This window comes from Panthera uncia, chromosome E1 (assembly GCF_023721935.1).
Source record: "Panthera uncia isolate 11264 chromosome E1, Puncia_PCG_1.0, whole genome shotgun sequence".
NCBI classification, from domain to species: Eukaryota; Metazoa; Chordata; class Mammalia; order Carnivora; family Felidae; genus Panthera; species Panthera uncia.
This window is the reverse complement of record NC_064814.1, coordinates 25,229,804-25,301,487: the sequence shown is the minus strand read 5'-3', so window position 1 is coordinate 25,301,487 and position 71,684 is coordinate 25,229,804. Positions and strand designations below refer to the sequence as shown.

At 45.3% G+C, this 71,684-nt stretch overlaps 2 protein-coding genes across 11 annotated transcripts; one reads left to right on the top strand and one right to left on the bottom strand.

The window, feature by feature from the left end:
• Positions 1-26,755: 26,755 nt before the first annotated feature.
• Positions 26,756-33,011, top strand: ANKRD40CL (ANKRD40 C-terminal like). Its single transcript, XM_049635332.1, is given in 5 exon segments — positions 26,756-26,774; positions 31,015-31,187; positions 32,014-32,127; positions 32,130-32,184; positions 32,917-33,011. Coding segments are annotated over 5 exon segments (456 nt in total).
• Positions 33,012-35,149: 2,138 nt separating this feature from the next.
• LUC7L3 (LUC7 like 3 pre-mRNA splicing factor) lies at positions 35,150-65,960 on the bottom strand. Of its 10 annotated transcripts, XM_049637728.1 has the most exons (13): positions 65,732-65,959; positions 54,484-54,550; positions 51,412-51,451; positions 50,294-50,438; positions 49,855-49,929; positions 48,775-48,879; positions 46,752-46,913; positions 46,079-46,362; positions 44,860-45,020; positions 41,042-41,182; positions 40,831-40,936; positions 39,415-39,483; positions 35,150-35,626 (listed from the first exon to the last, which is right to left on the bottom strand). In XM_049637728.1, exons 1-12 carry the CDS (start codon positions 65,828-65,830, stop codon positions 39,450-39,452), a joined length of 1,419 nt encoding a protein of 472 aa, XP_049493685.1. In that variant the 5' UTR covers positions 65,831-65,959; the 3' UTR covers positions 35,150-35,626; positions 39,415-39,449. The 10 variants fall into 10 exon arrangements, 7 of the variants coding, with proteins under 7 accessions (XP_049493685.1, XP_049493684.1, XP_049493683.1 ...); XR_007459330.1 differs by lacking the exon at positions 40,831-40,936 and having other exon boundaries at positions 40,989-41,182; positions 65,732-65,957; XM_049637727.1 differs by lacking the exon at positions 35,150-35,626 and having other exon boundaries at positions 39,035-39,483.
• Positions 65,961-71,684: the final 5,724 nt, after the last annotated feature.

Here is a 71,684-nt window from a genome sequence, read left to right as displayed (position 1 = left end):
TTGCAGCAAAAATGACATCCATGTTGCATTTCCAGGAAGACAGAATATTGTACTAGTTGTGACCTCATGATAGCTCTGTGTCACCGTGTATTAGTTTTCAGTGGGTGCTATAACAAATTACCACAAGTATGGTGGCTTAATTCAACAGCATTTATTATCCCTCTTGCTCTGGAGGCCAGGAGTCTGAAATCAGTTTTTGCTGGGCAAGGATCTAGGGGAGGATCCATCGTTGGGCAAGGATCTAGGGGAGGACCCATCGCTGGGCAAGGATCTAGGGGAGGACCCATCGCTGGGCAAGGATCTAGGGGAGGACCCATCACTGGGCAAGGATCTAGGGGAGGACCCATCGCTGCGCAAGGATCTAGGGGAGGATCCATTACTGGGCAAGGATCTAGGCGAGAATCTCTTCCGGCTTCTGCTGCCTTCTAGCTCCCCAGCTGCACCACCTCAATCTGCCTCTGTCTACCCAAGTCCTCTTCTTGAGTAACATCTCCCGATGTCTCAATCTGATGGGAATACTTGTGGTGTATTTAGGGCCCACCGAGATAATCCAGGATAATCTCCCCATCTCAAAATCCTCAGCTTAATCACATTTTGGGCCATAGAAGCTAACGTACCTTCCAAGGATTAAGAATGGATTTCTTTGGGAACCTTCATTCAGCCCCCCACACACGGGGGAACTACAGACTTCAATCTTTTAAAAACATCCTACACTACAATGGTGCCAGGCACAGATAATTACAGGACTTGTAGACGTTATTAATTCATGCAGATGCCGTGGTCCAGGGACAGAGCATCAATTCAAGTCTGTACGAGAACCTTCCAGTCCCACCAGTGCCTCTCTGCTTCTGCATGGACAACCTTGCTTAGAGAGAGCATCTAAAATCTTCATGTGAGGCCTTCTGAAAAATATGAGGGCCCAGCCAGTGGCAGTCCGCCAACCCCGCCCCATGCCTGCTCAGGATAGGCCCCATGGCCAGTGCGCCATGGTGCCTCCAATTCCCCAGGCAGGGAGCCCATTTGGAGCCCACTCACATCTTCATCCAAAACTCGACGCCTGAAGCCCCCACCTATTTGTCTGAAGGAGGCCTGTCTTATTATTCTTATTGTGCCAAAATACGTCTCACATAAACGCCACCATTTTAGCCATTTAAGGACGGACAGATCAGTGGCATTAAGGACATTCACAATGTTGTGCAACGATCATCATTAGCTAGACCATTAGCTAGACTCCTGTACCCCCTCCCCCAGTCCTGGCAACCCTAATCTGCTTTCTGTCTCTATGGATTTGCCCATCTGGATCTTTCCTATAAAGGGAATTGTACAATGTTGGCCATAAAGAATGTGGCCGTGATAAGCCGGGCTCCTTAATGAAATGCGCACCTGCCTTTTGGTCTCCCCAATCCCTCCTTCAGGGAACAACCATCCTTCTTCTGACCCTGTGGTTCTAGTGGGTCTTCCGTGCCCTCCCAGCATTCTTGACAGATACAGAAGTCCGAAGCTCTCGGCGTTTCCTGGGAGTGGAGGAACCAAGTCCACAGCGGGAGGGAACAAACCATGTGGGGAGAGAGAAGCAGGGCTGAGAGAAGAGAGTCCTGGGAGGGGCGGGGGGGGGGGGGCAGTCCCAGAAACCACTGTGCCTGAGTGCAAGGCTTTCCTGCCGTTGGTTGGTTGATTCTGGTAAATTCCTCTCTCTGCTTAAGCTGCTTCATATTGGATTTCTGTCACTTTTAACTCGAAGGATCCTGGGACATCCTCAGACCTCTGCCACCACGAGGGTTGGTGTTCTCTGAAGCGGAGAAGATGGGGAACCTCACCTTTGCCCAGACTACTGTCACCTCGATGTAATGACTCTGTGGGATCCCAGGCATTTTGCTGAACTTTGAATGTGCAGGACAAACTGCGTGGAGTTCAAATCCAGGTGGGGACGGGGGGGTATGCACAGCCTTGTTAGGACCCTGGAGGTCAAGAGCACAAGGTTTTCTAGTTATTCCTTGGACAGTTAAGCAGCTGGGAATCAACCCTCAACTTGTGGGATGGCTCTACCCACACTCCTCGTGTGATTTAGTGGGAAACAAATGGGATCCTGCAGTGGGTCACTCTGGACCCGGAGAACCTCCCTGGGAGCTGCCCAATGTGGCCTTGAAGAGTCACAGGCCAGGGCAGTGTCACTTCTGAGACAGCCAGTCCTCAGGCCCGTGTTATCCCCAGTGTAGACCTCCTGGGCCCTGCTGTGTCTAGCCAGGGCCTCCCCAGGAGCAATCCTCCCTACCTCCCCTTTGTAATGAGTTGTGAAATCAGAAAGTGTAAGTCTTCCCTTTAAAGATGAGAAACGCAGGGGTGTCTGGGTGACTCAGTCGGTTGAGCGTCCGACTTCGGCTTGGGTCAGGATCTCCCAGTTCATGGGTTCAAGCCCCACATCGGGCTCTCTGCTGTCAGTGCAGAGCCTGCTTTGGATCTTCTGTCTCCCTCTCTCTGCCCCTCTCAAGCACGTACTATCTCTCTCTCTCTCTCTCTCTCTCTCCCTCACAAAAAATAAAAAATTAAAAAAAAAAAAAAGATGAGAAGTGCAGAATGACAATTATAGAAACTTCTTTTGTTTGGTCTTCTTTAAAAGGGAACAATGGACCAAGCAATTTCCTTGTCATGCCCCCAAAAAGAAGTATTGAGGTTATTAAAATAGCTTGCTTACTTTGTGCTAATGAGAAAAGCTGGAGAATATCAATGAACTTGTGGAGTCCACAGAGCCCGGATTATCCGACTCATCAGGCAAAGGTCCCGAGTACAACTAAAGGAGACTCTTCTCCGGCTTCTAGGACAAAAGACTGGGTGGCACCTGGCTGGCTCAGTTGGTTGAGCGTCTGACTTCGGCTCAGGTCACGATCTCACGGTTCATCAGTTTGAGCTCCACATCGGGCTCACTGCTGTCAGCCTGTCAGCACAGAGCCCGACATGGGGCTCGAACTCGCGAGCTGCGAGATCATGACCTGAGCCGAAGTCCGAGCTTAACCGACTGAGCCACCCAGACGCCCCTGCAGATACTGGTTTTAGAATGAAGGTGCCTCTCACTATTTCTGAGTTTTAGTGAAGGCAAAGCTCTTACTTCTCCCACCCAGACCCCGCCCAGGCGGCGGGGTCGGGCGGTGACTCAGGCTGAACCCCACTCTGGTTACAGTGATTGCCATGCCAGACGCATCAAGACCCTTCTCTGCTCCGGCCCCTCAGCTGATGGGGCAGGAAGCTGTGGCCTGGAGCTGCTGAAGCTCCGGGAACCACATCCCCAACTCGACTTCCAAGCTCTTCAGGGACGCCCCGGCTGAGGGCACTCTGGGGCTCTCCTTGGTGACCTACCAAGAGAGGCCCCTTTTTCTGTTTTAACCAGTTTGAGTAGATTGTCAAAGAGACACCAACATTTCCGGGGCTCAACAGAGGTGAGAGAAACTCCACTGCCATTGCCACAGCCCTATCGCCCAATAGCCAGCCTCCTTAGCAAGGAGAAAGGCCCGGCCTTCAATGGCAGCCACGGGCCCCCGGGAGCTGGGACACCCATTCACATCTGGGCACCCTGGTCTCCTCTGAGCTGGCCTTACAGAGGGTGGTGCCTTTTGTGTGCTGCCTGGGACAGAAGATCCAACAGGAGGCAAAAGCACAGGTGTACCATCACTTTGGAGACAGCTGGTCCTCGCTGAGGTCAGTGTCCCAGGAAGGAGTAATTAGGCCACCTTCAGAGGGCGGGTGAACCATTTTACAGGGCCCTGGCTCCCCAAGAGGGTGCATCCGACCTCCATAGCCCAGTCATCCGAGACAAGTGACCCGGCTTGTGCCCAGTGAGATGGAACTGTTCCCCAAGAATTTCTACATCTGCTACAGGCCAGGGAGCCGAAAGTGCTGAGCGGGTGTCAGAATAGCTGGGGACAGAAGCTAAGAGATCTTGTGGCCTGAAAGCAGCCGGAAAATCTCATCACACCATCCAGCCATGGCTGCCATGGATATGAGGTTCACCTGTGTGTGTGGTATCCACGCTCCTGAAGCCCGGAACCACCCTGGCGGCTTCCACGGGAGGAGCTCCTAGGGAGCACCAGACTATAAATTCCGCTAGGTTATACCCCCTAGCCCCACCCTCCAGGGAAGGCTGGCTCCTCCGTGCTCACTCATCAGAGGGCAAATTCTGCATGGCCCTCCTGGATGCTGGACGCTCTGCCCATCATGTGGTCTCGGCCTTGGGACCCTTGACCTTGACCCCAAACTGAGAGCCTCTCTAGGGTACCATGGCTGAGGGTTTCTAGATGAGCCTCCCATCCGCACCCCACTGCCTCTGTGGCTGTCTCACCACCCTGGGAGCACCGTCCATCCTCCACCTTGACCCCCGCCAACCCCGGCCACTTCCACTTACCTTGCAGAAGCTCTCTCCTTCCATGAATGATTCAGCTCCCTGAAGTCACAGTTCCCCTCCCAGGTTGGAAAACCATCGTCTCCCCTCGACTACCCACCACCCAACAACCAATGACCAAAGAGAACTTCTCAACCACATCCTTCAGGAGTTGGGGCAACAGCGGGATGAAGCCAAGGAACTTTCGGTGACAAGGAGTCTTGACTTCAGACACCCTCTCTGCCACTGGCTAGCTGGGTCTCTCTGCGCGAGTTCCCTACCTCGCCAAACCACAGCAAAATGAGGGTGATGAAACCTCTGTGCGGGATTCCAAGAGTTGGAGGAGACGGTGCATACAGAGCACGGGGCCTGGTGCACAGTAGTTCATCAGCCGCGGTCGCTGTTGTAACCGGGGGCTCCAGGCCGCTGCCATGCGCTTCGAACTTGGAGGTGACAGTTCACCCAGGCCCCTGCCCAGATGATCCCACGCCTCCGCGGGGTTGATGACCACAGACACTGCCGGTGACTCCCAAGTCCTTCCCAGTGCCCAGCAGCTCGCCCACCGCGGCCAGGATGACCTAATTCACAAACTGGATCTGGTCTTCATGCTTCGAACCCATGCGTGTTATCCCATCGCCTAGAGGATTCAGTCCAGACTCCAGGGTCCAGGACTCCTTGCTGTCTGGTCCCTGCCTGTGACCTCTGCCGCATTGCTGGCCCGGCCCCCCACTTTGGTTCTTCCGGCCTTCTGAGTGATTTGCATCCTTGAAAGGCACCTGGACTCCCTGGGTCTCCCTTCCTTTCACTTCCAGGAGAACCCCACTCACCCCTCAGTGGCCCTCCCAAAGGACAGCTCCCCGCCTCTCCAAGCCTAGCTGGGGCCCCTCCCCCAGCCATCCGTCCCCGGAGTGTTCCCGACCAGAGCATTTCTCCCTGTTGTCACTTTGCTTTTGTGTCCCCGGTGGCACTGCATCTGCTATGTGACAAGTGCTGAGTGTATGGTGCAGAACAAAGGCATAAATTAATGACCAAGCCGAGCCCGACCCTGAGGCGGCCCTGTGGAGACCCAGTGCCTGTGAGAAGCCGGCTTTGCACCTCCTTCCTCACCCAGCTCCGCTGCGGCCTCCCCGGGGCTGGGCCAAGGCGGCTGGCCAAGGACTATTGGTCAGGAAGCGCAGGCTGCAAACCCTATGCATTACCAGCACGTTGTCGCTCATGCAACTGTTCTGGAAGGGGGGTCTGCGGTTGCCCACCTCCCTGCTCTGCCACGTCTGCAGTTGCCGGGAGCTCTGCAGGGGGTGGGGGGTGGGGAGGGGATGCCAAAGTCCAGAGGGTGTTCAGGGCCAGGACTTGTTAGGGAAAGGCAAATTAGCTCGCGGGGTGTATGGGTTGAATTGTGTCCCCCAAAAGATATGTTGGCGTCTTGACTTCCAGTCCTGGGAATGTGACCTCATTTGGAAATAAAGTTGTAACAGGTAAGATGAGGTCATACTGGAGTAGGGTGGGCCCTTCACCCAGTCTGACTGTGTTCCTGTGAGAAAAGGAGAAGAGAGACAGACACACGAAGGGGAACGCAGTGAGAAAACAGGCGCAGGTTGGAGTTTTGCTGCCGCGAGCCAAGGAGCACGGGAGTGCGGGCAAGTCCAGAAGCGAGGACGGCAGAAGGCAGGAGGTTCCCCGGCAGGATTCAGAGGGAGCTCGGCCCTGCCGACGCCTTGACCTGAGACTCTGGCTTCCAGAACATGAGACGATACATTTCTATGGTTTAAGCCACCACGTTTGTGGAGCGTTAGGACAGGAGCCCTGGGAACAAACGGGGCAAAAGGGAGGCCTCAGATTTGGAGGAAATGGCTCTGATCGCCTACAGTGAGTTTTGGAACCTCTGTCGTGTCCATTCCTGTCCCTAGTCATTCTTCTTGTGAGGCCACCAAGAGCAAAGGCCAAGTAATGGAACTGGCAGGCGGAGAGTCTGGGGAGCCCCGGTCCCCAGACCCCTCCTCATTTAGGGCGAGGAGGAAGCTGGTGGAGGGCGGCCAGGGCCAGCGTCGTCTCACACCCGGCACCTGCCTCCCCAGGCCCAGCGCCGGCTCTGTCCCAGCCGCTCACAGCTCACACCGATGCCCTGCTGTCCCCCAGGGCTGCCCCGCTGCATGCACTTCAGATTCAGGCAGGCCAGCCCCATCCCTTGGTGTCTCCACGGTGCCAATGCCTGGGGACAGCTGAAGAGCCCCACGGTGTCGTGGAAAGAGAAGGAGGAGAATCCCACGCACTTGCCTCCGAATCCGGGCTCTGCCATTTCTAGCTGTGGGGCCCTGAGCTAGCTCCACCCCGCATCTCTGTTCCCTCCTTGTAAAGCTGAGATCCCTGCGGGTTAGGGGAGGTAGATAATCAAGGTTAGCAGAGGTTCTTTTCCCTGGGCTCCTGGGCTGGCCTCCAGAACTCCAAGGAAGCACCGAGGCCGGCGATAAAACAGCACGTGCCTGCCTCGCGCGTTGCTCTGAGGAGAGAGTCTTTAGCCTTTTTCTGGTTCTCAGAGGGGTCCACGACCCCAGCAGTCGAGACCCCTGCGTCAGTCCCTGCGTCCAAGGCCCCCAGCACACACTGCCCACTTGGTGCTGAGCGCCTTTCCTGGGCTCCCCCCCCCCCCCCCGCCGACCCCGCATCTTGCTGTGAGTTGCACTTAGCATGTGCCATTGTGGGGCTATGTCTCCCACATCCTTTGAGGAAAGGGACTCACACAGGGACATCCTGTTCGCTATGCCTGACCCAGGGCTCATTTGCCAACTAGAGTCTTTTTTTTTTTTTTAATGTTTATTTATTTATTTTTCAGAGAGAAAGAGACAGCACAAGGTGGAGAGGGACAGAGAGGGAGACACAGAGTCTGAAGCAGGCTCCAGGCTCTTGAGCTGTCCGCACAGGGCTCGACACGGGGCTTGAACTCGTGACCCGCGAGATCGTGACCTGAGCAGAAGTCAGATGCTTAAAGCACTGAGCCACCCAGGCGCCTCCCAAAATAGAGTTTTAACAGTGTTCCTTCCGGGAACCCCCCACCCCCACCCCAGCGCCCTCAGTCTCCTTGTGCCTACTTCTCAGCCTACCTTGTGGCCACCTCCCTTTGCCCAGCCTCAGAGCACTGATGTTCCCAGGGTCCTGCCTGGTTGCCTTCTCCCCCACCCCTCTCTCTAGACAGAGCGAGCCTCACAGCTTCCATAGTTTTCCCTGGATTCCAGTGGGGGTGATATCAGCCGCTCTGTCACAGAAACCCAAGGGTTCACAAGGGAGATGCCTTTTTTCCTCCGCAGAATCCAATTGGCACTGTGTCCCACAAAGTCATCAAGGGAACAGCCCCCGCCATATTTAGCACATGGTTTCCAAGTGGCCTCGGGCATCTGTGTCCGGCAGCCTGGAGAGCACGCGGAGAACAACGTGGAAGGTTTTGTGGGCTTTTATGATCGACACAAATGTCACTTCCACTGGCCAGAACTCTGCCTGTCTTGGTCCGTTCAGGCTGCCACAACAAAATACCACAGGCCGGGCGGCTTACAAACAACAAACATTTCCTCTCACAGTTCTGGAAACTGGCAGGTCTAAGATCAAGATTCGGTGTCTGGTGAGACCTGCTTCCTGCTTCACGGACGGCTCCTCGCGCGGCAAGAGGGGCAGGGAGCCCTCTGGGGTCCCTCTCTCAGGGCGCTAATCCCATTCACGAGGGCTCCCCCCTCATGACCTCATCACCTCCCAGAGCCCCTAACTCCTGATAGCATCACAATTGGGGCTAGGATCTCAACATATGAACTTGGGGGGTGGGACACAAACATTCAGCCCACGGCCAATGGCCACATCTAACGACAAGGAAAGTAGGAGACGTGGTCCTGACGTGCAACAGGCAGCAGATGGGTTACGGTGGGCGGGCAGCCAGCTAGTCCCCGTCACGAGCTGCCCGTCTGGTCCTGGAAGAACCAGCCCCCGCTTCCTCTCCGACGGGGAGCACACGCATCGCTCCCCAAAGGGACAGCCGAGTCCCGTGGCCTCGCCGTCTTCTGGGACCTCCGTGAGAGGCACAGTTCTTTCTCCCTCTGGGTCCTCTGCAGTTCCTGGCCATCTGGTATCCGGAAACCGACGAACTGAAAGAACAAGTTATCTGTGCCCTTCCCTCCCCCCACAGCCCAAACACACACAGTGTTGGACATAGGGGTCGGACAGAGTTAACCACAGTACAGTATCCCAATGGGAAGGGGAAGGACGGAGGACATATGCAGGCTCTGAACGCGGGAACACTCCTGCCCCCTGAGGTTCTGGGGGAGCCCTGTTCTCTCTGACTCCTGGCTCCACCCTCCAGAGCTTCTGCCATTTTGCTCTGAGGTCACTGGAAGTGACCTTTCTTGCCTTTTTTTTTTTTTTTTAATTTTAAAGTATTTATTTTTGAGACAGAGAGAGACAGAGCGTGAGCGGGGGAGGGGCAGAGAGAGAGGGAAACACAGCATCCGAAGCGGGCTCCAGGCTCCGAGCCATCAGCACAGAGCCCTATGCAGGGCTCAAACTCACAAGCTGCGAGGTCATGACCTGAGCGGAAGCCGGACGCTTAAGCCCCTGAGCCACCCAGGCGCCCCTCCTCCTTTTTTTTCTAACACTGTTCTTTAATTTTTAGCCCAGGAATTCTCATATAGGAAGAGGTGGTGGTGGGAGATCGAATACAATAAAACACTCTTTTCTAAGAGACACAAGAGACTTAGAGATGGTCCATGCTAATGGCTGAGAACACTCAATGTTCTCAAATGTGAACATGTGAGGCGGGTGTGGGGGATGGGCCCTCCTCCGGTAGGCGCTCGTCTTTTGCAGCTCCTGGTGGTAAACGTTGTGAGGCCCGAAGGTAGTCTGAAGGCCCAAAGGGTTAAAGACTTGTTTTAAGTTCAGGTTTCTGGCTCACTGGACAATGCCGCTCCCTCAGAACCTGCAAAGGCTTCTCATCTCTTTGCTTCCTGTCGGCGTGAGGTGCCAAGGACCACATTTAAGATTCGTTTTGAGACTCAGTTCTCCTGACTTTTTTTTCTGCTCCCTGGCCTCGGGCTATTCTCTGTCAATGTACTAATGGCAATCCCGAGACTCTCAGGCCCCTGGATGGGACCGAAGACGCTCTCTTACCCTGACCCTTGCACAAGGCCAAGGCTTGCAGGGCTTTTGCCGCACAAAGCTTTGTTCAATATGATTTCCTTCGGCTTGGCATCTAGAAGCGGTCAGCTTTCCCAACCACGGCCCCAAACTTCTGGAATCTTTCTATTTCGTTTTAGTTTTGCTTTGCAGATCAGCCGATTCTGGCCTGGGCTCATCTTTTCTCTTCTAATAGCTTGCTAAGCGCTGCCTGTGACATCCAAGGCTCACTATGACAATCTGGTTTACAACCTCTTCCCTGAGAATGACAGGCTCAGAGGACAGCGGTCCTGATTACCTTGGGCCACTGCACAGGACGGGCCTCCACCCTTCCAGACCCCAACTCCAAACCAATGCCACACGTTTTAGATTTTCATTATGGTAGCACCTGACTCCTGGTACCAATTTCTGTCTTAAAGTAACACTAACTTATATAAGAGATACACCCTCCAAATTTCATTTGCTAAACACACTGTATTTTTTTTACTGGTATAAAAGGCAGTGGGGCACTATCAACAATAGCCAAAGTATGGAAAGAGCCCAAATGTCCATCGATGGATGCATGGATAAAGAAGATGTGGTATATTTATATACAATTACTCGGCAATCAAACAGCATGAAATCTTGCCATTTGCAACTATGTGGATGGAACTGGAGGGTATTATGCTAAGCAAAATTAGTCAATCAGAGAAAGACAAATATCAGATGACTTCACTCATATGAGGACTTTTAAGACACAGAACAGATGAACACAAGGGAAGGGAAGCAAAAATAATATAAAAACAGGGAGGGGGACAACATGTAAGAGACTCTTAAATATGGAGAACAAACAGAGGGTTGCTGGAGGGGTTGTGGGAAGAGGGATGGGCTAAATGGGTAAATCATTGTTGCACTATATGCTAACTAACTTGGATGTAAATTTAAATACATACATACATACATACATACATACATAAAAAGCAGTGGGGAGGGGATGCTCCTGGGTGGCTCGGTCAGTTGAGCATCCGACTTCAGTTCAGGTCATGATCTCACGGCTCGTGAGTTTGAACCCCGGGCTGGGCTCTGTGCTGACAGCTCAGATTCTGGAACCTGCTTCCGATTCTGTGTCTCCCTCTCTCTCTCTGCCCTTCCCCTGCTCACACTCAGTCTCTCTCTCTCTCTCTTTCAAAAATGAACAAACATTAAAACAAATTTTTTTAAGGCAGGGGGCACCTGGGTGGCTCTGTCGATTAAGCATCCCACTCTTGGTCTCAGCTCAGGTCTTGACCTCAGGGTTGTGAATTCAAGCACCGCACTGGGCTCCTTGCTGGGCGTGGAGCCTACTTCAAAAAACAAAACAAAACAAAACAAAAAAAAAGCAGAAAGGAGGAGGGCGAGGGATTAGGGACCTCTGTTGCTTACAGCCCTTCAGTGACTCAGGCAGATTGAACCCGTACCCTGTTCAGTACACAGCTTCTAAGGGAGACCTGGACATCAGAATCCAGGCACAAAGAGACAAGAGCAGAGCAGGGGTTAGCCTGATTCTGGAACACAGCGAGACCCATTCATTTACATATGGCTCATGGCTGCTGTCATGCTGCAGGGGCAGAGTCGATTCAGCCCAGCCGAGATTGTATGGCTCACAAAGCCTAAAGCAGTTACTTACCCAGCCCTCTGCAGAAATGTCAGCCAATCCCTGCAGGGGGGGACCTGAGGGTACGCGGGCCAGGCCTGGAAGCGCCATCAAGGTTTCACTCTGGTTCCATTGGCCAGAACTCTGCCACGTGGCGCCTCAACTGTAAGGGAGGCTGGTAAGCGTGTTCTCAGGGGGCCCCTGGAAGGCAGGGGAAAGAGAGAGTCAGCATCCGGCCAGTCCCCGCCAGAAACACCCTCCAGGTCCCGGGGCTTCTGACTCAGCACGCTTTCTACACTCCAGATCCATATTTCTAGCCACGTGCCCGACTCCTCACACTTTACATCCTCCAACAGACTCTGACCCTTTCCCCTCCAAATCTGTTTCTCCTTCTGTGGTTTGTAATTCGGTTAACAGTTCATCATTCCCCGAAGGGCCCAAACCGGAAAGCCCGGGATTGCCCATGACCTTCCCATTCCCTCAGCCCCAGATACACACTCTTCCCGTACCTTGGAGCTTGCACTTCCCAAATTTGCCCCCCTCTTCTCTGTACCCTGCTGTGGCATTGGTATTAGCCTCCCAACTTGCAGCCAGGACCCCAACTACCCCTGAAGTGTGCACACGATGGTCTGGGCCAGCTGCTTCAACATCTGGTCTGCCCAAACCGCTCCCTTGCTTGAACTTTGCGCCGACCCCAAAGGAGAGAGGCTAGTCACCTGGGATCACCCACGTGTGCAATGGCAGAACTGAGGCGGGAACTTTGGTTTATGGGCCTTCAAAGACCCGTTGCTCCGCTCCCCCATTCTTGGCAGGATAAACCTCCAGGAAGCACAAAGAAAATTCTTTGCATAGCAGAAACTCTCAAACCAGTGCAAGGGGAGCGGCCCCCGTTGCACGCTCAGAGAAGAATTTTGCCGTCGTCTGAGCTGGTTTGCTCTGCGGGGATGCGGTCATGTACCTTTCGCGGGTTCTGTCCCCTTGCCTCTCGTTTCCACCTGTTCTGTCAGAGAGTCCTAGTTCCCACAGCCTGATACCCAGGATGTGTTCACAGAGAGGGTCTTCCCCAAGAGAGTCTTCCTCTAGGACCAAGTCCTTCCCAAAGACCCTCGAGGGTCACTGTGGGTCCACTCCTCCCCCGGCCCCTCCTCATGACACTTTGGGGGGCAAAAAGAAGCCGAGTCGGGCCAGGGTCCTCCTGGAGAATCTGGCGTTGGTCCTCAGGGCTGCCTGGATGATCATCTGATCTAATTGTGACTTCCCTGGTCGCTCGCTGCCACTCTCCAGGGTTTCCTTGAGACACCCATCCTTCTCTGAAATCAGCTTGCCTCGCGCATGTGTGTGCTTATTCCTCACCTGGCTCCCCACTAGAAAGTAAGGTACCGAACCAGAGTGATGCTGTTGTCTCTCTGTCCTGCTGCTTCCCCAGCATCCAAGAACGTGTCTGGTTTATCCTTGGTGCCCAACAAAGTTTTGCTAATGAGGGAGTGGATGGATGGATGGATGGATGGGTGGAGTGACACTCTGATGGCCTCTTGCTTCCCCCATGGAACGTGGGGTTCCGCAAGCCTCCACACCCGCCTCTGTCACTGCATTTCCAATGACTCTCTGCTCCCAGGGAATTTTCATTTCCCAAATGGAGCCCCTTCCTGGCTCCCATCCAAGCAATAGCAACCCCATTTACCCATCTGTTCAGACCAAAATGTCAACCATTCTTGACTCTTGCTTCCCTTTCCTCCAATGTGACCCATGTATATTCTGACTCTGTATATTCTGACTCTGTCTTCCATGTATATTCTGACTCTGACCACCTCACATGGCGCCCATCACCGCCACCACCCCCATGACTACTGCAACAATCCCCGAACAGGGCTCCCCACCTCCCTGATGGGGTGGGCCTTCTGGAGGTGTAATTGAGATGGCCTCACCCGCCCTGCCGGCCACCCCCTAACTGCTCCCTTCACACCTGGAGTGGAACCCAAAGTGCTCGCCAGACCCACAAAGCCCTGCATGGCCTGCCCCAGCTATCTCCATACTCCTCCTTCCTTCCTCTCTCTGCTTCATGCTGTCCCAGCTGCCCGGGCTTCCCGCTGTTCGACAAGCACACCAAGTGCATCAAGCACCTGCTGCCCCAGTGCCTTTGCACCTGCTGTTGCCCTGGCTTGGAACCTTCTACCCCACATATCCATGCAGCTCGCCCTCTCACTTCAGTAAAGTCTCGGCCCAAACATCTCATCAGCAAGGGCTTCTCTGGCTGCTCCGTCTACAGTAGAGCCCATCCCTGCTTCCCGTTTCTTCATAGCATGTCCCGGACTTCACAGAGCACTTCCCGGACTTTGTTTCTCCATTTGTTTTGTGTCATAAACCTCTAAAGTATAAGCTGCCAAAAGGCAGGGACTTTGTGTGCTGCTGTGTCCCCAGTGGCAAATGCTCAACAGACATCTGTTAGTTAAGAACAGGACAGTGACTGAAGGAGAGAGATCCTGGAAGTCCCTGTGCACCGGAGGGAGGGGCGGGGTTGGGAGCTCAGGTCAAGTGTGCAAGAGTCCCCACCCCTAACTGCCGTCCCTCGCTGCCTCCTCACGATGTGCCATCTGTGCTCCTAGTGCCCACTCCCTTGGCCTCGGGCTCCGCTGTGTGGCACTCCGGCCAGTAGGATGCTAGCAGACAAGACACAGCAGAGGGCTGGGCACTGCCTTCTGCTCACGCCCTCTGCTTCGCTAGGACACACCCGGCCAAGCCTGCGGGATGACGAGAGACCCGGGGATGTGTGAGGTAGGACATCTGGGCTGAGGGAGCAGCCAGGGCAAAGGGCCCAACGCAGGGGCTCTCCTGGTGTGTTTGAGAGAGCAGAGGGCCAGTGGGGCTACGGCCCAGTGAGGAAGGGGACAGGACAGATGCGGGGAGGTCACAGGGGCCAGACCACGGGGGGCTTTGCAGACTCTCGGAAGACTCGGACTATTCCTCAGAGTGAAATGAGAAGCTGAAGTTGTGTGGTCTGACTTACGCGTCACAGGATTGCTTTGGTGCTGCCGGAAGGCGGACACAAGGTGACACAGAGCAGGGAAACCAGGGGGCCGGGGATGTTGCACTAAGGAGACCAGGGTGGCCACCGTGCAGGCGGGGAGAAGAGGTCAGATTCCAACTGTGCTGGCAGCTTTGAACTTAGAGGATTTGCAGAGGGGCCGAAGGTGGGGTGAGACTGTGGGATGAGGCAGGCGTTCTGAGCTGAGGACAGCCCAGAGACCCTGCCGGAACAGGCCCGAGGTCCCGCCTAGAGGTTCTCAGCTCTCTCCCTTCCAGCTGTACTGGCCCTCTTTTCATTCTGCAGACACATTCAATTCTTTCCTGCCTCAGGACCTTGGCACTTGCTGTGGCATCTGTCCCCTTGCTCTTTGCCTGGCCAAATCTTGTCACGGGGTCACAGCTTGAAAGCACTTCATGAAGACCTTCCCTGGGACCCACATTGTTATTCTAGTATACTCCCTCCTTTCACCCTGCTCTTTCCTTTGCCAGTGCTCGTTGTAATGATGTACATAACCCTATGCTTCCTGGTTTGATGTCTGTCTGTCTCCACTGGATTACAGAGTGGAAGCCTCCTCCTAGCCAAGCTCCAGAGTAGAGGCTGCCTGGATCCAAGTCTCTCTGCTTTGCATTGAAACCTGTGTGAATTTGGAAAAGCAACTAAACCGTCCGGCCTCAGTTTCCTCCTTGGAAACACGGCAGCAACTTTCAGGGCGAGACCCAGCGAGATCATTGACATAAAGCACTCAGCTCAGTGCTCGGGACTTTGTTCAATGAACGCTAGTTATTAGGCTAGCCATGGAAAGAAGGCCGGGGTGAGAATTATCTAGAAGCACGCAGTCTGTTTACATGATTTAACCATATTTGGCAAGCATGCCGAGTGGCATAAACAAAACAGTGCTCCAGGTACCAGACTGCCTAGATGAGGCAGGTTTGAAACTGCCTCTTGGCAAATGCACATTTGGGGATATAAGAGAGATGTATGGCATTTGTTGTTTCTGGTTGCTTAGCATCGAAATATCCATGGTGGGGGGCGGGGCATGGATCCCCGGAGGGGCGGGAGTCAGGGTTCCCCTACGGAAGCCCAGCGGGGCCAGACTCCCTCTCCCAGATCACACTGCAGAGGGAACTTGGGCACTCAACCTGGACTCGTCCCGCTTTGGACTTTGGCACTGATTGAGGGTCATGGGGAAGCTGGGACCACTGAGATGTCACTCCTCCGGCGTCAGGACGGGGGTGGAGGTCATTCTCACTCGTCCTTCTGCGTCCCAGCCTTCTGGGTTCCTGCCCAAATGATGCCCTGATTCTCCAGCCTATCCTGTGATTCTATGGGCCACCCATCATCCTTCCAGAAAACTCCTTTCGGGCTATCATTAACTAGAGTTGTTTTCTGTTGTGGCAAGCAGGAACTCTGACTCTTCTACCCTCCCAAAAGGGGCTGAGCGCCAACCCTCAGAAAACCTCCGCCGTCACCCTTGACTCCACCCGACCCATTACCAGGAGCACAAAACTCCCCTGGAGTGCTCTGGGCCGTGAGTCAGTCCTGTACAGTACCCAGAAAACAGGGTAAAAGGTGTGGCAGGCTGATATTTGGAAATATCGAGAACATCATCCCACCCTGCCCCGGACGCAGATGGCAGCAAGGAGGTCTCCAGGGCAGGGGCTGTTCCGGAAGAAATGAGAGAGGCAAAAGGAACTAGGTCTTGAACCTGGAGTTTCAAAGCTGAGGTCCTTGCCTCGGGAACCACAGTAAGCTTGCAAGAGCGTTTTCCTCACAGCTACTCCATCCCACTCTCCTGGCCGGACCGGAGGGCACCACAGAGCTCAGGGAAGAGACAGGCCTGCTGCCTGGGTGAGGGGGTGGGGGTGCCACCCTCTCGGAACACCCCGCATGTATTTACATGTAACGCAGATGTGGTCACACAGACAAGTACATGTCTCTTGCCTGCGCAGAGAAGGCCTGAGGCAGCCCCCTCCCCCAAGTTTCCCACAGAAGTGGCTGCGAGAGGGTTCTGGGGCCAGAAGTCTGCATGATACAAGGACAAAGGAGGCGGGATGGACCGCGGGCCTTCTTGGTGAATGCCGGCAGCTGTGGCCACCAAGCGGGGTGGACAGCAAGCAGCATGGACAGACACCTGCGACTAATGGCCAATGGGGACAAAGACCATCGTTCTAGCGGCCAGCGGAGCAAATGAGTGACCAAGGTCAGAAGCCCTCTCCTACTGATGGCACTACTTGGAACCCTGGGGAGAAAGGGAAACTGAGGCAATCCTGAATCCTTTAAGCACATGTTTCCACAGCATGCAGCATGAAAAACTGAGATGGGAATTAATGTTAGTTATGGAAAACAAAAACGCCCACACATCTGACTGCAAGGTTTCTATCTGTTACAAAAGTATCCCACCCCAGGAACCCCACCACGTCATTGCCCGAGGGAACAAAGGGTGGACAGATCCTTCCTATGGCCTTTAAGGGGACCCATGGAGACGTTCGTAGAATTTTGAAACCTTGCTATCAAACCTTGCTTTTTTTTTTTTTTTTTTTTTAGAATTCATTTTTTTTTTTAACATTTATTTTTGAGAGACAGAGCATGAGCAGAGGAGGGGGAGAGAGAGAGAGAGCGGGGGAGACCCAGCATCCAAAGCAGGCTCCAGGCTGTCAGCACAGAGCCCGATGCGGGGCTTGAACTCACGAACCCTGAGATCCTGACCTGAGCCGAAGCCGGACGCTTAACCGACTGAGCCACCCAGGCGCCCCAAGCCTTGCTTTCATTAAGCCCTTCCTGGGTGCCAGCCACCCTGCTACACGCCGTACGTGTTATTTTTGAGCGAGGTGGGAAATCGTTCCCATTCTGCAGGTGAGATAACCGTGGCACAGAGGCATGGAATGAAAGAGCCAGGCTGCACTGGGCTGATTTCCCACAGGACGCTTTAAGTCGAGGCAGCTGCAGCAGTGGGCTCCTCCCCTAACCTGGAAAACGGCTCTGGGGCTTTAAGCCCGAAGGTGTCGCTGGGAGATGGGAGGACTGGGAGGGACGAGGTAAATTAAAGCGCAGGTCCCGGCAGGGAACTCAGGCAGGAGCGGGGCGGCCCCTGGTGGACGTGACGAGGATGGCAGCTGGGTGGCGGAGACCGCGCCCAGGGCCCTGAATGGGAGTGGGGGTAGGGAGAGGACGGGGAGGCGCTGAGACAGGCCACGCGCTGGTCGCTGTGTGGGGTCTGGACATCAGTGGCTCTAGGGAGGGGCATTCTGTGCAGACAGAGAGGAGGGAGGAAACCCACCTTCACTAAGGGCTGACCACATGCGCAGAGACACGGGGCGCACGCAGACCAAAAGAAAACCAAGGTTATGACCTGAAGAGCAAAGCTGAATTCAACTCAGAGAATTACATGGGACGAAACAGATCTCTTTCGAATGCTGAGGGGAGCAAAGGCAACATACCAGAAAAACGTGTCCATCAATAAGTGAACGCCACCCCACGGGATGGGAGAAAATATTTGCAAATCACGTGTCGCGTACGCGACTTGGATTCATCATATACGCAAAAATCTCTTAGGACGCCAACACTGAAAAGCCAACCCGATTTACAAATGGGCAAAGGATTTGAGTAGACAGGTCTCCAAAAAAAGGCATACAACGGCCAAGAACAAGAAACAATGTGCAGGGTCATCAGTGATTAGGGAAATGCAAAACCACGAAGAGATACAGCATTTCACAGCCACTAGGATGACCAAAATGAAAAAAGACGGGTATTACCAGGTACCAGCGAGGATGTGGGTAAATCGGACCCTTTTGCGTCGTTAAGGGCCACGTGGCAGGACTCCATTTAAAAGAAATGTCCGGCACAGGCACATCCGTGGAGACAGAACGTAGGTTCGTGGTTGCCAGGGGCTGGGGGAAGGGGTGATGAGGGGTGACTGTTGCCGGATTTCTTTTCGTGGCGAGGAAAATGTTCGGAAGTAAGATAGCGGCGATGGTTGCACAAGCTTGGGAATGGACTAGAAACCCGTGAATGGTACGCTGTGAAGTGGGCCAGTTTTACAGTGTGTGAGTTTTATTTTAAGATGTTTAAAAGGGGCGCCTGGGTGGCTCAGTCGGTTAAGCCGCCGACTTCAGCTCAGGTCACCATCTCGCTGTCTGTGATCTCGCGGTCTGTGAGTTCGAGCCCCGTATCGGGCTCTGGGCTGATGGCTCAGAGCCTGGAGCCTGCTTCCAATTCTGTGTCTCCCTCTCTTCTCTCTCTGCCCCTCCCCCGTTCATGCTCTGTCTCTCTCTGTTTCAAAAATAAATTTAAAAAAAACGTTAAAAAAAATTTAAGATGTTTAAAAAACATATACAAAGCAGAAACTGTAGAAAACGCAGGGAAAAGGAGACAAACGGAAGCGTCTCTCAGTCCTGAACAGATCCGATATTTGGAAGAGGAAGAAAATAATCATCCTTCTTGGAAGTTGTATGTTGCAAACAATGAATACATCTTTACAAGGGCCACCCACCCACTCCTTTTTTTTTTTATAAGCTTATTTATTTATGGTTTAGTAATCTCTACACCCAACGTGGGGCTTGAACTCACGACCCTGAGATCAAGAGTTGCCCTCTCTTCTGACCGAGCCAGTCGGTGCCCTTCATCCACTCTTTATTCAACGGATTGATATTGAGCACCAACTGTGTGTGATATCATTCAAAGCCCTGGGGACACAGTTGTGGGGGGATTTGGGGGGGGTGTCTCCGCACTGGTGTCACATTCTACAGGTAATGTAATATTTATGAACATTTATGAAAATTGACTTAGGCTGCAAAGAAAATCTCAATAAATTCCCAAAGAAACAGTACAGACCGGCCCTATATTTCATCACCACAATTGAACACATTAGGAATCCATAATCAAAGTAGAAATAAAATCGTCCGACCGCTTAGAAACTTTAATGCTCTCTCATCAACAACCTTCTGTTCAGAGAGGATGTTAAGACCCCATTGCGGAGCGCTTGAAAAGCAAGTTAATATCGAAAACGCACACATACCTATCTCTGGGAGGAGCGTTTCTCCAAGTATACCACTCAAGTCGGAGCCCAAAGGGGGGGGGGGGCTCCTGGTGATCACTGCTCTTACTTCACATTTTCCTGGAAGGAACGATCAATACAGTTCTACAAGAGAACAAAATAAGAAATGCCACTGCCCATAAACCGCATCGAATTGGCAACGACTGGAGAGGTGAATTCCCATCGCCACGGAGCCCGCAGTGAGGCGGGCCCTGTCATGCCTCTTCGCTGGGGGCACAGATGCATGCGAAGGCACCCCGGCTTCAGCTCAGCGGTGTCCCACTTCTGGAAAGTGTCCTGTGGAAACACACAAGTGCTCCGGTGGGCCCCTTGCAAGGGACCGAAAACAACTCGGCATCTTTGACAAATGAGCTTAAAGATCCCACAGCCACACTCTTTCTTGGAATACTCTGAGAGCCAAGAAGAGAAGCAGGTCTGTAAATCTATGGTTTCTCCAGTGGGGGGCGATCTTGCCCCCCAGGGGACATTCGATAACACCTAGAAACCTGTATTATTATTGTTCAGTGGAGAGTGTGGTACTGGCATCTTGGTGGGCGGAGGCCAGGGATGCTGTCCATCCTGTGGTGCACAGGACTGCCCCCAACGAGTCCTGACCCAACCCTGAACACCAATAGTGCCACACTTGAGAAACCCTGGTATAAAGTAACAGAGACAAGCCCCCGCAAGGAATTGTTCAATTTTTTTCAAGCATTCAGAACCGCATTTATACCATGACCCTATATTTTTTCTATGTTTACGCTGGTAGGCACATGGAGAAAATACTGGAAAATGCTTCCCAAACTGCTCATTCGTTCATAATTCCTTTCTTTATTCAATAAACATTGGGCACCCCAGGGTCCCAGACACCGGTCCGTCCTACGGGCTGGGCACACCTCAGGGCCCCTGCCTTCGTGGGAACCCTGGGGATTCTTGGGAGGTGCCCTGGAGAACGGAATTTTCTACTTTCCAAGCTTTTGAGGTTTTGACTTTTCTTTTTTTAACCAGGAACTTTATGTTACTTTGTAAATAAAAAACAACAAATACCGTAGCAGCCAACAAGCACACAGATGCAGAGGAAAGTCAGGCAGGGGGAGTCCCACGGTTCAAAGCAGCAGGTGGGCTGGACAGGTGCCAGGACCCTCCCCACCCCCAGCTCTTCCGGCTGCCTGCCTGAACCTCCTGGGGTGAGGGAGACACCCACAGTCCAGGGCAAATGAAGCCGGGACAAGGCCACGGGGAGAAGCCCGCAGATGGCCTCACACGCTCTTACCCGCTTCAACATTGTCCTGTGGCGACACCGTGATAGGCAATCCCGCCACCCCAATGAGTAACGCTCTCAGATTGGCCCTTGTTCCCTTCATCCTAAATTCAAGTCCTCTTGTCCTGCAACAGCCCCGGGACTCTTCTACCCACCCTCGTGGTTGGGAGCGCTATACAAGGTGGTTAGCAGCCCCGCATGTATGTATGCTACAAAGTCAGCACCTTTCTCTAGGGAGCCTTCTCGCAGCTTCTAAGACCAAAGAAAACATTTATGGCCACAGTGATGTCCCTTCTGCCCAAGGAGACAAAACTGAACAGCTGAGGGAAGGTGCGGCCTGGGGGTGCAGGGTCTTTGGTATCTCAATACCTTCCTCAAAGCCATTAAAAGTCTTTTTTCTTTTTTTTTTCAAAGTAAGATACACAAATAACTTAAAAAATCATCATAATAAAACAGCTTGTGGGGCGCCTAGGTGGCTCAGTCGGTTAAGCATCCGACTCTGGCTCAGGTCGTGATCTCGCAGTTTTCGTGGGTTCGAGACCCACGTCAGGCTCTGGGCTGACAGCTCAGAGCTTGGAGCCGGCTTCAGATTCTGTGTCTCCCTGTCTCTCTGCCCCTTCACCACTCATGCTCTGTCTCTCTCTCAAAAATAAACATTAAAAAAATTTTTTAATTAAAAAAAAAAAAAACAGCTTGCAAAGGAGGACCCTGACCTCAGGGAACCAGAATCTTTTACAATGGTCAGTAGGCTTGCCTGACCCAGAAGGAGTCATTATCTTTGTTACACTGACAGTAAAGAAACCTGCCCTTGGCTCTGGAGAGAGACACTATCTCTAACTTCCGAGATTGTTCACTCCAGAAATGTCCTTGAAAAAGTCCAGACAAAGACAGCCAATGCCTATGCTGTGCTAACTTCAGGCCAGAGGCGCGTGAAGAATTCTCTCTCAACAATGAAAAAGGCCATTTGGCTAAATGATAAAGCCAAAACAACAGAAGAATGCAAATGTGGCAGGGTATAAAGCTCCCACGCTCTGGGCCATTCTCCACTTGCCCTAACAACCCAGGGCTGGGTACCAGACGGTTAGGCTGCCTCTATACCCCAGAGCCCAGTGAAACGTTCATTCAGACCAGCCAGTCCTAAACCTGCTTAGCCATTCTTCCCATTGAAATAAAGGTTCTTGTCTACACTCCCTCTGCCTCCTGACCGACCTGGTGCTTTTCTGTGTGGCCCCAGGTGGCACACCATGTCCCCTTCCTCTTGGGAACTGTGAGTAACACTACCTTCCCAGTGCTAGTGGTCTCCTGATCTCTTGGCCTCATCATCCCTCAGTAATAGTAACATCTACATTCCAACATGGCATCTCTTATATCTGATAGGCAAAAGCTTGACAACAGTCTGTTCGTGAGGCCATGGGGAGCCAAGCACTCTTGTATGTGGCTGGAGGGAACGGGAAATGGTTAAGCATTAATGGAGAGAAGTTTGGTCATGTCAAACAAAACCATGTATGCATTTACTTTGTGACCCACCAATGCTACTTCTAGGAATCTACCCAGAATATAAACCTTCAACAATAAAAAAAATACATAGGCAGATTACTAACTATGGCATTATCTGTAATTACAAAATTTTGGAAATATGCTGAATACCTGTATGTAGGCAATTAATTGAATCGACTACAGAATGCCCATACAGGTAGTGGGGAGGCGATCTCTAGGAACTGATATAAAACGATTTCCAGGGGCATCTGGCTGCCTCAGTCAGTAGAGCATGAGACTCTCGATCTCAGAGTTATAAGTTCGAGACTCATGTTGGGTGTAGAGATTAGTTGAGAATAAAATCTTTAAAAATAAATTAAATACATGGGGCGCCTGGGTGGCTCAGTCGGTTAAGCGGCCGACTTCAGCTCAGGCCATGATCTTGCAGTCCATGAGTTCTAGCCCCGCGTCGGGCTCTGTGCTGACAGCTCAGAGCCTGGAGCCTGCTTCAGATTCTATGTCTCCCTCTCTCTGACCCTCCCCTGTTCATGCTCTGTCTCTCCCTGTCTCAAAAATAAACGTTTAAAAAATTTTTTAAAAATAAATAAAATAAAATAAATTAAATACATACATACATACAATAAAATAACTTACAGATGGATTGTTTAGTGAATGAAAAGCAAGGTAGAAAAGAATATATGTACTACTCTTTCTGTAAGAAAAGAAGAAATAACAAGAAAATAAACATCCACCTGGTTAATTCTGCAAAAAGAAATCTGAAATGATGGCTCAAAAACTACAGAGATAGGGAGCACCTGGTGGGTTAGCCAGTTGAGCGTCAGTTTCCTGATTTCAGCTCAGGTCATGATCTCACAGTTTGTGGGATCGAGCCCCACGTTAGGCTCCGCGCTAACAGCATGGAGCCTGCTTGAGATTCTCTTCTCTCTCCGCCTCTCCCCGCTCACGCGTGTGCTTTCTCTCTAAATAAATAAATAAACTTAAAGAGAAAAAACTATGGGTATTCGTTTCCCACAGGAAATAGATGAGAACCAAATGGAAGGGGCAGAAATGCCAAATGATATTTCTCTAAATATACATTTTTGTACAGTTTTGATTCTTAGAACCACACCATGTTTCATATGCTTAAAAAAGTATCGACAAGGTTCGGGAAGAACTCTAAAGCACAATCACAAACAATGAACCTGTGGTTTCTTTTTATTTTTTTATTATTTTTTTTAACGTTTATTTATTTTGAGACAGAGATAGAGCATGAATGGGGGAGGGTCAGAGAGAGAGGGAGACACAGAATCTGAAACAGGCTCCAGGCTCTGAGCCATCAGCACAGAGCCTGATGCGGGGCTGGAACTCACAGACCGTGAGATCATGACCTGAGCTGAAGTGGGACGCTCAACCGACTGAGCCACCAGGCGCCCCAGAACCTGTGGTTTCAAACGAGCAGCACTGGAACTATTTTCTGTGGATCGTAGGATTAGTAGATGAGTAAATACATTAAAGGGGTTAGGAGCCTGATTTCCCACTGTTGAGGGAGAGAGTTGTAATATGGGACTGAAGAAAGCCAGGGAGAGCCCGATGTTGGGGGATGATGGAAGTCCGTGCATATGTGTGTATATGCAAGTGTGTATGTGTGGTTCCAGTTCTGTCCACTGAAAGGGTCCCGATGCATTCTTCTTGGCATCTCTGTAGGAATGAGTACACCTCTTCCCCCCACTAGAAGGAATCTGGCTTCTTGGAGCAGCGACGGATTCCAGGGCTGGGGTGGGGAGGCACAAGTTGAGCCCAGAACATCTTGATGTGCCAGAAATTAAGAAAGTGCTCATAAAATGATGGAGATATGTCACAGAATATGGGAAGTACATACTGTATAAATTTGGGATCATTTGAACATCAAAATAGGGACCCCTGGCCAGCTGGGTCGGTAGAGTGTGTGACTCTTGATCTCAGGGTCATGAGTTTGAGCCCCACATTGGTTGTCAAGATTAAATACATAAAATATTTGGGGCGCCTGGATGACTCAGTTGGTTAAGCCACCGACTCCAGCTCAGGTCATGATCTCTCGGTCTGCGAGTTCGAGCCCCACGTCGGGCTCTGCGCTGACAGCTCGGAGCCTGGAGCCTGTTTCGGACTGTCTCCCTCTCTCTCTGCCCCTCCCCCACTCATGTTCTGTCTCTCGCACTCCCAAAAATAAATAAACATAAAACACTTTTTTAAATAAATAAATACATAAAATGTTTTAAAGCAGAAACCATAAAAATTTTAAAAATTTTTTAAATGATGATAGTAATGGATCATAACCCACCATATAAAGTAAGAACCCATGAGTCCATATTGCTGACGGATGAAGGAATGAGAAGGAAATCTCTTCCTTACAGTAGAATACCAAATATTTATATAATATCTGGTATATTATTTAAAGAATAATGGAATTCAAGAATCACCATTTTGCAATTATTACACGTCACAATTGCTTCAAGCCAAAGTCTTCAATGAATTCTAAATACTAAGGGGTGAAGATCTGAAAACTCGGGTCTCACAATATCTCCCCATAAAATACACACTAATTACAAAGGGAGGAAAACAAAGCCTGCAGAGGAAAACCTGGCAGACGCCTCCTCTCCCAAGTAATTGAAGTCACCGTCCCCTCAAATGGGGCGAACCAACACGTGCCCCCTGGTGTGGACGCACTAAGAGAGACAGGACAGAACTTCTCCAGCATTGCTGCCAAAGGGCTTAATTTGAATCGAATCATGAGGAAACGTCAGACAAAGCCAACTGAGGGAAGAATGACAAAATTGTTGGCTTGGATCCTTCAAAAATGTCAATGTCATGAAAAACAAAGGCTGAAGAACTAGTCCGGATTAAAGAAATTTGAGACTTGACTGTTAAATGCGGTGCATGATCCTGAATTGAATCCTGCACCAGGAAGAAAAAAAAAAAAAAAAGCAAAAAAGGACATTGTGGGTCAATTGATAAAATTTGAGTATGGACCAAGGTTTAGGTAATGACATTATATCGATGTTAGATTTCCTGAGTTTGACCCTTGTATCCTGCCATGGAAGAGAATAGCCTTCATATTAGGAAAGACACCCTGATGTCTTTGGGCAGAAAGGAACATGAGGTCTACAACTTACTCTCACATGGTTGAGGGGGGGAAATGTGTATATACACACATACATATATATACATATTTAGAAAAAATTTAAAGCAAATGTGGCAAAATGTGAACCATGGGTAAAGGGTATGAATTCTTGCAACTTTTATGTAAGTTTGAAACTATGTAAAAATAAAAAGCTACGCCCCCCCACACAAAAAACACATAAATACATTAAAAATATTTTTAATATGAAATTTATTGTCCAATTAGTTTCCATACAACACCCAGTGTGCATCCCAAAATGTGCCCTCCTCAATACCCATCACCCACCCTCCCTTCCCTCCCACCCCCCCATCAACCCTGTTTGTTCTCAGTTTTTAAGTCTCTTATGCTTTGGCTCTCTCCCTCTGTAACCTCTTTTTTTTTTTTCCTTCCCCTCCCCCATGGACTTCTGTTAAGTTTCTCAGGATCCACATAAGAGTGAAAACATATGGTATCTGTCTTTCTCTGTATGACTTAACTTCACTTAGCATCACACTCTCCAGTTCCATCCACGTTGCTACAAAAGGCCATATTTCATTCTTTCTCATTGCCACATAGTATTCCATTGTGTATATAAACCACAATTTCTTTAACCATTCGTCAGTTGATGGACATTTAGGCTCTTTCCATAATTTGGCTATTGTTGAAAGTGCTGCTATAAACATTGGGGTACAAGTGCCCCTTAAATACATTTTTTTTTAACGTTTATTTATTTTTGAGACAGAGAGAGACAAAGCATGAACGGGGGAGGGTCAGGGAGAGGGAGACACAGAATCTGAAACAGACTCCAGGCTCTGAGCTGTCAGCACAGAGCCTGATGCGGGGCTCGAACTCACGGACCGTGAGATCATGACCTGAGCCGAAGTCAGCCGCTTAACCGACTGAACCACCCAGGCGCCCCTAAAGCTAAGGCATAAATAAAAGGGGCCACGGAGTGCCCGGCATGATGAATGAAAAAGACCCACACCAAGGCCTGTGCGACTCCCTCCCCACCAGGCACTTTGCCTTCTTCCTAGCTAATGGCCCCGATTTTGAGCAACATTAGACGGTTGAAACCAGAGCATGCAATATTCTGATTGAAAACAAGTTAAATACATTAAAAGGGACCCAAAAAGAGAGCTCCGAAAATGAGAAGAAAAAGCGAGCCTTGTTGCGTGAATATGTGAATGAAGGGATCCGTGAATGGGGAGCGCGTGAGTGAATGGACAGAGTCATGAATGGAAATGGATGGAGGTTCCCCCTCAGCCCAAGCCTTTTTATCTCCAGCCCCTCCTCATCTCTAGGCCCCCCGCCCACTCAGGTGACCGAGGCGAAGAATGGCTCTTTTTATGGTTGACCACACCCTGGTGGCCAGACTGGCCAAAGTGCATTCTCTTCCCCATTCTCAGGCTGCTTCCTTCTCTGCTGGAGCCCCACCTTCCTCCATTCCTGGCAGAAAGGGCACCACCGCATGCCGAGGGGAGGCAGCGTCGGGCTGGCGACCCGGTGGCCTGGAGCTGGCCCCAGCCCTGTGCCCGGCAGCCCAGGCGACCATCAGTGAGCACTTCCTCGGGTCTCCATTACCCTCATCTGCTCCTTAAGCAGTTTGACCAAATCGGCAGTTCTCAACTGGGGCCACACATTAAAATCAGCTGGGGACCTCTTAAATATTCCAGGGCCCAGATGGCACCCCAGACCAACGATGTTGGACCCTTCAGAGGGTGGGACCCAGGCACCCACTGTTTTTAAGGCTTCCTGGGTGATAAGAACCTGTGAGCTATGATCTCCTTGGCTTCCTCCGGCCTTCTGATGCCCTGTCCCTGGAGAGTTAAATGAAATGTGAGAGTCGTCCCCGGACCCGTGGGCTCCTATCCTCAGCACCCCTTTGAGGCAGCAGCCCTTTCTGGGACTTGGCCTAGCCCCACCCACCCTTCATCGAACGTCCTGCTCCAGTCCTTGCCTCCTCCAGTTTAATGTTTGAAATCAAGGGATCTGGGATCATGGTCGACGGCAGAGTCTCCCAGTTGTGGGCTGGGGTCTTCCCGCTTTCTTGAGTGTCCCATTGGGGTTTGGGCCATGATTGGTCTCCCTCCCTCACAGGATGGGAGGCGAAATGGGGGAGGGAACGGGGAGGACGAGAAGCCTGTTCGAATCAAGAACCTAAGTGTTTGGCTTTTCTTACCCCTGATGTAGTAGCTGCTAACCTTTTCCAGAGAGGAAAGGCTAACACTGCCTGGGTCTGGCTGGGGGCTGGGGGCCGAGCCTTCCAGGGGCGCATTCCCTTGGGCGAGCACTATTAGCCTACGGGTGTTACCCGATGGACACAGCCTGAGGGAGGAGGGAGCCTTGAACTTCACTCACATCATTCCGTGCAAGTCTTATGACACCGCTGAGTCTTACTCGGCCCGTCTATAACATGGCAACCCCCTGCCCCATTTCACCAGGCTGGCGACACAACACGCTTGTTGCCCTGCAGACGGACGCACTGGGGCTTTTGGAGGTGCTTATGTGGTTGCGAGCTCGTGCACACATGCCAGAGGGGACAGTGATCTGATGAATCGTGGCCAAATGTCCTGATCGTGGGACACGAAGAAGCCGGCAGGTGAGTCTAGAAGACCTGTTTCCCATGGAGTCCTCAGGGATCTGGGAGGGGCCGGTGGCCCTCGCCAGCTCTGCCACTGGTGAAGCCGGGAGCGAAGGAAGCAGACCAAGGGTCCTTGCAGGGGGAGGCAAGCTTCCATAGCTGTGACGAAGGGTAATAGCAGCCAGCAATCACTGGCGCTCACTTCTTCCTTGGTCCTTGCAACTTCTCGAAGGCAGAGATTACGAATCCCATTTTCCAGGGCAGAAAACTGAAGTTCGGAGAGGTGAAGTAACTTGTCTCATGAGCCACTGCTGCTGCGTCAGAGGAAATCTTCAGACCCAAATCTGCGTGCCTTCGAAGGGCATGCTTTCTGACCTCCTCGAGAGACCCGGTCCAGGGTCTCTTAATCAGACAGGCTCGCCAGCGCTGAGGGGTTCCCGAGAGAGGGGCTGGCTCCGTGGCTCAGAGTGCAGGGCAAAGACAAGACTACAGATCCCGCTGTCCTGGGGGAGGTTGGGAGGCCCTGGGCCGTGTGGAAAGAATACTTTTTCAGTCCAAAGCAAGGCTGGCTTCTTGGGCCTGTGATCCCAGCAGCCGTGCAGGGCCCCACGCTTGGGATGCAATGCTCTGTGGTCACTGGCTTGACATTTGAAATAATTTTATCTTGCAGTCCGTCTGGTAAGTGAAGTCAGCTGAGACAGTGGAGCATGTGCTGGGGGGTTAGGAGCTCGGAGCCTTGGCTCCCGGGGGTGCGAGGTCCCACTCCTTCCCCCCACCCCCCCCACCGCATAACCTCCACCAGAGTCCTGGTTCTGTTGTCACCTTCGGCCCCTGGCAGGGATTCCAGCAAGAGTTGGGAGTTGAGGCAGACAAGGCAAGGGCATGTTCTGAGGGCCACAGGCAGGCAAGAGACGGGAACCTCTCGCCCACCCCCATCCAGGTACAGATGCATGCAGGCGGGGGGTCGCAATTGCTTGGGGGTCGCCCATCTGGTAGGGGGTGCCGCTTTGGGGAAGCCGTTTTGCGGATCTTCCATTCGCTCTGGGCTCTGCTGATGGAGCTGGCCCTGTTCACATCCGGGTCCTGCCATTTCCTCATGGAGCAAACTGAAGCAAGTTACCTCACCCGTCGGCCTCAAATGTCTCGTCTGAAAATGGGAATGATGTCAACACCCCACAGGATTCTTTTGAGGACAGTGAGTCTTGTTTCCCACCCCCCCTCCCCACCAAAATGCAAATCTGATTAGGACAGCCTTGGGCTGAGAACTATCTAATGGCTGGGTGTTGTTCTAGAACAAAAACCAAAATCTTTCACCTAGACCAGTGCTGTCCAGTAAAAATATGATGTAAACCACGCATGTAATTAGAAATTTCCTAGCAGCCACATTTAAAAAAGACAGGTGAAATTAATTTTAATAATTTACTTCACTCAGCATATCAAAATTATCATTTCAACGTCGAACCAATATTGAAAAGTAAATATTTCACTGTTCCTGTCTTTGAAGTTGTATTTTAGTTTTTTAATGTTTATGTATTTATTTTTGAGAGAGAGAGAGAGAGAGAGAGAGAGAGAGAGAGAGAGAGAACAGGGGAGGGGCAGAGAGAGGAGACAGAGAATCCCAAGCAGGCTCCAAAGCTGTCAGTGCAGAGCCCAATGCGGGGCTCGAGCTCACCAACTGTGGTGAGATTGTGACCTGAGTGGAAGCCAAGAGTCAGATGCTTAACTGACTGAGCCACCCAGGCGCCCCTATTTTATGTATTTTTATGAAATAAGCATATCTCGTTTCACAGGACTCACGGCTCCCGAGCTGGACGGCACAGGCTCCCCCAACGTCCAGGCTCCCCCAACCTGGCCACTGCCCCCAACGAGCTCTGCCCGGTGGCCATGTTGGATTGCCCATCTTTCCTCAAAAGCACCACTCCATCCACACAGGTTCCTTCTGCTGTTCCCAGCCCCGGAAGGCCCTTCTTCCCTCTGGATCTGGTTAAGCCTACTCACCCCTCAGACGTCAGCTCGAAGGCCTTGCCTTCAGGGAGACCTTCCTTGACCCCTTTCCGTGCTTCCGTGCTGTGTATCTGGCCCTCACGACTGGCATTTCACCCTTTACCTGAGGTCACCCGATTTACCTCTCCCTCTCTCGCCCTCTCCTGCTCATCTGTAAGCTCTACGGCAGAGACCACTCCGGGGTTCTGTGGCGGTGGTTCTAATCACCTCCCCAGGGTGGGGCACCGTGCATGGTGCAGACTCTCCACGTGCAGGATGGACACCGTTAAGAATGGGAAAGTCCTTGGCACCTGGAAAGGAACATTCATTCCTTCCCCTTCCCTCTGGTTGAGAAAATGCCGGAGAAAGGGACTCTTCTAGCTGTAGAGCTCTGCTGGAGAACCGGGGACACGAAGCTCTCAGTGCCGAAAATATTTAAGCAGGAGCTCGAGTTGAGCACCCAGATTGTCTTTCTTCCCCAGATTACATACCACTTAAAAATAGCGTCTCGGCGCCCCTTCATGATTTGGGCCGTGATTAAGGAAAATTGCTCTTCAAGTCTCAACATAATTACTGCCCTTCTCAGGACTTGGCTTCTCGGTCGAGGAGGCGGCGGAACTGCGGAGCAGGAAGTGGAGAGGGGGCATCATTGTCCCTGTTCAACTGGCGGATCTGGCAGAGCACCAAACACGGAGGTGCTGCCGTTCAACGCTTTCTAATTCTTTCCCAGGTGAATAGCAACAAGGCGCCAGTCCACAGTTGCCAACTGACCCAGGTGATGCCACACCTGAGGACGCCTGTCTAGGTGAGGACTCAGCCCCTAGACCATGCTGCAAAGCCAAACTCCATTTGGGTCCTTCCACCTTCAGTCAACTACTCCTTCTTAAGGACAGCTGAGTTTGGAGACTCAACACCACAGTCTCCAAAAAAGATGGCGGTAGAACTACCTCAGGGCCTGCCACCCTGAAGTCCTGGGGAGGGGGGTACAGTAGGAGTCACACAGGATGATTTGCACCTCGGCACAACGGCTTCTGAAGGATACAGAACCCCAGGGCTAAACATTTCCTTCAAGCTTTCCAAATAACCAGCAGGTTCCAACACCCACCGTGGATTGCTCGAGGGTGACACATTTAAATATTCGTTGCATATTTTAAATCCTAGCCGGGCTTCAAACTGCAAGCTTGTTGGGGGGTATAATGGGGCATACACCCCAGAGCTTGCCCAGCATCCCAAGAAAAGCCTCAGATAATTTCAAGTTTATATACACCAATAAAAGCTCCGTGTCTATTCATTATTTTCTTGGGATTACCTATGCTATAATCACCGACGAGGTCAACTGAAAGGCTTTAAATTAGGTATTGTTTCTTTTACAAATGAATTTGGGGGTGATCTAGAGCTGGTGCTTAAAGTCAGAATTCAGAGGCCCAAAGAAAATGACTTCACTGAAGTTGAACTGAACAGAGGAGAGCTGAGTTATCAAAATCTACTAAAAGTGAGTTGCTGTGAATGAGGGGTTAAGCCAGAGCAAGTGAAGATCAGAAGGCCACCAAACACGCTGCTCAGAAAGGTGGGGTTTCCAAGGTTCTAAGTGGGCAAAATTAATGTTCTGTGAATCTAATCATTTACCTTTTGCATTCCTAATGTGAAAACAAAACTTAAGACACTGGACATTCTGGCTACGGGATAGCCAAACACAGGAGCTAGGTCATTTTCAATCTGGTGCTTTTTACAGACTTACACCCCTAAATTCATAAACCCTTTAAAACGGCCTGAATGATAACTTAGTGCCCATTTTTAAGACTCAGTTCAAAGCATATGGCCCCTTCTACCTCTGCAAACCTGGCTGGTTAACAGTAAGTGACATGATCCCTGGCAAGGAAAATACTAACTCACCCTTACCTGCTTAGCAACAGTCAGCCTTTGTAATCTCACGACACAAAATAGTTTTGCATTTTTATAGATTTATCCGATTCAAAACACAGGTCTCAATTCTTTATTTCAGAAGAAAAATCTCACTTCTCTGGGCATTATTTTTTTTTAAAGCTTTAAAAATACCTTTAACAGTACTCACTGGTGTCTCGGCTAACGGTATAAAGAATTGGCAGGAAGATCATATTTTCTGGATTTTTTTTTTTTAATGCCCTGGCCTGAGGTTTTCTCTTCAGCAATATCAATTTGAGACTATAGATAGTCCCCTTAGAAACCTACAACAGAGACCAAAGAAAGGAAAAACAACCTTCTGAACTGCTGAGTTTACCATGAATAGACTGAGAAACCAATCAGAAACAGCCTGAGTTTAGACAAGAACCCAAGATGCTGGCCATCAAGACTTTTTCATCTTAATAATTTGACATGCTATTTATAAACTGTAAAAATCTCTTTTGCATATTAAGGACAAAGACATTTTAAGACTACAGGACTTCCAGGAAATAAAACTCATTTCAATGAAAAATGGAAGCTCTGAATTGGTAGCACACACACCATCCCTGACAGAGAAGCCCTGCTTCACAACAGCCACGCTGCAAACCTGACCTATCAGAAAATCCCAGAAATGAACAACTCGAGTCTATGTTTTATAAACAATGCAGTACTGGTTTGCTAACTTCATGTGGGTACTTTGGAAAATCGTTCCCTTGTCTTGAACTTCTCTGGACCGGGATAAAATTTCAAAGTGCTCTGACAAATAGAGCCATTAAAAAATTGTGCAGTATGGTACCTATAAACACAAGTTTATTTTGTAGAGTTGTAGGTCAATCCTTATCAGGCACGGGTATGTACCACTGAGGTTCAGTCAGGACAAATGGCCAGGGTCTGTTCATGTTCATGTGAACTACAAAAGGGTTGGGGGGAGGGTAAGCTGACAGACCTGGAAAAGCCAAGACCCCCTTGGCACGCTGGTCCAACCAGTGTTGTTGCTGTTGTTGTTTAATCTTTAAATAATCTCTACACCCAACATGGAGGTTGAACTCATAACCCCGAGATCAAGAGTCACATTCTCCAGACGGAGCCTGTCCGGCGCCACCGCCCCCCTTGATGCTCCATCTTTAAAAGCATGTCATACCATCATTTCCTATTTACACTTTTAAACTTGCCTATAAAATGGCAGGACTTGAGTAACTACCTTTGGGGCCACTTTTAACATACAACTTGTAGAACGGCCAAGGCACAGCCCACAGCAGTGAACTCTTACTAAACAGATGGAAAGAACAAAGTTGGCAGGCACCCTTACCGACAACTAGCTCCAAGATAGGCTGTCATCCCATCCCACGCTGAGCTCCTTCCACCACACTATCTAGAATCCTTCTGGGTCAACCCTCCCAAACTGCTAGTTGAGAACCACCAGTACTTTGGAAGCACTCGGGTGCTGTTTGACCCCATTTACCCATGTTAACACACTGTACACGGTCACTTCTTTTCTCAGCCGTTACTCCTGGGCTATAAAGTCGCCACTAATCCCCATGGAACTGAGCTATAAAATACCATAGCTCCTTCTGGGCAAGCACAATGTCTTGTCTTCCCCAGCACATAAAATTGGCCTCATCTCCCAAATTCTCAATACTTCAGGGCTGATGGAGGGTGGGGGACACACACTAGACACCCAACTGTCCAAAGAGCAGTCTTATTAAACAATGTGGGTACAGATGTACCATTCCACTCCTAGAAATGAGACGAGTATACGAGGCCTGAATCTGCAATTTGCTTAGTACCCATGGATCTCTTTGGTGGGAGCATCTCAGCTGGGAAGAAGTCACAGGTCTTTTTGAAAGACCACACAGCCCCTAACGTGGGCCAATTCCACGTAGCGCTGTTCCAGTGCCACAGGATTCTGGAGGATGACAAGGGGTCCATCCCCAAGTGCCACCTCCCTCAGGTATTCTCAATTTATTTGAATAATAAGGAAAATCTGTGGGGTGCCTGGGTGGCTCAGTGAGTTAAGTGTCTTTTGATCTCGGCTCAAGGCAATCACCTCACGGTTTGTGAGCCGTGTGTGTCAGGCTCCCCACTGACAGTGCAGAACCTGCTTGGGATTCTCTCCCTCTCTCTCTGCCCCTTCCCAGCTTGCTCGTGCACGCACGCAAGCTCTCACAAAATAAACAAACTTTAAAAAAATAAGGAAAATTTGGGCAGGAGCTCCAGATTAGGCTGTTAACGGTCCCAAATCACCCTTTGTGGGAAACTGAGACTTTCATTTGTGTTTTTAAGTGAATATGGTAGAATTCGATTACAAAATGCCAGTCAGGAGGAAAGCTTAAACTATGTTAACAGCAGAACCTACAGGTTGCCTCATGGTTACAGTAATTCAACAAGGGCAGCAACTGAATTATCACCAGGTTGTTGAGCAAATTCAATATCCATTCCAATCAACAGTTTGCACCAAACAACATGATAAAAACTGACTTCCTGTAACAAACACGAATAGCCTTAAGGATGAAGATTGAGAATAAACATTTGAAGCTTCAAGAGCAATTTTCATTAGAATTTCTATTTCATGCAGAGATTGCAAAAACGAATTTCTGAGGAAGCTACAACTCCACCAACTTTTACGCCAACTTGATGTCATTTTAAGATTTTTAAGTTGTTGAAATGAATCCGATACTAGGATACGATCTTAAAAAGTTCCAGAACACATTTGGGTTAAAACAAGACAGAATGATCTAGAATTCTTAGTTGTTCGCAACCTACATTCATTTACAATGAGGTGACTGGTAAATCAGCTGTACCTCCCTTCCACCCCTCAGCGCAGAAATCCTTCCTGCACAGCTCGCAGGGCCTGACAGACTCCACCCAGAGAAGGTGGTGCTCCTATTTTGCTCACAGACCTTTCCACGGTGTCAAAACAGCACCGGATGCACTAGGACTCAGGGATGCACAGAAGAAACTCAGGGCTAAGCCCTACACTCCCACTAGGGGATTAAAGGCTCACCTGGGGACCATGGTTGGGGGTAAGAAGTCCGGGGCTGGCACAGGTGAATTTCATGTACCTGCAGGTACATTCCTACTTTGAACTACTTCCCTTTTGAAGAGCGAACATCTAACATTTCATGGTACTCCTACCCAGAGTAGAACAAGGCCGAAATGGAGTAGCCCCTCTGATTCGACACTCTAGCTTGAAGAGGGGATGGATGTGCTGACCACAAGCCAGGAGTATGGCTCTTTTCACCCAACAAGTTCCCTTTCTGGAAGGGCATGAATGTGTAAGAAATGCACAGCTACAAAAGTAGCAGCTCCCTAGCTGACACCCAAATGCAAATTATGGAAAGATAAAAATAAGTGATCGCGGAGAAAACATACACTTGGGCTCTGCTTCTAGCTTTTAAAGGACTACAATTAAGACCCTAAATTTGGTGCTCAAGAAACCGTACCTTTTACATCTGCCAGTCATTAAACGAGGGTAAACTTCATTACATACAGTGTGCTTTTATTATGTTTTATTAGTCGCTACCTACACCAAGACCTTTTCCCATTCTTTCTTTAAATTTAAATTTTATTAAGAAATATCATACATACAAAAAGCACATAAACATACAGTTTAAAAAAGAAACCACCCACCCAGCTCTCGCAACAGAGCACTGTCAGCAGTTCCTCTGAAGGCTGCTCCTTGCCCTCCGTGGTCTCGTCTCCCTCCATCGTCGCAATAGGTAACAGTGGATTTCACGTTAATCATTTCCTTGCTTTTCTTTCATTTACCACAGACTTAATTTAACCGCTCGGTTTTGACCTTCACAGAAGTGGAACTGTGGCGGATGTAGTCTTCTGTAACTTGTTTTCCGACCACTGAGATTCATCTGTGTTCACACGTGTAGCTGTAGTTCAGCTGGACTTCTGTGTAATCCCACAGAATTGGTAGGAATATGCCACGGTATTTATCCAGTGGACGGAAGGACATTTGGGGTCTTCCCAGTTTGTTTTGGTTTTCCTTTTCTTCCTATTACAAACAATGCTGTTATGACATTTTCACATCCATGTCCTGACACACATGTGTAAGAGTTTCTCTAGGGTATGTATCTAGGAGTGGAATAGCCACAAGAGAAGTTAGGGCACGGACCCTTATGCCAAACTATTTCCCAAAGCTGTTAAAACATTCTTAAATCTGTTGACAATTGAGCTACTTGGGATGGCTGAGGGGAAGAAATAGATCAAGGACTCTCAAACTGCATTTTTAAAGTAGGAAATTTAAAAATCTGATACAACAATGAAAAGCACATTTACGTCTCTGCTTTGGTTTACTTGAAATGTACTTTGAAAAACTACATGTTTAAAACTTAAAAGGGTGGTCTCCTAGGTCTCCAATGTTTCTAAATATACGAGTGAAAACAGCAAGATTCAAAACATATGGTGTACTATCATATATAAAAAAAGGTCTATACATATATGCTTATACCCCCCACCTCCCTCCAGCAAGAGTAACTGTTTAACAGTAGTTCCTGAAAAGGAACAGGAGGACAGGAGAAGGGGAGAGAGATCACCTAACACTTCTAATGTTGTTTTTTGAACCATGTACAAGCATTACAATTGTAATACAAAATTTTTAAAAAGTAGTCACCTGGGGTTCTTTCATAAACAACTAAAAAATCAGTCTGAACTCAAACCCGAAAATCGGCCCTAAACAAAGTTCCATCCTACAGAAAATACACAATTCTCAAGTGTTTTCCTTTTGTTTCATGCACTGTAGAATAATGTTTAAAAATATTCACACAGCCCATCTAAAATGCATTTTTAGAAGCATGGAACGGACACAAGCTCAAAAAACTCCCACCCTAAGTTGTTCCATTGTAACATCTCTAGAAACTTTAATCAGAAGGTGGCTGACAACCTGTATGTATGAGGTGTCCTCTGTGACACTAACTATATATGGAAAAAGTAGACAGACTGCCTGCAGGTGTGACGGTATAAGGAGAGGAGATAAACGCTTAAGCCGAAATAGGACTAGTTTATTACAACCTCAAGAAAGCAAGAAATAGGTTTTAATCCAAAATGAAGAATACAGCTGACCCTTGAACAACACGATTTTGAACTGCATGGGTCCACTTATACAGGGATTTTTTTACAGCATGGTAAATGCATGGTCTCCTATGATTTTCTCAACACTGTTCCTTGAGCTTACTTTATTGTAAGCACACAATACATAATATGCATACAAAATGTGTGTTTATCAACTATGTTGTAGGTAAGGCTCTGGTCAACAGGCTTTTGGCAGTTCTGGGGGAGTCAAGTATGTATGTGGATTTGACCACACAGGAGGTGGGGGTGGGGGTGGTTGGCATGCCTAATCTCCCCACATTGTTCCAGGGTCAACTGTAAATATCTTGTGATCTATTTGAAGAAAAAATGTAACAAAAAGGGAGGTGACACATAGTCTTTCTACATCGAACAGAAGAGGATGCCAGAGCAGCAGACTCATTACATGGTCCCTTCGAGACACACAGTGGAAAGTAAGCTACCAGACCAGTTCTACGGTTGAGGACTCCGGCCAATTAAAAGTTCATCCAGTTTATTTTCATTAATGAACTTGTTTCTTAACTTTTAGAAATACATGCTGAACTATTTACAGATTAAATGGTGTGTCTGACACTTGCCTGAAAGTAATAGGAGGCAGGGGATACATACACACATGCACGAACATATAAAATTAAGACTGGCCACTGAGTCTTACTAGTGGTGAGTTTTAATAAAGGCTGATTGTACTGTTCTACTTTTATGTAGGTCTGAAGTTTTCCAAAATGAAAAGTTAAAAAACCCTGATTGCTCTCATCCAATTCCAATCTTATCAAGTAATCTTCTGAGTAGTAAAATCTGGCTCCACTTAAAGGCTCTTCACAGAGAAAATACACACTGACCAACTGACAACTGTTTAGCCCTAAAGGCAGAAACGTGTATTTCTTACAGTAAATTCAATTAGCACACAGCCTCTATATTTGATTATGAATTTAAGTAAGAATAGTTTCCTCTTGAGCCTGATAAATTCTGGGTGTTGAGGGCAACCCAACTTCTAAATCTCCAACTAAAACCAGACCTTAGTCATGGACACCTTAAGGGGCCAGGCCCCTCCCTCAAATCCTACATAAGTCCCATCGTGATCAATACATCTAAGTGTCCATGGAATCATGAAGATGATGAAGACTTTTCATGAACTCATTTACTGTATGTACCTCATTAAAGTAATTTAGCTATGGATTCTAGAAGAGGCAAGGACAAGTCTGGCATTTTAAATCCCTTAATAATTTTAGTAGCTTAATACTTTAGTAAACTGTTTTCGGTTTTTCAGGATGGTTTTTCCAGAGACGGAGCAACAGAATATGATGAACTAGCACTCCAAAGTCCTTCGCTCTCACGACCACAACCTCGTCCAACTCCACCAACAGTGCCTGGGAGGGGCTGACTTTGTATCAGATGGCTTCACATCTTATCTTATTCCTGACAAAGTCAGAGATCTCCAACCCATTCGCCTGCTGCTGTACCTCCCAAAATCAGCTAGTGAGCCAGGAGTGCTCTGTGCCCCTGGCATGATCTCACACAAAGCAACTCTAAAGTGGTAGCTTCATCATTTCCCAAAGCTTGGTGGAGGGTATTTTAGGAAACTCTGTGATACTGCACTATGCCTATCAGAACGAATACAGTGGCAGAACAGTGAGGCACCAGACCAAAAGGCAGAGGCTAGGTTCCATGAGCTAGCTCTCCGCCAACATGGAGCCACGTGACTTTGCGTACGTCATCTAACCCAGTTACCCGGTTTCTCTACCTTATAAACTGACAGCAATATTTGAAAATTATAAATCACAAAAAAACTGCTAGGATATATGTAGCCGGATAATACTTTTACACAGTTGACAAAGCTGGCTATAGATAGAAACATGCTGCCGAATCAGCTGGGGGTGGGGGGACCACCTGCTTAAGCCTCAGTTTTTAAGAATAAATCCTTATCATGTGTACTACACACCCCATACACAGAACTGAATACATCTGTAATCTGACAAGACCAGGTTAAAAGAAATCTTGACACAGGATTTAAAACAAAGACCAAAAGCTAGTTAAAAGTTCTTGAATAGTCTTCTACATCATTATTTCATAGCTAGAAGAAGATAGTGTTCACCAGAAGGCTATTTTGAATTTTCTACTACTAAAGGAATCTCTCAGGGATGTAAAAATATATTCTAGTTCACTGTACATCTTTGCTATTAAAAGCAAAATTCAAATTTATTCATAACCACCCAAAATTGAAGCACCATTATTTAAAACATTTAAACTGCAGAAATTCTATAAAAATTAGTCTTTAACAGAACAATCAGATAAAACTGTACACCAACACTTCTAGTAACAGTGCACCTCATATTTAAAACAGGGGACTAGTTCAGAGTCAATAGCTTTATTAGAAAAGATTAATACTAAAACTTTTCAATGACAGAGACAATCAAATTTGTAACAGAAAGTCAGAGATACTTTATTTTCACTTCTAAATCCAAAGGCTAGATAGAGCAGAGTTGTAAAAATGGAATCCCACTTAATCTGATTCACACAAATACTAACGTTTAATCCTGTTTTCAAAGTCCAAGAATGAAAACTTGCAATTAAACACTGAGCAAGCCACATGTTTAGGTAATATTTCTTAAAAAGTCTTAAAGAAAACAATATGATACAGGACCTAAGTTTTCAGTGGCATATATATGCTATTAACACGTGTTCTGAAATCTGGGAGGTCACGTCAGTCCTGAATTAATTTTTAATAAAAAAACAAAACAAAACAGAACAACTAACTGAGCTTTCTACTTTTCTATGCCACTATAGTTTTCTTTCACCTCATTTTAATGTCGATCTTCATGTTATGCCGTTTTCAGGTTTCTTCCAGAAATCTTCGAACAGTTGTCCTACAATGCAAAAGTTGGGGAAAAAGGATAATTAGACAACATGTAAAAGGCAAATTTTTATGACTAAGTGTTGGCCCAGTCACTAACTGCTACTTAACATATGGACACGGAACGTCTGTATTCTTTGTAAGTTATCAAGGCATCAGCGTGGTCTTAAAAGCCCTGTGCCCGCGTGTGCTGGCCTATGCGTGAATGGCTCACACACGTAACACTACACTGCTGTCCTAGAAGAAGAAAGCCATTGACAAACCAACTACTTGGTACTCCCTTTCCGTAGAAATCTTTTATCCCAAGCCACTAGCCCAAAGAATGAATAGTTTATAGGTTTTCAGAACTCATCAAACCTAACTTTTAATAGTTCTTTAAAAACCCAAATTCATTCTACATGATTCATCAACTCCTTGTATTTCACAGATTGAAGGTGTCTGTCTCTGCCATCCACTGCTGCTTGAAACGTCTCAGCCAGTGACTATTCCTAGGGATCTATGGCTGCCTGCAGATTCTCCTACACCGTAGGAAATATTAAACACATACCTCTTAAAGACTTGAGAATTGCATTGAGTGTAACAAGGCGAATAATGTGAAGTGTTTATTGTATTTAAAATTCTTTAAAGATATCTAATTCTGGGCACCACTGCATCCCTACATACAGTTGAAAAAAAATTCCATTCTGTTAACATTTGATTGATAAGTTTTCACGCAATACACAAAAAACCCCTCTGTGCGTCTTGTAAAGAACAAAAAAGATACACAACAGTTAAGCGTAAAGATCACAGGCAATAGCATTCAAACATGGATGTGGGTAGAGAAAGGAGTACCTGGCATGAGTACCTGCTTAGTTTGACTGAATCCTTGATTTTTAATTTGGCTTTTCATGGGCCGCTCACAACACCAACGCTGTGTGAGGTATGGTAGTCAGCTGCAATAATTCATAAACCCTACACTTCCATCAATCCAATGCTACTGGCTCTCGAGTTACAGAACAAACTGCATTAGAATGCAAGGCAATAAAGCAAAAAACTAGAAACATCCTTGACAAAGAAATACTAGCAGTTTAATTAAAACAAAGTAGTCCAACATGTGCCTCAGAAATATTTAAGTTGTTAAAGCATATGTCTCTGCCAATGTACCAACACAAGATGGACTTAATACCAAAAAGAAAAAAAAACAGTTCAACCTTTTTATTAAAAAAAAGAAAAAAAAAAGAAATGACAGCAAAATCCCTAAAAAAAAGGATAATTAACTTTTCATTGGCGACTACATTACAAACGTGGGCAGTAATTTCCAAAGAGGCACACTAATGGGGGCACGAGTCTGCTACAAAATAGCTGAGACAAAACAATGTACCTCAAAATGTTTTGCAGGACTACACTGTCTTTTCCTTCAGAAGATGCTTTTGTATGTCTTCTTACTCGGCTTAGCTCCGTCTTCGTCTGTGCATACTTACGCTGCACTGCCAAACAGTAACAAAAAGCCCTAATCAAAGTGAGAAACAATACACTTACCTCTGTCTGATCTGAGGTCTTATCAGATCAGTTTTAATTGGACTGAGTGTCACCTTCAGATTTAATGTCTTCACTGGTCCCATTGACCTCATTCTTAGTATCACTTTCCTTTGATTCAGTGTTTGTGTCTTCACTCTGTTTTTCTCGACTACTGGACTTCACACTACTTTTTTTATCATCAGATCCCCTCTTTTCTGCCATAAAAGAAGACATTGATCGTGGATTTTAAAGTAAAATACAATACACATATGACATTTTGAAAAGCGAAACAATTGAGAGATGAAAACACAATTATTTCCCACACACTGCAAGTAACACAGTTTGGCGAATCTATCAAAGGGATAAAAATCGGGGAGCACCATACGGGGGAATTAAGAGAGAGCAAAAGGTAAAAGAGAATGCAAATTCTCTCAAACTGGTGAGAATCTACTAAGTACGGGCAACTCCAAATCACTGCAGGATCTAAGATGTAAGTAAATTTCATCTGGGGCGAGGAACATCAAAAGGCAATGGGAAGGGTATGAATGGTAGCACACAAGAACTGTGTTCACACAAAGTGAGTTACTGAGGTAAAAAGTAAAAACAGTTCAACATTTAATAGGCCTGTTTCTCCAACTGTAGATTTGGTAATGCAACAGACTACTTACATATGTATCAATCTGAACACCTAAGAGGAACAAGCCCAATGAAAGAAAGTGGACCTTAGATCTCAATCCAAGCACTGCACTTTGCTAAGAAAGTGCTTTGCTAAGAAATGTAATATAGATGCCACCTCAGAGTTGTTTTTCCAAAAGGAGAAATTAAAATTCAACTCAGCTGCGCATGAAGAACGAAAAAAGTATCTCAACTTTTTCTCCTACTGTTTTCCTCGTAACGGTGAAACCTCAGACTAGGGGCAGAAAGTGGGATGTGGAGCAAGAACATTCCAGCTTTTTTAGTTCCAAGTATTGCCTAACAAAAGATTTCTACAGAAAATGCTAACACAAACTACAAGCTTCCTGGAAAAATTGTTTTTCCCCTTAAAACTAAGTTAAGAACAACTGGTCTAGCAGAGTAGTCCATAAGACAGAAAGACGTTTTAAGAGAAGCACAACCTTTACAGATTCTGGACAAAGTTGTTAAGACACAACGGCAAGTAACTAGGAGAGGGATGGTAATGCAAACAAAATATGGTGGTGGCAGGGGGCGCTCATTCAAAGAATGGAAGAACTGAAGATCTTATGTGAAGGAGCAGATTCAGTCCATAAGACTTGCAAAATGCACACGAAGCAATGTCCAAGTAGCTGACGGCAGGACTTGCTCCATGTCTGTCCGTCGACTCAGGAGAACTGAGCCAGTACAGTGTGCTCTAACTGACCTTGTGGGCAAGTCCTCCCTTTGTGCCTTATGGGCTTCTCCGGTGCACGGGTAGCTTCAATGAGGAAGAGTCGTCTTGTTGCCCCGTAGAGGACTAGTAGTCAGTCCAATAATCTTATCTTCTGCCCTATGTAGATATGGTAGATCTTAATAGTCCTAAGGACATCCACAAAGTGTGGTGGATTTCAGGGCTATGGATTAAAGAAGGAAACTCTCTGACAAAGAGAGAACCTTAAATTGGTTGGTGTTAAGAAATATAGGTCTGTGTAAGAAACCACTTTTCACTGTGGCGTTCAAGTACTTCCAATCACAGCACGTGGAGTAGTGACCTCCCGCTTACTCATGTGCCATTATCAAGTGCTGTTCCTGCTCAGAGTTCAGGCCTTTGGTCATCTGTATACCTAGGCGTGCCTCAATGGCTACATGGCATTTTCAAAAGCCAGTAAATCGTATCGCTTTTAAAAGAGATCCCCCTGGGGCGCCTGGGTGGCGCAGTCGGTTAAGCGTCTGACTTCAGCCAGGTCACGATCTCGCGGTCCGTGAATTCGAGCCCCGCGTCGGGCTCTGGGCTGATGGCTCAGAGCCTGGAGCCTGTTTCCGATTCTGTGTCTCCCTCTCTCTCTGCCCCTCCCCCGTTCATGCTCTGTCTCTCTCTGTCCCAAAAATAAATAAAAAACATTGAAAAAAAAATTAAAAAAAAAAAAAAAAAAAAAGAGATCCCCAAGTTCAAGACAAATCTATAATGCATTCCCAATCTTTCAAGGTGGACCTGATGCAGAACTTTCTCCAAATCAAGTCTTCCCTCCTTCCTCCGTGAAAATCTGTCCATAATCCAAACAATGTAGCTTATTCTACTTAAGCAAAGGTTTTTATTAAATTCTATGATGTCACCATTATAATTAAGATTCTATTACAGCTATGCAATTCAGGACATCTTTTTGCTCCATCCAGAAATTACACAAACATGTCTGTTTGAAGGCAAGCCAGTTGCATCTATTGCTCATTTCTGATCCCAGACAGTTCTGAAGGCTAGCTATTGTCCCTGGGCATCAATCCAACTATTTTAAGCGACACAAAGGGAATATAGCAAAGAGCTTTAGTTCTCAAAGAGAAGTGATTAATTTGATCTCTGACGCCCGTTATCTGGCTCTGGAGACTGGACCCCTCACCCAAAAAACACATTTACAAAGTCTTGCAAAAAAGGTTGGGTGAAACTTTCTAAACTAATGTAAAATCAGTTGATAACCCTTTGTAGCAACTGCCTATTGAATCACAGAAGTAATTTCTGGACTTAAATGACACATAATAAAGCTCGTGACAGCAAGTTTAAAAAACTGTCGTTTCCTATTTAACATTTGCTCCAGGTGGTAGAAAAAACAACATATGTAAATATTTTTAAAAGAAAAGGGATATTTATTTCAGGAAAAATGAAAGCGTAAGACCAAAAATATATGTCCATTGTTTGTGTGCTGGCATTTCTCTAACTCAGTTTAACAAAAACCTGAGTCTGGCCCAAAAAACAAAAAAACCCCAACACAACAACAAAAAAAAAACCACACACAAAACAAAAACCATAGAATAGTTCCATAAAAGAAAGTAAGAAACGAGTATCACACAAAAGTCCAGTTTAACAAACTCAAACACAGCAGCACGTATGTCGGGTGATCTAACACGGACACCAATAGGCAGGACAGGATGGAAAAAGCAGAGCCAAGAAAATTAGAAACAGGCCCTTGCTCTCATTCCTAAAAACCATGCAAAGCGGAACAGCCCATTCAAGACAAAATGAAAGATGCTTAAAAGATCTAAAGAAAATACAGAAGGGAGACCCTGATTTTCAAAGAATGATCTTTCAGTTAAGACTAAGCTAAACAATGAGAATATCCATGTGAAAACATGCCAAAGACAAAATGAGAAAGTCCATTAACAGAGCAGTGACAGTGCACTCCAGCCACCAGAATGCCACAGAAAACCAAAGGGAAAGGTAGAAAGGAAAGAGCGTGTTGTTTCAATAGAAAACACAGTGAAGACGTATGTAAGATACTCAACTTCTGCAAACTTAGAAGTTAATTACGGAGGTAAATGAAGGCTGCACATGAGGACCAATGCAAAATAGCACACTTACTCTGCAAGACATATTATGGAACACGCAGCAGATAAAAAAAATGTTGCCAATAACCAAGCTAATAAATTCTACAGCCTTATAATCCTGAAGAGTAATGCGATACTTGGAAGAATTGAGACGATAAACCTCAGGTTAACAACTGAAGGATGTGGTTTTGGCATGTTCTAAGAAAACACCAGGTCAACTGTCACTGTCACAAGTCAGAGCAGGAGGGGAAAATAATGCCTGCCTCCTACTGAATGGTGTTGGTTCTAAGTAAAAAAGAAGATAGCTTGAAATGGAACTCTGCCTATCTCCAAAGAAATGTGAGTGCAGAGAAAGGAGTGTTAAAATAATCTAATTAATGAATTAAATCTTTAATTAATGAATTAAATTCTCACATAAACTAACCTTTCTCCTTGGATTTTCTATCTTGTTCTCTGTCCCGACTTTTGCTCCTGTGCTTATAGGACTTTCGATCCCGGCTTTTTGATCTTCTTCGATCCCGACTACGAGATCTATGTTTTCTTTCTGATCGATCATGGCTTCTGCTTCTTCGTCGATCTCTGCTTCTTCACAATTTGAAATAAAAGGAAAGCAACTTCAGCTGACATGACAATGAGAAAAACCTTGCAAAAATTATGTACTGTTTAATAATTAACAAGATTAAGCAAAACTTAGCCTTAAAAGGCAAATGAATAGAATCCACTACTAAAACATATGTACAGTAGAAATCTTAAGAAGTTACTGAAAATCTAACTTCAACTTTTCAAATAGTGCTAAGATAGTTATCATGGTCTTTAAGACTCCTCTTCAATCGTTAACTCTAAAATAATAAAACCGATTTCATTTTTTTTGTGTTTTTAAAGAATCAGTTACATAACACTTTATTTCTTTTTAACTTTTTATGTTATTTTATTTTATTTTTGAGAGAGAAAGACAGAGTGTGAGTGGTTGAGGGGCAGAGAAAGAGGGAGACACAGAATCTGAAGTAGGCTCCAGGCTCTGAGCTGTCAGCACAGAGCCCAATACAGGGCTCAAACTCATGAGCCGTGCCATCATGACCTGAGCCAAAGTCAGATGCTTAACCAACTGAGCCACCCACCGGCCCCTAATTTTTGTTTATTTTAGAGGGAGAGAGAATCCCAAACAGGCTCCACAATGTCAGTGCAAAGCCCGACGTGGAGCCTGAACTTACAAACTGTAAGATCATGCTGTGAACTGAAATCAAGAGTTGGGCACTTAACTGACTAAACCACCCAGGCATCCCAGTTAGGTAACACTTTAGTTCTTGTATTAAGCGTGGTGTCCTCCAAAGTAAATGTACGTAATTTTACCCAAAATAACTTATAATTTAAATGTCTTCTTAGAATCAGTGAGAAGAGAAACAAAGAGACCACCCAGTTGCATGGACTTCCTAGTAAGAGCACATCAAACCTCCTTAGACAGGTGAAATAGCAAAGAAGTTGCCTTGAAGATGGAGTGGCTAACTGACTCTACTCTCATAATCTATTCTAGTCTTTGACAGTACTTGAGAGCTTCCCAAGGACCAAGGAAATAACATTAGTAATCACTACTGTTTATTGCACACTCGCTCTATGCTGGGCACAGTCTTGTGTGCTCTATGTACCTGCTTCGCCTTCTTTCTCTACTTCGTGATCTTTTGTGGTCCCGAGACCTGCTGCATCTTCGGTCTGAGGTTCGGCTTGAATGCCGACTTCTTGAACGACTTCGTTTTCTTCTTTCTCTGTCTCTAGCCCTTTCTTTCTCTCTTTCTTCCTCTTCTCTCCGTCTTTTCCTTTCTCTTTCCTCTCTTTCTCTTTCCCGTTCTTTTTCTCTTTCTTCCCGTTCTTGCTTCTCCTTTTTTAAACGCTCATCACGATCAGGTTCTTCAGTTCTTTTTCTTAACTTTTCCTAAAAGAAATCAAGTTCAATTTTTATAAACACCCTTAAAGACTCTGTCAAACAAGGGCTGACGTGTAAAACATGTGTAAATCAACTTATGGAATCTGATGTCCTAAAAGAAAATGTAGAAATTCTGACACCATGTTTGTATGCAAGATAATGTTACTTGACAAAGTCCTCAGGGATAGGCTTTCTCCCAAATTCCTGGCACGAAAGAGTGAAGGAATTAAAATGCTTTGATAGTATTCATTAATAGCAAAATTTTATAGGGATTATTAGTTTCAAATAATACACATCAACAAAATATCCACAAGAGGCTTATGTCTCTATGTGATCAATTTTTAGCCACACTGAAGTACAGTACTAGCTGTGGCTAAAGTGCATGCTTGAAAGCTTACTTTTAATTCTTCAACAGTAGCTTTAATTTTGGCATATCCCATGTGCTGCTTTCCCATCAAATGGTCATCTACCCGGGACTGGGCATCTCCGACTATCAAAAAGGCTCCACACACTTCACAAACTTCCATTTGTTTTTCTTGGGCAGCAAAACTTTCAATCGTCTGAAATGACAAATCAGTTACTATAAAGAATATCTGAGTGAGAACAAACAAATCCAAAATATATACTTAAAATTTAGAACAGAGTTCTAATTTTGTGCATTTCTCCAAAGCCATTAATACTGAGTACCGACTGGCCAACTTTTAGAGCAGGGAACAAGGCAACAGCAACCAACTTTCCATTATCATTAAGGAAGTGTGGAGACCCCGTCCCTCAACAGTAACTAGTCAATTACCCACACCACCTTGAAAATGGTTAACTACCTCTCAGAAAGCTACCTATTTTAGTCTGAATTCCTTTCTTAGGTTCAACAGGCTAAAGGTGTGGCCTCCATATTAAAAGTATTTTTAAAGGGGGCTTCTGGGTAGCTCAGTCAGTTAAGCATCTGACTTTGGCTCAGGTTATGATCTCATGGTTCCTAAGTTTGAGCTCCGTCATCAGGTGAGCAGGAGCCCCACCTCTCTCTCTCTGCCCCTCCCTCACTTGCACCCTCTCTAAATAAATAAATAAACTAAAAAAAGTATTTTGGTGGTGGGGGGGGCGGTTTCCTGAGCTCAGCAGGTTAAGCATCCAACTCTTGATTTCGGCTCAGGTCATGATCTTACGGTTCAATGGGATCAAGCCCCACATCAATGGGACTTGGGATTCCCTCCCTCCCCCGCTCCCAATCTCTCTCTCAAAATAAACAAACATTTAAAAAATACAAATAGGGGCGCCTGGGTGGCTCAGTCGGTTAAGATTCTGAATTAGCTCAGGTCCTTATCTGCTAACAGCTCGGAGCCTGGAGCCTACTTCAGATTCTGTGTCTCCCTCTCTCTCTGCCCCTCCCCCACTCATGCTGGCTCTCTCAAAAATGAATGATGTTAAAAAAATTTTTAATAAAATATATATGTGTATTTTTTCAAGAGGCACCTAATCGGCTCAGTCAGCAGAGCATGCAACCCTTGACCTTGGGGCCATGAATTCAAGCCCATGCTAGGCACAGAGCTATGTAAAAAAAAATTTTCCAAAATGCTTAGGGAACTGAACTCACCGAGCATAATCTGTACATATCCTATTCAATATATGGGAACCAATGACCAATTATTTTCTACCATCGACACCCAAAACAGGTATATCACATTCTCTAATGTAAAAAAGTAGAAGATACTTTGAGTACACTAATTTTGAGCTAAGGTAAATATATATGGAGTAATTAGGGATGCCTGGGTGGCTTAGTCAGTTAAGTGTCCAACTTCAGCTCAGGTCATGATCTTGCAGTTCGTGGGTTCGTGCCCCAGGTCGGGCTCCGTGCTGACAGCTCCGAGCTTGGAGCCTGCTTCAGACTCTGTGTCTCCCTCTCTCTCTCTGCCCCTCCTCAACTCCTGCTCTCTCTCAAAATTAAATAAAAACATACATATATACATATACATATACACATACATATATATACACACATATACATATACACATATACATACATACACACACACACACACACACACACACACACACACACACAGTAATTTATTGGAACAAGAAAGCAAAACCCAGGCCCAAATGAGTAGTCCTAAGGCATGGGCTGGCATGCCAGTACCTAGAGGCTTGTTTTTGTAAATAAAAGTTTTATTGGAACACAGCCACGTCAATTTGTTTATATGCTGTCCAAAGTCGCTTTCATAAAATAAAAGCCGAGCTTGGTAGCTGCCAGGGATCTTCTGGCCTGCAAACCTGAAGTATTTACTGTGTGGCCTTTTAAGATACAGTTTGCGAACTCCTGATTTAGGACATTAGAAAATTGTCTACAAAGATTCTCAAGTAGCAACAGGTTGTAGTAATTCACAGTGAAGAGCCTGGATAAATCAAAATGAGGTTGCTACTCACCGAGGTCGTGGATCTAAGCAACTCTCTCTCTTCTTTTAACTGTTCAACTAATTTCATCATTCCCTGGGCTTCTTCTACTTTTCCTTCAGATCCTAATTCTTCAATCTAAGAGGGATTTAAAAAAAAAATGCAGTCAAGACTCCTTTCTAACCAAACTACCTAAGTATTTTTCTGTTCTTTCCCAAGTTTCATTAGCATTTAGTGGTTGTTTTGGGTCTTTTGTCTAATTTTGTTTATTGAAGCCTCTTTGGGTTAAATTTATCCTTTTGATTTTTTACAGCATTAGTAAAGTGTATTTGACATGCAATAAACTGCATATTTTTAAGGTGTACAATCTGGTAAGTTTTGACAACCATGAAACTAACACCATCATCTACATAATGAACACATCCATCACCCTAAATTTGCTTTGTAGCACCTCCTCCCCAGGCAGCCACTGATCTGTTTTCTGTCACTACAGACTACTTTGCATTTTTTAGGATTTTATGTAAATGGAATTATGTACTTCTTATTCCTTTTTTTGGGCTGGCTTCTTTCACTCAGCCTAATTATCTTAAGATTCACCCACTGTTACATTCATTTTTATTACTGAGCCATATTCCACTGCATGGATGCATCACAGCATTTATCCATTTGTCTACTGATAGACATTTGAGCAGTTTCCAGTTTAAGGGTTTTTGCCAATTACAAACAAAGCTGCTATTATACAACCCTGTGTAAACATATGCTTTCATTTCTCTTGGGTCAATATCTAGGACTGGAATGACTCATGACGCGTCTTAACTTTTTAAGAAACCTCCTCTTTCCAAAGTGGCTATACCATTTTTAGCTCCGACCAGCAGTGTATGATAGTTCCAGTTTGCCCACATCTTCATTAACACTTGGTATGGCCAGTCGTCTTAGCTTTAGCCATTCTAACAGAAGAATGAACAGTAAATGTCTCATTGTGGTTTTAATTTGTATTTATCTAATGACTAATGACTTCGAGCATCTTTACATGTATGTATTTGCCATCCCTTTATCTTCTTTGGTTAAGGACTATTCCAAGGATTTTCTGTTATTCACGTATACAATTCTCACCTGCTGCAGGAGTACATCAATTTTATCTGTTAGAACCTGAATTTTTTCTTCATTTTTGCCTGTTGGACCAGCTGCCTATTGAAAAGAAAATAAATGTATTATCAGTAAGTAAAACACAGGAATATTCAAGCTCTCACATACCATACAGAACACTTGCATTCATCCGTTAAAATACTGAATCACAAGGATAACTCAATTACCTTCAAATAGTCAATTACATATTTTATCAGTTACTAATAATTAGAAGAAAAATCTTAATGATTAGCAAAATCAGTACTACTAATAAAGACTGAAAAAACTGAATGCCTTTTAAGTTTATGTCATTCTAAAAGAACACAAATTAATGAACCTGAACACAAGTTTCAATACTACAGAGGCCTCTGGGTCTCCAGAGAAAAGGGACATGTTACAAAGACTAACAAATTAATTTCATACTCACCCCAGAAGACTGCTGGTTTTGAGATAATGCCAAACGAGCATGGCCTCGTCTAATTCTACGCTCTACTTCTGCAAGTAAGCTCTGCAGGTATCGCAAAAAATCTCTCTCATAGCCAACTTTCATAAAACGAGAACTCTTCTCATACCTGATAAGAATAAACAAGCGTTACTTTCTTTTCACATCTTTATCCATTAAAACTCACATATTCTATCTTAACTATTTTTGTTAATGTTTATTTTTGAAGAGAGAGAGCATGAGTGGGGAGGGGCAGAGAAAGAGAGACAGAGAGAGAGAGAGAGAGAGAGACAGACAGACACACACACACACACACACACAGAATCTGAAGCAGGCTCCAGGCTCTGAGCTGTCAGCACAGAGCCCACAGCAGGGATCGAACTCACGAGCCATGAGATCATGACACCCGACCAACTGAGCCACCCAGGCACCCCTTAACTAATCTTATACACTGCTGTATTTACTCTGAAGGGTAAATCAAGTGTTTAAGAAAATTTCTAGTCCCTCAGCTTGGTAAAAGGAAAGTAGTACTTAGCATTTTGTCTGGTTAAGAGCACAGATAAGGCAAATCTAGGTGCTTCGCCAGCTCTACCACAATACTGGACCTGTGACCCTCGCCCCAGGATAAGTCTCATTTATAAAATCAGGGATGTTAAGGGGCACCTGGGTGGCTCAGTAGTTTAAGCATCCCACTCTTGATTTCAGCTCAGGTCATGATTCCAGGATCATGAGACAGAACCCTGCCCTGGGCTCTATGCTGAGCATGGAACCTGCTTGGGATTCTCTCCTTCTCTCTCTGCCCCTCCCCACCTCATGTGCACACACACCTTCTCTCCCTCTCTCTCTCAGAATAAATATTAAAAAAAAAAAATCAGGGCTCTTAAAAAAAAAGATCAGGGTTTATTAGTATTTAAGCATATAGTATGCACTCATGTGGTGGCTAACAGTATCATTTTTGAAGCTATGACTTTCTACCATCCCACCTATTGAATAGAACCCCAACAAGACATTCATTTTATACTAATTGCAATTATTTCTTTAATCCTTATCCCCTTTAAATCAAATAACTAACCAAGGGGAAAGGACCTCAAAAGACAACTTACTGTTTCCGAAGATTTTCATCATGAATTTTCTCACATGGACCTGAAAAAAAATGAGAAATGTAATGTATAAATTATTGGGGATGTTAACCTTTTCTCTTGCCAAAACAAAAGAAATTTCTTTAAAAAAAGATCCATTTGATCACTGAGTAGTCTGTACACACCTAAATTGGGCCTAATGAATCACAAAGCAATGTGCCCAAAGTAAACACATAAAAATTGTTCCCATTAATCTTCAAGATCAGTATAACGGAGAGCAACTATACGGTAAGAAGAAAGAAGAGGGAATGCATGGAAAGAGAAATCATTCCTACTGCCACCTAAGAAAAAAACTGTAATGAGGGCCAACCTGCTGATCTTTTACTAATTTGGGGCATCTGCAAACAAAGCCAAAGAGTACAAGAATACTGACCTAGTCCCACCCCCACCTACCTCCAGAAGGCAACCGATTTTAACCACATCACCTACGCCTTCCGGAATTTATTTCCATATTTCTAAACAATTTTGCCTTTTCCTGGTTGATCTTAGACATCAAAATTTTAGGTTCAATAAACACTTTATATTTTGACTATACAAGTACTATTACTTGCTGAGTCCAACAAAAGGAGCATTATGAGGACTTATGATATACTTCGTACTTTCGCTGGAATTCTTTTCATTTGCTTAATTTTCTGTATCTCCAAATTCTTCTCACTTTAATTCAGCTACAGAAATTCCCTCAATACTAATTTCTCTCAAGATTCCAAATCTATCAGATAATCAGCTTCAATTTCATCCCTGAGCTTTCTGTTCTGTTTCAATCCAGCTGCGTATTTTCTAAACTCACTGATAAGAGTTGTCATCCTGAGAGGTTCCTTTTCTGGTCTGCACTGGATGCAGTTTACTGGATCTCTTGTTTTTCTCCTTGGTCTTACACTCATGTGTCGGTGGAATTTCCAGAGAAAAGAATCATGGGAGATAAATTTGCTGAGATCTTGCATATCTGAAAATGTCTTTTTTTCACCTGCAGGCTTTGATGTTTGGCTATATAGCTAACCCAGCAAAAAATATATTTTCACTCAGAATCCTGAGGGTGTTTCTCCAAAGTCTTCAAGCGTCCAGTGCTGTTACTGACAAATCTGAGGCCATTCGGATTCATAATCTTGTGTGCTCCTGGCCCACCCCCACCATTCTGAAATTTCAGTGGTGTGCCTTGGGATGGATCTTTTTTCATCCAGTGTGCTGAGCATTTAAAGGACACGCTCAATCAAGAGACTAACGTCCTTCAGTATTGTAGAATTTTTAATTTGCTCTCTTCTGCTTTCTCTAGAATTTCTAATTAGTGTTGGACTGATACAATTTTGTCAAATTTTAGTATTTTCTGTGCGATCACCCAACATTCCAGCAAATTTCTTTGACTTTATTCTCAAACCTTTATAGTGATTTTATTCAGATTTCTCCAGTCCTAATTTCCAAGAGTTCTTTTGGTTTTTCAAAAGGTCCCTTTTTATATAGCATCCTATTTCTGATGTCCTCTCTTATTTCTCTGAAGATACTAAATTTAGTTATGACTTTTAATATTTTAGAGTGCCTGGCTGGCTCAGTTGGTAGAGCATACAACTCAGGGTCATGAGTTCAAGCCCCACGTTGGCCACAGAGCTTACTTTAAAAAAAAAAAAAAAAAAAAAAAAAGACTTTTAATACCTTTTCTTCTCCTTCCCCCCTTATCTCTAATTTCACTAAACTTTTTTCCCCCTCTTATTGGTTTTGGTTAATCTTTTGTTTTGAAAGTTTTCTTCAAAGGCCTAACTTGGATTCCTTGGCTGGAAAAACACTTCCAAAATCTAACTGCAAGTTCGTATGCACAGGCAGGGTTTATCAACAAATGGGCTTTACCACAGGAAAATAAGGCAGCAAAATTCTTTCAGGAGATTCCCCAAGGGTCAGTACCTGTAGATCACTTCTCTGGAACTGTTCACTTTCTCTAAAGACTCCTCTTCTCTTCTGCCTGAGGAAAAACATCTGGCTGTATCCTTCTAGGAACAGGGCAGAGGAAGGGAATGGGAAAACCCCACTAGTAAGAATATAGACTTAACTCTCTTATAAGTCTCATTTTTACTCACGACTGCCCTGTGCTATGTCTGGAATCCCAATATCTAGATTTGTCCAGTCCTAATGTGCTTCTGATGAGCTGGGGCAAGCATCGTGCTTAATGAATTAACTTCTCTGTTTACATTTCTAAAATGATACTAATTATGTACCATTCTTGGGAGAAGTCACTCAACTGGGGTTTTTTTTTTTTTTTTTTGCAATCTGTGGTTCAGATGAACTACAGTCTCAGTGGTCCAATTTCTCCAGAAAATAACCCCCTAGTATCTCCAGGTTGTGGGAGTAGAAGTCGAATCACCAGATGCACAGGTCTTACGAGTCTCTCCAGGGACATTTGGCAATGCCTTTTTAGTTGGAGATGTTTTTGGTTGTCACACTCAAGGGCTACCTGCATCTAGTGGGTAGAGGCCAGGAATGCTACTAAACGTCTTACAATACACAAGACAACCCCCCCTAAAACAAAATCATCCAGCTCAAAATGTCAAATGTCAAGGTTGAGAGACCATGAACTAGACTAATTTTTAATTTTCAGCCCCATGACTATGTTCTAGGGTACGTGGTGCCTCCAAATCCTGAGCCTGTCCAAGGTTCTGCTGATCACTCACTCACTTCCTTTTAATATTCCCTTCGGCAGACTTTTAGGGTACAGGGTTTCTCTGTTGAGTTTGCTGCTACTATTCCATCCACTTGTCATCTTCCAAAAATTTGTTGACATCTCTACTGTTATCTCTTCTTCTGTTTATACCTTTTTTGTTTTTAAATTTTCATTTTAGTGGAGGGATTTGGGAAGGAGTGGAAATAGACATGTATGTTCATGTAAGCTACCATGTTTAACTAGACTGGCATTTATTAATATAAAGTCTAAGCCAAGAAAGAAGTTATTTTATCAACAAACCTTATTTAAGAGAAAAGTTTTCAGAATTTATAAAGTACAAGTTTTTATTTTAAATCATAATTTGATATAAGTTACATAGAAAATTCACTTACCAAGATCAGAACGAGTGTTTGTGAACAATTCCGCGGGACAAAAACCACAGAGATAATATTTACAAACCTAGTGAAGAAAAACAAAGGTACTTAAATTTTTTAAGTTGTTCAGTTTTAAAACTATATTGGAAAAGGGTACGAAATAACTATTTTCTCATTTTTTAACCTTCATCTTTCAACCAAATAAGTATAAGAACAGGTTCGTTTGTTAAGCCATATTAGTTTTTAAATTCATGACTTTCCAACTCCCAGATTTCACTAAAAAATGTCAGGATGGACGAAGAGTCACCAGAATTTCCTACTATCTACCTTTTTTTGTTTAATGTTTATTTTTGAGAGAGAGAGAGAGAGAGAGAGAGAGAGAAAAGGGAGGAGGGGCCGAAAGAGAGGGAAACACAGAATCCGAAGCTGGCTCCAGGCTCTGAGCTGTCAGCAAGAGCCCGACACGGAGCTCGAACCCCTGAACCAGGAGATCGTGACCTGAGCCAAAGTCGGATGCTTAGCCGACTCAGCCATCCAGGTGCCCCTCCTACTATCTATCTACTTTTAATCACCACTCTCCTCACAAAGCAACAAATATGGGAAAGATGTCCACAAGGGAAAATTTTAACTTTATTGAAAACAAAAAAAACCCCTACACTGTTATCATCGTTCTAACTCTGTTAAAGACCAGAACCAATTTACAGATTAGAATTTGGAAATCACTGTCTAAATTACAAATAACATTCATATAAAGCAATCTGGGTGGGTATTTTCCTTTAAGAGATCCTGTAACAAGCCCTGAAACGCCCTGGATATTTTCACACACGAGCACTTCACTAAGCGACTCCTCATGGGCTCCTACAGTATAAGCAAAGACTATTAACACGAAACTGACTTTTAATTCTCTCCATTAGTACTTACTCTTAACTCCTTCAGATATATTCCAAGACTGCCCTAGCTGATTATTTAATTGTATACACTGCAAACCAAAAGCTAAAAACTGTTAAGCAAAATTCCAAAATATCTCCTTCTTTCTTATACTACTTCATTGTTATTAATGAATCAATGTGCAACACTGAAAGGTATGAAAAGAAAAGGTCTGTTAAATTTAAGAGAATTCTTTGTAAATACATAGGACTGGATGTTAAATTTGAAATCGAGGGGTGCCTGGCTGGCTCAGTCAGAACAGCATCTGACTCAGTCTCGGCTGTGAGTTGGAGCCCCACGTTGAGTATACAGATTACTTAAATAAAACTTTAAAAATCAATCAATTGGGGCACCTAGGTCGCTCAAATCAGTTAAGTGTCCAACTTCGGCTCAGGTCACCATCTCACGGTTTATGCGCATCGGGGTCTGCGCTGATAGAGCGGAGCCAGCTTCTGTCTCCCACTCTCTGCCCTTGTCCCCACTGCTCTCACTCACTCTCGAAATAAATAAAAATAAACCTAAACACACACACACACACACACACACACACACACACACAAACACAAAAGGAATAAACAGCTCTATGGTCCCTCTCCTGACTCTAAAATACAAGTAAACATAAACTTTTTTCTAGACAGGAAATCATACAATTCTTTTTGGTAATGAAATATCAATATAGTACTTACTGAATCTTAGTTTTAATATTTTTCACTGAAATCAAACGGACCCAGATCTGACTTTGGACTTTACCCGTGGCTTACCTTTTCTGTAAAACTGGTGATTACTACTAAGCTTCAACGTTTGTCATAAACTGATATATGTTGTTTTTTAAAACTAAAATATTTCTAGCTTACCATAAACCCTAAGTTTCATTTATACAAATAAGACTTTCTCAAAAATAGTAGATTCTTGGGTGCCTGGTCAGTGGAGCATGTGACTCCTGATCTTGAGACCATGAGTTCAGGCCCCACATTAAAAAGAAATTAAAAATAATAAATAAATGTAGATTCTAAGTGGCCAAAACTCTAAGTCTAAATGTTCTATGAGACATAGAAGTTTTTACATAAAACTTCAATAAAGTATTTTCAATTAAATAAACACATTCTCAAATCTAATTAAGTACTGCATGGGATTTTAATTTAAAGTGGCAGTTAGAGGGGCGCCTGGGTGGCGCAGTCGGTTAAGCGTCCGACTTCAGCCAGGTCACGATCTCACGGTCCGTGAGTTCGAGCCCCGCGTCAGGCTCTGGGCTGATGGCTCGGAGCCTGAAGCCTGCTTCCGATTCTGTGTCTCCCTCTCTCTCTGCCCCTCCCCCGTTCATGCTTTGTCTCTCTCTGTCTCAAAAATAAATTAAAAAAAATAAAAAAATAAAAAATAAAAAAAATAAAGTGGCAGTTAGAGGGCCCTAAAGAAATTGGATCCCAAAGATTACAGGTGGGCATTTTTGAAATATGTCCACATTCAAGTGGAGATCAAAGAAGCCCAACAGAAGGAACTCCAGACAATGAATTTGGATTGAACAAAAAAGTTCTTTTTCTAAGTTTTTTTTGAAGATAATGATTCTGACTTTGGAGGAACTATGGTGATTGGCAGTGGAAGGAATCACATGTAAAATTCATTAAATAAAAACTTATTGAGGGGTGCCTGGATGGCTCAGTCGGTTAAGCGTCCAACTTTAGCTCAGGTCATGATCTCATGGTTCGTGAGTTCAAGCACCATGTGGGCTCTGTGTTGACAGCTCAGAACCTGGAGCCTGCTTCAGATTCTGTCTCCTTCTCTCTCTACCCCTTCCCCACTCGTACTCTTAAAAATAAATGAACATTAAAAAACAAAACAAAAAAACCAGGGCGCCTGGGTGGCTCAGTCGGTTAAGCGCCTGACTTCAGCTCAGGTCATGATCTCACAGTCTGTGAGTTCCAGCCCCACGTCGGGCTCTGTGCTGACAGCTCGGAGCCTGGAACCTGCTTCAGATTCCGTGTCTCCCTCTCTCCCTGCCTCTCTCCTTCTCATGCTCTGGCTCTGTCTCTCTCAAAAATAAACAAACAAACAAAAAAACCTTATTGACTTTAAAGTTAAGTTAAATAAATAAGCAAGTAAGCAAACTAATAAATAAAGTGCCATTTAGGGGCACCTGGCTGGCTCAGTCGATCTGTGGAACATGTGACTCTTAATCTCAGGGTTTTGAGTTTGAGCCCCACATTGAGTGTGAAGACTACCTAAAGGAATTTTTTTTAAAAACTAAAGTCAAAGGGGCATCTCAGTGGGTTAAGCAACCACCTTTGGTTCAGGTCATGATCTCATGGTTTGTGAGTTTAAGCCCCACATTGGGCTCTCTGCTCTCAGCATGGAGTCCACTTCAGATCCTCTGTCCCTCTCTCTGTCTCTCTCAAAAAATAAACAAAGTGGCATTTAATTTTAGATGACATTTTAATTTTAAAAAGTAGAAAGTGACACTTCAATAATAATTTAAGACTATGTGCTAAAAACAATGCTAGAAATCCAAGAATGAATTAAGACCTACTCTTCAGGAAGATCAGTCTCATAGAAGACCGTCAAAAACAAAATACAGAGTGTACTAGAATATACATGCAACACCAGACACAGAAGTGAATTTAGTCAGGACTGTCAGGTCATCACAGGTGGTGAAGCTTGAACTGGTTCTTAAGTTCAGAAGGAGAAAGACTGTAAGGCATTCTAGGCATAAGGAAAACAATATGTGAAAAAAGATTATGATAGTATGAAATGGGGAAGTGTAAACAGGTATACTTGGAGAGACAACACAGTGCAGAGCTTGAATCTTGGCTCACACTTATCCATTGTGAACTATAGACTAACTCTTGGTTTCCTCATCTAAAAAAAGTAGACAACACTATTTCATAGCGAGATTATAATATTTAAATTATATGTTTGTTACATGAGGAGAGGGGACAAATTAGTCTGATTTTTACCATACTGTTTTTTTTTAATGGTTTTAGACACTATGGACACCAAGTAAGACATGCCTACCAGTGGGCTAACCAGGTGCTACCTAGAATTTAGTCCAATCACCCCATTTAAGAGATCAACCACATGACCTGCCCTAAAAGCACCTCGCTATTTACAAAATCCAGATTAGAAGCCACTTTCCTGGGGTGCCTGGGTGGCTCAGTCAGTTGAGCGGCCGACTTCAGCTCAGGTCATGATCTCGCGGTCCGTGGGTTCGAGCCCCGCGTCGGGCTCTGGGCTGACAGCTCGGAGCCTGGAGCCTGTTTCGGATTCTGTGTCGCCCTCTCTCTGACCCTCCCCCGTTCATGCTCTGTCTCTCTCTGTCTCAAAAATAAACGTTAAAAAAAATTTTTTTTTTTTTTAAAAAGAAGCCACTTTCCTAATCAAGTTCTATGTGCTCTTTTCCACTCTTCAATTCTCCTTAAGATACCGCTGTAACATGACTGGTACATCAAAATATGTTACTCTAGGGGAACCTGGGTGGCTCAGTTGGTTAAGCATCCATCCACAAGACTCTTGATTTCGGCTCTGGTCATGACTTCATGATAGCATGGAGCCTGCTTGGGATTTTCTCTCTCTACTCCTCCCTCCTCGCTCACGGGCTTGCACGCGCTCTTGCTCTCTCAAAATAAATACACTTAAAAAAATGTTATTCTACCCATTAAACTCTAGCTACTTAGACTGCTTCTTTTCTTTTCCAGGAAGAGAGTGAGAGCACACACAAGTGGGGGAGAGAAGTGGGGGAGAGGGGTACAGAGGGAGAAAGAATCTCAAGCAGGCTCCAAGCACAGCGCAGAGACTGCTTGGGATTCTCTCTCCCTCTCTGCCCCTCCACTGCTCTCTCTCTCTAATAAAGAAAAAAAAGTTGGACCCTCAACTGACTGAGCCACTCAGATGCCTCCAGACTGGTTCTTTTAAACTCTCCCCAGGGACTAAGGATCTTTAACTAAAAATACTAATAGTCTTTTATTCAGCAAATGTTTACTAAATGTGCATCATGGAGCTAACAATCTGATAACCAAAGGTGGGACAGGGAGGCACCAAGGGAGTGGGGTGACCAGGATTCTTGTGATTTATCTTCTTGATAAATCTAAGGCAACACCACTGACCAGAAGAGTTCAATCTCAATAGCATCCTTTAGTGAATTCATTAGCAGTCAAGAGAAAGCAGAAATAATAATCAATCTTGGAAATCTGACTAGAAAATCTGAAACGCAAATTCCCATATTAAACAAAGTCAAATTGTCAAAAATTAAAACAATATCTGGCATTAGATACAGTGCTGTGACAAGGATACTCCAAACATACTAGAGGGCTGTGGGACAATTTGGCAGCGTCCATCAAAATGTAAAACGTGCGTTTACTTTAGCCATGACCTTTCTAGGAACCCATCCTACAAGTGACTCAGCTATATGTACTAGAATGTTCTCTGCAGCTTAGTAATGGGAAAAGAATTAGACATAATCTACATACCCACCAGAGAACAAAAAGTTAAAAATTAAGGTAGATTTTTTTCTTAAAGATTTTATTTTTAAGTAATCTCTACACCCAATGTGGGGCTTGAACTCACAACCCTGAGATCAAGAGTCACATGCTCTACCAACTGAGCCAGCCAGGTGCCCCAATTAAGGTAGATTTTTATGTACGAACAAGGAAAGATGCCACAATGGAAATTAAAACTGTTAAATATATAATTAATTATATATTACATATTATTACGTTAAGCTACCTGTAACTTTCACTTACATATGTACACGTCTATAAACATAATTACATGTTATGTAATATTACATTAAGCTATCTGTAACTTTCACTTACATATGTGTATACATCTGTAAATTATCAGGAAAGGCACAGAAACATACACACCAATTTTTCAAGTTTTTCAGAGGGATTTGGCAATGGGGAGGGGAGGCAAGGACAGGCTTTCACTATTTCTAAGTTAAATTTTAATTTTTTACAGCAAGCATGTTTACTTTGGTAAAAAATAATTTTAATGGTGCTAAGTTCAGAGGGAAAACTTGAAATAATAAAATCAACTCCCAATTATTAATGGAATCAGTATTTAAATGAGATTATTTAGTATAAAGAACACTTACACATGTTAGGAAACTGAAGTATAAATATCTAACTCAAACTATGCTAAGACTTACACCTTAACAAAAACAGTCCTATTTTTTTTAGCATTCACTTCTTCAAGGCACAATCAATTCTGGTCATTTATTTAGACCACTTCTAATCACAGAAGTATGTTAAGAATACCTCATTTTTTGTCTTTCTATACCCACTTGAATCAAACAATATTAATTCTCCCTTGAGCTAATCAAATATTTTCAATGCTGTCTGCATTATTTTTGTTAAACTGCTTTCCCCAAGTCAGTTGAATCCCTAGTTGTTTCTCACCCCAACAGGCCATCTAGTTATAATTTACAGACAGTGAAGCCTTCAAATCATTAAAGCACATGTAAATGTCTTTACAGGGGCGTGTGGGTGGCTCAGTTGGTTAAGTGGCCGGTCTCTTGGTTTCCCCTCAGGTCATGAACTCACCATTCTTGGGATCCAGCAAGGACAGCATGGAGCCTGCTTAGGATTCGCTTTCTCCCTCTCTTTCTGACCCTCCCTCATTTGTGTGTGTGTTTCCTCTCAAAATAAAAATAAACTTTAAATGTCTTTACAGACACCTACAAACATAGGTCTCCAGCTAAAATCCTATGAATGTCTTAAAAGAGTTTCTTTGGTATTGTAAGTTATTAACAGCCTTGGACACATCTTTGGTTCCACGAGATAACAAGTTCCATTTTATAAGCAAATTCTAAAGAGAATGAATTTATTCAATTTCTATTTCTGGTCATCTAAATACTGGCATTTAAAATTCATCATGTTGGCAACAGTCAATCTGATATTCCATCTACTGCTTAAAGCCTTTGTTCCCCAATGTAATTCAGTCCCAACTTTTAACAAGGCTTACAAAAATCATTCAAAACCAGATTTCTGCCCATCTATCCACATCCCCTTCTCCAACAAAAGCAACAAGGCCTCCAGCACTATTCACAATTTCTCAAGCCTAAGATCTTCTCCAGCTCCTAGTAACAGGTCTTCTCTCCCACTCCCTGAGGCTAATTCCCAGTATTTAAGAGCCACTTTTAGATGCCTTTCCCAACCACCCCAGTCTAGGTTATTAGATGCCCCTCTGATGTGTGCTTTTCAAGACACTATATGTGTTCTATTGTGGCACTTACCACATGTTACAAAAGCACATTTACTCTTTTATATCTGTCACCAGACTGATGGTTCTCTCAGGCCAAGTGCCCTATCTCTACTATTACGGTTCTGTTCTATATTTTTGTTGAATAAATGAAAACAGAAAATATGCCCAGCTTACACCTAAGAAATTAGAAAATTAAACATATTTCATAAAACAATGAAGCACTATTATTACTAACTTAAGCTGTCTCCCCCTGTGAAATCAATTCTAATGATACATACGCACATTTTCCCCGAAGCAATCAAACAAATATTAAAGAAATACCTAACATTTTCAGTGTGATAACAGTATTGTGGTTATGTTCTCTTGAAGTCCTTACATTGTAGAGATATATAATGATGTCTTTAAAGCTTAAATGAGAGAACTGCTTCAAAATAAAAGGCAGAGAATATAGCGACTATAATACTGCCAATAATAAACGCATTAATGTGGCATTGGGCATAGGTACACAATTTATTATAGTATTTACTTCTGTATATGTTTTGGGAAACTGCAAACAACAGTTATGTACATACACAACACATAGACTGCTGCCAATTTGGAGAAGCCCAACACTTATGTACAGGAAGACAGGAAATGCCTGCATTTCTGACAAAACGAACACTTTGTAACTGAACGAAAACTATCCAGTAAAATGCTTACATTAGATGTCATGAGCTATAATGACTAATTTTTGTTGTCAAAGTTCACAGGTAAACATGTGGACAGGATTGTTTTTCTTTTTCAAACAGCTTTCAGTGTCAATGACAGTATCTGTTAACATTCTGAAGATTTTAGAAAAGAACATTTAGTTCAACTCCCTCCATAAATTATTAAACCCCCACTGAGCAGGAGGCATACTTGAATTTGATAAATGATGAAAGAAATCTCACTTTTTTTTGAGAGTATGCGTGTGCACAAGTCGGGGGGGAGGGGGAGAGGGAGGGAGAAGGGGAGAAAGACACTCTCAAGCAGGCTCCTCGCAGGCCTCAATGCGGGGCTCCAACTCACAAACTGTGAGATCATGACCTGAGTCAAAGTCAGACACTTAACTGAGTGAGCCACCCAGGCGCCCCAAGAAATCTCATTTTAGAGTTAAGCCAACAGTTAAATATTTCACTTCCGTATTGAGATCTACAATGTAAAAACCTCAATTTGAACTACAAAGTTCCTATTATATCATATAAGAGATACTGAAAACTCTAGACCAAACCTTAACATATCCCCTACAATCTGAGCTATTCAGATAATTAGAAAGCTATTAACGCCTTCTCTGACAAACACTGAAATCTTCCCATGTGGACACCCACTGAAAGATGCTCACACTAGGCAGTTAAAATCGTATGCTTTCCTCATTACTGCAGTTGTTTAGAATTAACAGAACTGCTTAATGCAAAAATACTAATAACCTCAAGAAAATGTAAAATATTAATAAGCGAGGTAGCAGGATTATGAATGAATCCTTGGAATGGTATTAAAGCTGATTTGACTTTAGCTGAAAACTACTTTCAGACCCAGAGGTAGCAATCAACAAAGAAGGTGGAAATGCCTGTAAAACTCCAGTAAAGCACTTTCCAAGATTCAATCAGGATAGTGGTTACATAGACACCATAACAAAGGAAAGGTCGGTAATTTGCATCACAGATGCATCCTTCACTTAAAAAGGAGCTTCAAGTGCTACTAAGTCACAATTAAAAGCCCAGGACTAATCAAGTGGGTCAGGAAGCTACTGTAGTTCACAAGCTTCAGAATGCATAAGGCCATTTAAAGAAAATCCAGATTTCCAAGGTTTTCCCTCAGGGCTACAAAATCAGTATCTCTCCAGGGTGAGGTACAGAAATCTGCATTTAAAACAAATTCCACAGGTCAGTCAGATACAGACATCCAACAACTATTTTTTTAACCACTAAGGTAAAGTTTCTATTTCAGTTGTTAAACAAAAGGACCCCACCCAGATGAAACAGCTTTTCCCATCTAGTGCAAATGTAGCAAAGAAAAATTTCCAGATAGAATGGGAATGTAAAAATATTTTGAAATATCAGGTTGCAGTATCCTGAAACCTGGGGTTGTCCATTTTCACAGGATTTTACCACTAACAACCAACAGCATACGAATATGCAAATGACCCGGAAGTGATGCCACGAGCTTCCAGAGCTTTATTATACCCCAGAGTAATTGAGTCTTATTTAGAAGAGGCCATGTGCTTTGTTCCAGGTCAACACCAACATTCTCCCAGCAGACATAAATCTGAAATACCAGTAATTGGCTTTTCAAATCCCTTGATCGAGAATAAAGTGCAACCTGTCATTAAAGGCATAAATACCTTGGTGACAAGCACTAAGAGTTTAAATCAACAAGAAGCACTAAAAGTGAAAGATCATAGCTGAGATGACAAAACCTAAGTGGCTATTCTGAGAGCCTCATTGCTAACTAAAAGCAATGCTCAATAAAATACAACAGGAAAACAAAGTTTCTTCACAACACGTGTTCAAAACCAAGGAGGCGTAGACATTAGACTGCTCTAGTTGTTGAGCAGGCAATCAAAAGCAATTTTCTCTTTAATCCAAAATAATGTCCAAAATGTCCTATTTGCACATCAGCTAAATTGTAATTTTGTTTTGTTTTGCAAAGCAAGATAAAAGATTCCCAAGTAGTAAAGAAAAAATGACTTCACTGTGACAAACAGATGCCTAGAAAGAGGTTCAAAACAATCCACAAAGTTACTCAGCTTCCTATTTTAACATGCAGAGAAAAAACCCAAATATAAGAATGAACGAAAGAACGAAAGAAAGAGAAAGAAAGAAAGAAAGAAAGAAAGAAAGAAAAGCTTTTAAAAAGCTTCACCTCTGCTAAGTTCAATGACAGATGCATGAATTTGACCCCACACAATAAATTCTACTGTAACACTTCCTACTACTTTGGAATCAGGCAACACCTCAATACATCTTTAGCCACTTATTTTTTAAGATCCTGAAAGGATTCACCTAGCACCAACTTGTTTTCCTGCATCACAAAAAAGAAATTTTACTAAAGCCTACATTAAAAAAAAAAAAAAGAGTAAGCAACTTTTTAAAACAGCTTAATTGTTCAACTACACTTCTTATTTTGACTAGCAACCGCCTTTAAATTACCACGTTGTTTGGTTATAACCGCGAGCTAAGTAAAATTAAAATCTACACCTGCTCTTCAGGTTAAGACCCAACATAAAACATTACACTGCATGTTCAAAACACTTGAAATAGACTGGTTATCTGCAGAGAGTCAGTTTCATAGAATCGTGGAAAGTGAACACAACTACAAAGATTAGGTTCAGTTTCGCCACTTAACTTGCCAAGAGACCTTGGGTAACCTCTCAAGACTCACCTGTGAAAATGGGATTATAATATTTACCCTTACTCATAAGGTTAAAATGACCAAATGAGTTTTTATTCAAGTATAATTAACAGTGTTTTATTAGGTTCAGGTGTACAATATAATGATTCAACAATTCTGTTTCTCAGGGCTCATCAAGATACGTGTACTCGTATCAAGTGAGTTTTACGTGAAAGAAAAAATCTTGACAACCATCTACATGAAGGGCTTACTAAAACGTACTGCTATCAAACAGTATCTGTTTATCATCATGGTAAACCCTACCAAGTTATGACCTCTTAAAATTTTATTTCCTCATATAAGCGTCGAAATTGAACTATTACTAAAGTAATAGAGTGCCACAGTTTTTACCACTAATCCTGGCCAGAAATTTCAGTCTAAATACGACGCTCAACCCAAATAACGGAAGAATGTGCCCTTTTCCCTATCTTATAATGAGGTGAAAACTCCGGAGCCTCTAGATGTAATAAAATCCTTTCCCGCGTTTCCCTGCCTCACTAAGGTGCTCTTCAATTCTGCCAAGGGCCCTCTTCGACTTCCTAGGTACTAAAACAACAACAACAAAAACAAATCATCCTTCATCCCCAGACCCGGGCGGGCTCCTCCCTCCCGCCACAGACTCACTCGTCCCTGGCGCGGCCCGCGCCCCAAATCGCGCCGCGGGCCGGACCGGCCCCGGCCCGCGCCGCTCCCCTCCCCCACGGCACCCGGGCACAGACCCAAGGCCCGCGGGACTTACGCTCTCGTGGTCCCACCGCACGTTGCTGCGCTTCTCGTCCGGGGCGAGGTTTCGGTCCCGGCCCATTAACTCATCCAACAACTGCGCGGCCGAAATCATGGTGCTTTTCTCGGGCGGCTGCTCCCACCAGCCCTGGCACCCGCTAAAGAAAACGCCGGCGACACAGTCGCCAATCCCTTCGGCCTGCTCGCAGGCCGAAAAGCCTCCTCTAAAGAGGAGCCGATAAGACAAAATGGCCGCCGCGCGGCCGCCCTCCCAGCATGCCGTGCGCGCGCGTGCGCCCGCGCGGATACGCCCAGGCCTAGGAGGTGTGGACGGGCCCGCTTCCGCCTGCCGGGGGGCGGAGCCTGCCAAGGCCTGGTCCGGACTCCGCCCCTGTCCCGTGGCACCGCCCCACTTCGCGCCTAGAGGAACCGAGGGTCACGCAGCTCCACAGCGCTTCACGCCTCCTTCCCTAGGCGGTCGTCTTCGCTGAGCTCCTTCGCAGGAAGCAATGGGAGGCTACGTGTTGAAACCTGGCCCCCGCTCTGAAATGGAGAAAGGGGCAGTGTCTCCCTTCGCACCACGCGGTGCGGTCTGTACCATCTTCCAGTGGAGGAAACTGAAGATCTGCACTCCGATTCCGTGTTCCGACTGCGGTGTTCCTAGTCACTGCGCTCGCTTCCTCTTCCACCTGGGGATCCTCCCACCCCGATTCCCCTGATCAGGCAGAGTGTGGAGATTCAGTCATGCACCTGATGACCTCCCAGTCGAATTTTTTAAAATTATTCATCTCTTCAACAACAGTATTTACCGTGTGCCAGGTAAGCTCTTGAAGCTTGAAGCTAAGCTCTGAACCTTTCAGACACAGTCCTTGCTCCCCCAGACCTTGAGGATTATTGAGGGAGACAGTCACTAAAGAAATAAAATGAGGGGCGCCTGGGTGGCGCAGTCGGTTAAGCGTCCGACTTCAGCCAGGTCACGATTTCGCGGTCCGTGAGTTCGAGCCCCGCGTCAGGCTCTGGGCTGATGGCTCGGAGCCTGGAGCCTGTTTCCGATTCTGTGTCTCCCTCTCTCTCTGCCCCTCCCCCGTTCATGCTCTGTCTCTCTCTGTCCCAAAAATAAATAAAAAACCGTTGAAAAAAAATAAAATAAAATAAAATAAAATAAAATCTGTCAATATAAATTGTGCTAAGTACTCCATCACAGTTAAGGGTATGGACTCTGAAGCCAGATCAACCTGATTTGGTAATCCCAGCTCTGCCACTCTGTGCCACCTTTTCCCCATCTGAAAAATGGGATGAATGATAGTGGTCCTGTTAAAAAAAAAAAACAGGCCCCAAAATGGAGTCACTGTTGATAAACCCCACTAAGAATGTGTAACCTTTAGCCTCTCCCAGGAGTAGAATGTAAACGAACAGATCTGGAATTTCCTGATCTGCACTCCCCACCTTACTCTACTCTAGAGGAAGGTAACCTTGCCTGAAACAATCCACTCTTGACTTCCTTTTCATATCCTCCTTCTATTTATAAAATCCTTCCATTTTGTGCAGCTCAGAGCTCTTCCTGTCTGCTTGCTGGATGAGATGCTGCCCCATTCATGAATCTTTATCAAAAAAGCCAATTAGATCTTTAAGTTCACTTAGTTGAATATTGTTTTTTTTAAGTTACCTACCCACAGGTTCTTCTCCTGAAAATTAAATTAATTGATACAATATAAGGCATGTAGAACAGGCCCAACACATTTTAAGTTTAATTAATCATTAGTTGATATGATGAGGGAGAAAAATCAGGGTTCTTGTAAAGAGTAAGAGAGAGGCTTCTCTGTGGAAATGACTTAAAACCTGAAAGATAAGGATCCAGCCAAGCAAAGTGAACGAACAAGAATTCAAGGCAGTGAGAGTAGCATTATGAAAGCATGTCATGAAACAATGTTCACATTATTTCAAATATACATAAAACTGATTCTAGGTATGCAGGGTGCCCATTAGGTGGCCTGAGGGTGCCCATTAGGTGACCTGAGGATGCCAAATATTTGAGACACTGCTTTTTGAAGTTTTTTTTAAATTTTATTTTCGAGAGAGAGGGAGAGAGAATCTCAAGCAGGCTCAGAGCCTCCAGCAGGTAGCTCCCCCCACCCCCCACCTCGGGACTAGAACCTGGGAGGTCATGGCCTGAGGTGAAATCAAGAGCCAGATGCTTAACTGACTGAGGCACCCAGGGGCCCTGAGCCTACTTCTTAGAAAGAAAGAAAAAGAAAGAAAGAAAGAAAGAAAGAAAGAAAGAAAGAAAGAAAGAAAAGGAGGGAGGGGGGAAGGAAGGAAGAAATGAAAGAGAAAGGAAGGAAGGAAGGAAGGAAAAGAAGAAAGAAAAAAGGAAAGGAAAAAGAGAAAGAGAAGAGGCTCAGCTTGCTTGGGATTCTCTCACCTCTCTCCTGCCCCACTGGAACTCTCTCCCTCTCTTTCAAAAAACTTTAAGAAAAGGAAAAGAAAAAAAAAAAGTACCCATTGGATCTTACAGTTGGGAGCCAGATTGGAATGGATTGAAGAATGAAAGGGAAATTAGGAAGATAAATGATTGGACAACTCATTTTAAGAAGGGAAGGGGTGAAATGGGGAGAGACCTGAAAGGAGCTATGGGCCAAGGGAGGCTTTTTTAAGATGGGAAATTAGAATATGTTTAATGTCAAAGCAAGAGGTGGAAGATAAAAGTTGTAAGTTCTTAAGGTGGCGCCTGGGTGGCTCAGTCTGACTTCGGCTCAGGTCAGGATCTCACGGTTTGTGGGTTTGTGCCCTGCGTCGGGCTGTCTGCTGTCAGCACAGAGCCCCGCTTCGGATCCTCTGTTCCCCTCTCCCTCTGCCCCTCCCCACTTGAGCTCTCTCTCTGTCTCTCTCAAAATAAATAAATAAACTTAAAAAAAAAAAACAAAAACGTGGTGGTGGAGCTCATCTCTGCTAGGTGGGATGCTGCCCAACTCATGAGTCATTTAATAAAGCCAATTAGATCTTTCAATTAAAGAGAAGATAATGGTGGTATAGGCTTCAGGACATATTTGTAGCTTATTGCCTTTGCTACAGGGAAGGACCTTTCTACACTGAAACAAGAAAAAAGACATCAGTTTGTAGATGTAGCAGTGAAATGAGAGAGTTCTCAGCTGCTGATGGCTACTCTTTGCTCAGTGAAGCACTTTTTGAAGGTTCACCACTGCCACTACCACCAAAAGTGGGGACAGGGGGTAGTATAGATCTTGAACCACAAAGAGTTCTTATAAAACCTGAATGCAGGGGCGCCTGGGTGGCTCAGTCGGTTAAGCAACCGACTTTGGCTCAGGTCATGATCTCGCGGTTCGGGAGTTCGAACCCCACGTCTGGCTCTGTGCTGACGGCTCAGAGCCTAGAGCCTGCTTCAGATTTTGTGTCTCCCTCTCTCTCTGCCTCTACCCCCGCCCCCCACTGCTTGCGCTCTGTCTCAAAAATGAATAAACGTTACAAAAATAAATAAATAAAATAAAATAAAACCTGAATGCAAAGTTCCAGCTTCTGCTCACTAAAACTTTTAAATCGAATTCCCTCATTCATTCCACAAGCTTTACTGAAGCATGTGCTCTGTGCCAGGAACTGGATTAATGGCTGGGAATGCTGAGACAGTTGTAGAAAACCCTTTTCCCAGAAAGCTCCTGATCAGTGGAAGACCCCCCCCCCCTCCAAAAGGAACAATAACTTGAAATGAAATGAAATGAAAATATTAAATGCGTTTGGATTTTATCCAGTCACACCCTCAGCAAGTCTTACACTACAACCCTGCTTTCCCTAGACTCTAAGGGCGGACACTTCCATGTGTATTACAAGTACAGATAATTGTTTCATTCATCTATCCTACAATAATTCAACCAGCACCAGCATCATCTGCTTCAGACTCTGCCAGGCAGCAGGGACTCAGAAATAAAAGTAGTCTATTAACATCACAATGCCCAGTTTACCGTTAGCTTCTACAGATTTTATGAATTGGTCATTTCCTAATGATGAGAAGGGAAACAATCTTAACAGCCAGTGGTCTCCAGACCCCATTCCATACATCCTACTAATGGAAAGTATTAATGGGCTGAATTGTGTCCCTTCCCCCCCCCCCCCTTAAGTTCATATGTTGAAGTTCTAATCTCCAATATCTCATAATGTGACTATGTTTGGAGATGAACCTTTAGAGAGGTGATTAAGTTAATGGGGCGCCTGGGTGGTTCAGTCGGTTAAGCGTCTGGCTTTGGCTCAGGTCATGATCTCGTGGTTTGTGAGTTCGAGCCCCTCATTGGGTTCTGTGCTGATAGCCCAAAGCCTGAAGTCGTCTTCAGATTCTGTGTCTCCTTCTCTCTGCTTCTCCCCACCCCCCCTCTCAAAAATAAATAAACAAAAATATATCAAAATAATAATAAATAAAAAATAAAGAGGTGATTGAGTTCAAATGAGACTGTTGGGGAATGGACGGGTGTGCAATCCGATATAACTAGTGTCCTTATAAGAAGAGATTTGGACACACAAAGAGACCTTAGGGAGGCGCACACACAGAGGGAAGACGGCCATCTGCAAGCCAAGGACAGAGGCCTCAGGAGAAACCAAACCTGCTGACAACTTAATCTTGGACTTTTCACCTCCAGGACTATGAGAATAAATTCCTGTTGTTTAAACCACCCTAGGGGCGCCTGGGTGGCTCGGTCGGTTGAGCGACCGACTTCGGCTCAGGTCATGATCTCACGGTTTATGAGTTCGAGCCTTGCATCAGGCTCTGTGCTGACGGCTCAGAGCCTGGAGCCTGCTTCCGGTTCTGTGTCTCCCTCTCTCTCTGCCCCTTCCCGACTCATGCTCTGTCTCTCTCTGTCTGAGAAATAAATAAACATTAATAAATAAATAAACCACCCAATCTGTGGTATTTTGTGATGGAGGCCCTAGTGACCTCCTGTGGAAAGGAAACCAGTTATGACAGGTCTCCTAACTGCTTCCCAGTTTCCAGCGTGGCCCCCAGGCCCCTGTCCTCCACCTGCTTTGCTGCCTCAGTCACCTTAATAAATGTAAATCTGGTCCTGTCTCTTTCCTGTTCAAAACTCTTCAATGGCTCCCCATTACCCCCACTCAAAAAACCACAAGGTCACCCGTGATCTGACCTGCCTCTCTAACTTCATCTGCTACTGCTGGCCCACACCCTCCACACCCCAGCTTCCTACCACATTATACTGTGTTCCACTGCTCCAGGCGGGGGATGCTTTTCCCTCCCACCAGCAGTTACCGCCCATCTTTCTCAGGTCACAGCCCAAGCATCCCCAGCTCTGTGAATCCAACCTGGACCCTCATTCTTCACCTGCCACACACAACTGATCACCATCTTTTTTGTGCCACAATTTTACCATACGTAAACCTGCACATTTTGAGGTTGGCCACACACTATGGCAAATATGAATCTCCCTATAAAATCAATGAAAGTTCTTCTCGGTGGTAACACCATTTCTTACTTGTCCCTGTAATTCCCAGATTCCCACAGAGGATATAATCTGTAGGAAGTAGCTCCCGTTTACTTCTAACTCCATGATAGCCCAGCTGTCCTCCCTACCACTCAACTGCAAACTTCCTTCTCCAAGCTCTCCAGCAATCTCCTCGTGGCTGAATCTATTCCACACTTTTCAGTCCCTTGTTTCTTGCCCTATCTGCAGCACTTGGCCCTGTGGGTCCTTCTCTTTTCTCCAAATTTTCCCATTCCTTTGCTTTTTCCTCTTCTTCATCTCATTTGTGGATTCTCTTCTGCCCATCATTAAAATGTTGAGTGTTCTTTGGGGTTCTGTCTTTGTCTACTCAGCACACTCTGTTGGGGCTATCTCTTCCTTTTCCATGATTTCGGTCAGCACCTTGTACTGGTGGCTACCAAATCCAAATCACCAGCCCAGACCTCCTTTATAAAAAAAAAAAAAAAAAAAAAAAAAAAAAAAAATTTA

Bases quoted from the DNA above. Each gene is read 5' to 3' on its own strand.
- LUC7L3 (XM_049637726.1), bottom strand. From the start codon at position 65,830: ATGATTTCGGCCGCGCAGTTGTTGGATGAGTTAATGGGCCGGGACCGA. The intron at 50,439-51,411 runs GTAAGTTGTCTT...TATTCTTATCAG, and splicing joins GATGAAAATCTTCGGAAACA to GTATGAGAAGAGTTCTCGTT. The intron at 49,930-50,293 runs GTGAGTATGAAA...TCTTTTCAATAG, and splicing joins AAAACCAGCAGTCTTCTGGG to GCAGCTGGTCCAACAGGCAA.